The sequence below is a fragment of the Phocoena phocoena genome, chromosome 3, assembly GCF_963924675.1.
Source record: "Phocoena phocoena chromosome 3, mPhoPho1.1, whole genome shotgun sequence".
NCBI classification, from domain to species: Eukaryota; Metazoa; Chordata; class Mammalia; order Artiodactyla; family Phocoenidae; genus Phocoena; species Phocoena phocoena.
Genome location: NC_089221.1, coordinates 150,686,509 through 150,758,414, shown reverse-complemented (window position 1 = coordinate 150,758,414; position 71,906 = coordinate 150,686,509). Strand labels below are relative to the sequence as shown.

General features: G+C 46.7%; 1 protein-coding gene across 1 annotated transcript; it reads right to left on the bottom strand.

The window, feature by feature from the left end:
• Nucleotides 1–37,885: 37,885 nt before the first annotated feature.
• On the bottom strand, nt 37,886–42,873 carry MSX2 (msh homeobox 2). The gene is made up of 2 exons (XM_065874359.1): nt 42,492–42,873; nt 37,886–38,602 (listed from the first exon to the last, which is right to left on the bottom strand). The coding sequence occupies exons 1-2, from the start codon at nt 42,868–42,870 to the stop codon at nt 38,178–38,180; spliced, it is 804 nt and encodes a 267-aa protein (XP_065730431.1). The 5' UTR covers nt 42,871–42,873; the 3' UTR covers nt 37,886–38,177.
• Between the last annotated feature and the right edge of the window lie 29,033 nt (nt 42,874–71,906).

Genomic DNA, 71,906 nt, shown 5'->3' with positions numbered 1-71,906 from the left:
AACAAATTATCACTATGTCATTAAAAGCTGTTGGTGATCCTGGTCAAGACACTTCACCTCTGCAAAATAAAGATAAATAGAGCTAAATAAATGTATTGAGCTCCTACCATTTGCCAGACACCCTCTTAAGTGCCACAGACCCAGGAGTGAACCAAACCAACTTTTTATCCCCATGAGGCTGATAGCCCAGTACAGAAAGACAGACAATAAGAAAGCTAACAGATGGACAAATACCATATGATATCACTTATATGTGAAATCTAAAATACGACACAAATGAACTTATCTATGAAACAGAAACAGACACACAGATAGAACAGACTTGTGGTTACCAAGGGGAAAGGGAGTTGGGGAGGGATTTATTGGGAGTTTGGGATTAGCAGGTGCAAACCATTATGTATATAATGAATCAACAACAAGGTCCTACTGTATAACACAGGGAACTATATTCAATACCCTGTAATAAACCATAATGGAAAAGAATATGGAAAGAATATATATATATATATATATATATATATATATATATATGTATGTATAACTGAATCATCTTGCTGTAGAGCAGAAATTAACACAACATTGTAAATCAACTGTACTTCAATAAAATAAAATTTTAAAAAGAAAGCTAACAAATGAATAAACAAAATCATTATAGATTGCAGAAGTCCATATTTATGTTTGATTCTTGTTAGGAAGCCCGAAACATTTTTTTTGAGAATGAGTCTAGAGAAAAGCTACACTCCAATGAAAATCACAAAACAGATGGCTTTCTTAAATTATGTTTTGTTATTGTTTTTATTACAAAAGGAACATAGGCTTGTTCCAATAAGTGAAGTAATTTTTTAAGTATACATAGAAAAATGAATAAATCCACCACCAGCACCTCTAGGCATCTGCTTGGTGGGAACCCTTCCACATTGTTCCAGAACTATACAAATAAAGATAGATAGATAGATAGATAGATAGATAGATATAGATAGAGTCTTGTTCTGTTCTGTTTTCAATAATGGACTCTCACTTTATATGTGAAATCTAAAACACCACACAACCAGTGCTGTAACTTGGTTTTTGCACCTAATGATGTATCATGAGCATTCTACCTTATATTGTCTTACCAATAGTTACATGATGGTCCAAAGGTAATGGCTGACCCTCCAGGTTTAACCAGTCTCTACTGATGCTCACTGGGGGATGTTACAGAGGATTAATGCCCCAGGTCAAAAAAAATGTCTGACTCAGTCAACCATTTTGCCTGCTTTGAGACAGAGCGAGACAAACATTGCTTCTCAGGTGATCACACTCAAATAGCTGGTGTTAGCAACCAGTTCTCTGACATGAAAAATAAGTCCAGAGGCTAACATTGGATCAGAATCTTTTATTATTTAAATTCAATTTTCTTTTGACTCGGATTTTAGCTTTAAGAAAGAAAATAATGTAGTACAAGCATGAGATGATTCCTTATTGACATTAATAGTTATGATATGTGTCTGACACTTCCCTTGGAAATCTTGGTGTTTAAAATATTTTTAAAAGATATTTGCCTTGGGGCTTCCCTGGTGGCGCAGTGATTGAGAGTCCTCCTGCCGATGCAGGGGACGCGGGTTCGTGCCCCGGTCCGGGAGGATCCCACGTGCCATGGAGCAGCTGGGCCCGTGAGCCATGGCCGCTGGGCCTGCGCGTCCGGAGCCTGTGCTCTGCCGCGGGAGAGGCCACAGCAGTGAGAGGCCCGCGTACCCAACAACAACAACAAAAAAAAGATATTTGCCTTGGAATTGAATGGTGAATCATGGCAATATTCACCAATGGATGTAAATAAAGGGGATTTTTGATTTTTGTTCTGGGCTTTGAAATTTAGATGGTCATATGGACTAAGCATTGAAAAGGGATTTTCATTTGTTCTTTTTAAGAAAATTCTGACAGTGTTCTCCTTTCTCAATAATTTGTAATATTCATTTATTTGGCCAGACCCTCTTCTGAATCCTTTCAGGGGACTCTTCTGGTCCCAGTGTGAGAGCTTTTTAAAAGATTACTTGACTCCTTTGTGTTTCCAGGTACTCTTGGGCTCCAGGAGTGCCAGGGTGAGGCAGTACTAACATCTTTTCAAATTCCTGGTTGATGCCCGTTAGTGGCAAACAATACAGTGTAAGGGTGAAATACCGCCGTTCTGGGCACTGAGTCCAGGCTCACCTCCTGACCCCGCCTCCTTTTAACCGAAACCTTGGATAAGTCACTTAGCAATTCTGAACCTCAGTTTCCCCACCAGTAGGAAGGAGGGAACGAGGAAGCCATGGTAAAAGGGACACAGCCAGTGTCAGGGGCTTACAAGGAGAGAATGCTATCTAGAGTCCCCCACCTCACCCATAGTTTGTACTGTCCTGATCATGAATGAAACACAGTCTCTTATCTCCACAGCTTACACTCTCTAGGGGAGAGAGATGTGTAAACAATGAATACCGTAGATGGAGGAGAGCAAAACCACAGAAGGAACCCACGGAAACTCAGCAGAGGTGCATGGAGGGAGGGTATTTCAGCTATGTTGGGAGGTGTAGGTAAGAACTCCCAGGATGGAGAAGGTGGAAGGGGTTGGGAGTGTAGTATCCTCCAGTGGGAACAGATTGATTATAAGAAAACATGGAGGTGTCAACAAATAGGTCAGATAGGGAAGGGCAACACTGAGATGAAGGTCATAGAGGAAGGTGGTAAAAGGCAAGAAGATTCTGTTCCAGGGGAAGACTTGGGTTGGAACTCTGCTATCGCATTAGGGCAGAGCTGTCCAATCTCCCAGCCATGTAGACTGCCATGGCTGCTGCGTGGTCTTGGATCCCCAGGAAAGGCCTTAAGGCAACTGTGAGGTCCAGTCCAAGCTTTTAAGCCCCTCCCTGAGAGAGAGGGTGCTGGGCCTGCCTTGCCTCTCAAATGTTTGCCACCATTCCTAAAACACTTCTGACACTGAAGAGAAGCTGTTTCCACTTACAAATCTTAAGAAGGAATCAAGCCTTCCTGCGCTGAGGCCCAGGGTGGGACATAACCGTGATTTACACACCATAAACTTTTGTGAGTTTTATTCACCTCAGTGGTCTGATATTAAACAGGCTCACAGGGGAGCCACAGGGACTGACTCTTCTGGGCAGTCCAGCACTGGGCTACAAGAAAGAGAGAGAGGGGCTTCCCTGGTGGCGCAGTGGTTGAGAGTCTGCCTGCCAATGCAGGGGACATGGGTTCGAGCCCTGGTCTGGGAAGATCCCACATGCCGCGGAGCAGCCTACCCCGTGAGCCACAATTACTGAGCCTGCGTGTCTGGAGCCTGTGCTCCGCAACAAGAGAGGCCGCGATAGTGAGAGGCCCGCGCACCGCGATGAAGAGTGGCCCCCGCTCGCCGCAGCTAGAGAGAGCCCTCGCACAGAAAGGAAGAGCCAACACAGCCATAAATAAATAAATAAAAATTAAAAAAAAAAAAAAGAAAGAAAGAAAGAGAGAGAAAGGAGGCAGAAGTATAGCATACTCTGGTCTTCAGACTCCTAGCTAACCCTCTTATATCAGAAGCCCCAAATTGCTGATGGAAAGGAACAAGTCCAGCTTGCCTACGGTTCTGTATAAACCTGCACCTTCTTGAAAGAAAACATTGTTACATGCAATGTGGAAGAACAAAGTGGGTCTGAAAGATGGGGATATACGCCCAACTCAGATGTCCCTGGGCGGGAGGCTCCGTAAAAAGAAGGATTTGACACCCTGGTTGCTGTCATCACACCAGTTCCTGACACAGAGCAGGCTCGGAGCTCTGCCCTCCGCTCCTCAGAGACCTAGCGTACCAGCCTTCACCACCTCTCCCTTAGCTCCACGACCTATGAAAGTCCAAATTCCTCCCCCAGTTTCCAGCTCTTCTCTGCTTCCAGCTCCAGGATCTTCATTGCTGCAGTTGACCAACCATCCATCACCCCCGAAAGGGTGGCTTCTCTGGGCCCCATGAACACTCTACTGAACAGAAGCCCTACTAAGTTAGGCAACCTCCCCAAATAGCTGAAAGGAACCAGACTTTCTCCAGCTCCCTGCACTATCCTTCTTTCTCTCCCATTCACCCTTGTTCCTCTCCCTTCCTCCTTAGTCCCAAAGGAAGTTCCGAGTATTCTTCCTCTGATGCATAGATCACCTGGCCCCAAATTCATGTACCAAACCCAAATAGGTGTCCCATTCTTACCATCAGGTCTGACATTTAAGGGGATGGCCGAGCTTCAACGGTGGTTGGGATTATAAATAGTAAGAAATGTTTTCTTTTTAAGGGATCCACACTCAGTTCAAAGAGAAGGATCCAATCCCACTCAAAAGAAGCAAAACAGCCAAACACTGTTTTCCTGAGATTCATCTAGAACTAAGTATTAGTTTTATGTTGCCTAGCAAATCACTCCAGCACTTAGTGACTTAATAATAACCATTTATTATCTCATAATTTCTGTAGGTCAGACATCTGTGAGCAGCTCAGCTGGGCAGCTGCGGCTTGGGGGTGTCTCATGAGGTTGCAGTCAGAGGTCAGCTAGAGCTACTGTCATCTGAAGGCCTGACCTGGGCTGGAGGATCCATTTCTAATGAATAGTCATTCATTCAGCATTGGTAGAAGGCCTCAGTTTCTCTCCACGCAGGCCTCTTCACAGAGCTGCTTGAGTGAACCCACAGCATCGTGACTGGCGTTCTCTAGAGCAAGGGATCCAAGGGGCCAAGACGGAACCTACAAGGTTTTTTATGATGTAGCCTCACAACACACACACTATCACTTCCACCACGTACTATTAGTTACACAGACAGCTCTGATTTAAGGTCAGGAGATTACAGAGGCGTGTGAGTGGCAGAGGGCAAGGATCACTGTGGGATGGGTGTCATCTTGGAAGCTGGTTACCCCAACCAGCTTATAATCTATCCACATTCTTTACCTGCCTTTTATTCCCTGTTGACCCCTGGCTTCTCCTCCATCCCGTCCGGTTTTGTAGATTCGTCCATTAGTTCCTACAGCTCCTGAAAATTCCTGCTCTTTCACTGCCCTGATCTAAGGTTCGTCTCCTTCCTCTGACAGCTAAAAATAAATTATACACTTGGTAATAATAAAATGGGGATTTCACACCCACCTCCTTAAAACTGTTGTGTAACAAATGTACGTAAAATGCCCAGTGCAGCCCTTGGCTCGTATTAGGTATGTAATAAATGCTAATGGCTCTTTTTATAATTGTCATTCTTGTTATTTCTATTACCAGTATTAACTCCATCATTATCAATATAATTATGCCATTATGAGCTGCCTTGTGGGAAGTCTAGCCCAGAACCTCACTCCTGTAATAGGTACGGAGAAAGTCGTTTCAATGAAAATCTGCCTTTCCTTTTTCCCCATCTTAGTGCCTTTCAACACCCAGTGTTGCAGTCAAAAGAAACCGTTATCAGACCCCAAAAGCCTTGAAAAATAACCTCCATTTTTACTGAAGTCTTTTGAACAGCAAGCAAGGAAGGATGGAATTACATGTCAGAGCCCAAACCACATCTTCTAAAAACTCTCTGCAGACACCCCTCCTCCCCAAGCCTCAGCGTCCCAGCACAGGCTTCTCTGAGCCTTTGTTTGCTGCTGTCCTCCAAAACTCTCCTGTCTTTCCTCCTCCAAAACTCTCGCCTGTCTTCATACCTTCTCCTACCTAAGCCTCCAACTTACCTGATCTCCTCTTTTCTGCTCAAAGAAGATTTCAAAGGAGAAACTGAGAGGCATGTTTAAAACATTTCTAGCAATTTAACATGGCTGTGACATCCAAACACTTCCCGGAAATCACTTTACAATCGTCTTCCTACAAATACATTTTTTATTGTATTTTACAGAAGCACTGGCCCACAATAGATTAGAAACGAAAAACCAAAAACAGAACAACTGATCCTTTGCTGAAAATAATTTAAGATGCTCTGGAGTTCCTAAGGAATATTTGAGCTTTATGTCAAAACCCCATTTGTCTGCTGCCTCTAGCATCTGACCACAGCTATTCCCTAGTGCACCCTGCATAGAGGCAGGCAGCCCATGAACATGGGTTTGAATCCCAGTCCAAAGCTGCTTTTTTTTGAGTCTCACTTTCCTTATTAATAAACCAGGGGTCATAACTCCTCCCTCCCTGTTATCTGAAGATGCATAAGACAGTGGTCTTCAAGCACAAACACAGTGCCTGATGCTGAGAACATGCTCAATAAAAGTAGCTCTTACCATCCCTGGAAATGTTTTTCATGAGCTAGCAGAGGAAAATTACCTCATTAAGTGGCTTCTGTTCCTGAGGCATGTCCAGTGCAGCTATCTCTTTTACAAATAGGGATCAGAATTTGGCTGAAGAGAAATATATACATTCATAGAGGAAAAGAAGATGGGGTGCTTGGGTTATTTGGGGAGATAGATGGGTTAATTTCAAGTCTGATGTCACCACTTGGGCAGTCACTTCAATTTTCAACCTTTCAATTAGTCTGTAAGAAGGTTATAATAATACCATCTATTTCACAGAGAGGTGGTGGAGAACTCACTTAGCAAATAGATGTAAGGTCCTTGACAAGTAATGGAGTATAAGTTTATTCTTTATGCCTGTATGATCAGACAGTCATTTTAAGGAACAAATACAAAGACAGGTGCTCTTTCTCCAAACCCCCACAGCACCCTATTGCCATGAGGGGACTTCCTCGTATCTAAGTTTATTATCAGACACCCTCTGGTATGACCTTGTGGAAGGAAGTGTAGGTCATTGGAACATGGAAACCTTCACTCAAGAACCCGCCAGTTAAAAATCTGAGTCTCACTCAGACGTGGCTTACCATGTAACACAAGCTCCCTGGGTGCCCAGGGGGTCATCTCTGCTGCCTGTCCTGTGTTGTCACCCAGAGATACAATGCAGAAAAGACACAGGGCTGCAGGAAGTCAAAGAGAGTGACATTGGCAACAGCTCCAACCACTCAGCAAGGCTTTGACAAATGGGGATGTGGTGGTGTTGGAACAACTTACACTGAATGAAAAGATCTTTCTAAATATAATGCTTCCAAAGGGAATAAATGTGAATAGCAGCAGATGAAAAGTGATGCTTAGGGGGACTTCCCTGGTGGCGCAGTGCTTAAGAATCTGCCTGCCAGTGCAGGGGACACGGGTTCGAGCCCTGGTCCGGGAAGATCCCACATGCCGCAGAGCAACTAAGCCCGTGCACCACAACTACTGAGCCTGCGCTCTAGAGCCCGCTTGCCGCAACTACTGAGCCAACGTGCTGCAACTACTGAAGCCCGTGCACCTGGAGCCCGTGCTCCACAACAAGAGAAGCCACCGCAATGAGAAGTCTGCACACCGCAACGAAGAATGTGTGTGCGCACACACACAGCCTTTACTCACACATCTATTCCTCTCTACCCCTTTACCTTGCTTTATTTTTTCTTCATTACATTTACCCCCTCCTGACATGTTAAATACATTTTTTTCCAATTATTTGTCTATTATTTGCCACAAAATCAGGGACTTGATTTTGTTCACTATTTTGTCTCCCGTAGTGGGCAGGAAGGAGGCTCTCAATATTCGTGGGATGGATGGATGGATGGATGGATCAATGGATGGGTGGATGCCTGGATCCCAGCACTCAGGGCATTTTGTTGAAATATGTTATTTAATCCCTTATCTTCCCCCTGGACTGATGATGCCCTGAGGGCAGGGTCTAGGCTTCTTTGTCCTTTTTAACCAGTTTTAGGTTTTCCACAAACACCTGCTGGGCTGCATTAAAGTCCCAGCAGAGTCGTCCACGTTCTGACTTCTGAGTGTCTTCAAAGCCCGGTCCCAACCCCTGACATCAGCAGAGGTGCAGCCCCAGGCCCTGGGCTTTTCCCAGAAGCATCTCTTTGTTGGAAAAGCAAAACAAAAGAACACACAACACTGTGGAAACTCCAAAATAAACGCTCTGCCCTGGGGGCTGGAGGGTGTGCGCAGGAGTGAAGACGCAGAAGCTGCAGGAGGGGCCGGAGGTGATGTCGGTAGCCGGCCGCCTGGAGCACAACGTTTGCAATGTTGGAGCTCCGCTCCAGATTTATTAAAAATGCCAATCTAACGAGGCTGCGTGGCCAGCCCATGGAAAGTGGTGTGCTGTGTGTGACCTGAGCGGCTTCTGCGGCTCTGAATTGGTTCAAGATGTGCGGGCGGGCGGCGAGAGGCAGTCAGCTCCGCGCATGCCCCACCATTACTCTTCTGGGGCGATGCTTATCAACAGGACTGTGGGAAGCACGGGCAGGCTGGCTAGTAACCTGTTCGCCTACTTCACGTGCAAGTACCAGGTTTTGTGGTCCCATCATCCCCATGTGGGCCACGAAGGGCCTGGGGAAGCCAGGCCTGGCCCACCCTCTGAACACGACCCCTTACTCAGCTCACACGAGCGCCTACAGAGATCCTAACCCACGGTAAGTGTCTTCCCCAGGTGTCCTTCGGGATTCCTGCAGCAAGCCTGTGGGTAATCGGCTCACCAGACCTGTTTCACAGCAGAGGAAACCGAGCTCAAAAAGCTAAAGTGTATCACCAAGGACCGTGCATCAGACAGGGATGATGCCAAGATGCGAACCCAGGTTTGCAGGGATCTCCTTTAAAGCTAAAGTGGAGGTGGAAAGGGGTCATGTGTTTTTTTAAGACTAGCCGGGGGAAAGAAACTCACCCTCCTTCTGTGTCGAGATAGTATGAAGAAGTGGTGACATCAGGGGCTCTGGAGTCTGTGCCCGTCGTGCCCGTTCCCATGCTAGCCGGGGTCTTAACCTCTCTGCTGCTCCCGTTTCCTCATCTGTACCCCAAGGGTAACAGAGGACCCACCTCGCTTGTGCTTATGAAGATCCACTCAGTGCCTGGCACAGAAGAAGTTCTCAAATAAATATTGTGATTATTATTACAAATAAATGTTAGTTATTCTATCCTCTGAGAGTTCAGGAGAGATACAGGGAAAGATAACTGGGTATAAAGGGTGTGAAATGTGAAATGTCAGACAGCCTAGCATCGTGTGCAAGTCACCTCCTCTGCCTGTCTCTCGGCTTCTGAACCGTACAATGTGTTACTGTCCTAACTGGTCACTTCCGCCTCGGTGTCCTTGCAGCCCTTGGCATAGAAGTCTATGAGGACACTTAGTGTTCCTTCAATTTACCAGCCCCGGAGTCCAGCAAACTGTGCCTTCACACACACAGTGAGCAGACAGTCATCACTGGCTCTGCCTCCCTGCCAGGGTCTGTATCAAGCCCCTTTTCTGTTTTTGTTTTTGTTTTTTGCGGTACGCGGGCCTCTCACTGCTGCGGCCTCTCCCGTTGCGGAGCACAGACTCGGGACGCACAGGCTCAGCGGCCATGGCTCACGGGCCCAGCCGCTCCGCAGCATGTGGGATCTTCCCGGACCGGGGCACGAACCCGCGTCCCCTGCATCGGCAGGTGGACTCTCAACCACTGCGCCACCAGGAGAGCCCCAAGCCCCTTTTCTGAACCATCCCATATAAGCATCGCAGCTACCCTGTGAGCAAGTGTTTTATCAGCCCATTTTAGAGGAGGGATCTACGATCCCAGAGACGCTAAGTGACTTGCTCAAGAACGAACAGCCCGTAGGAGGCACAGCTGGGATTAGAACCTAAATCAAGATATCCACCACTACATGAGTCGGTGCTTAATGAGTCTGTGGAAAAACGGAAGAAGAGAGAGGAAGACTTTGAGAAAGGAAGGTGGATTTGGACAGGAGTACCACTCACTTTGGACAAGATAATACCAGAACAAGACTAGAAATGGAGACTCACATTTTACTCAGAAAAAGGCATTTTAAATGTGTGTATGTGTGTGTGTGTGTGTACAGCTTTTACTTTCTTGAGTCATATTTAGCCAGTTCACCCTCTACCCTTAATTATTTCAGAGAAGCCTCTGGAAGGTGTAAATATAAATATGAGAGAAGGCTGTCACGCACTCTGCCTGATTGTCTCCTGGGTTCCCCGTCTTCCATCTTTATAGGCTATGAGCTCCTCAGCACTATTTTTCAATTAAACAACTGAGGAACTACAGCTATGTCCCAGGAACCTGATTTCCCCCTTAGAAATATGGGGCTTTGGGCGCATAAATACATATATATTCATACATATGCACTTAGCTTTTTAAAAAGCTTCCATTTAGGCATTCCATTCCATTAGGCATCAGTGTTCTTGCAAGTAATGAAGGCACAAGAATCTAAAATTTCCATCCCTACAACTCTCCATATTGTTGAGTACTTGTGGCCGGGGTCACACTGGAGGGCGTGAGGACAGCTGGATACCCTGTTAGCCTCTCCCACATTCTCCCACCTCCCTCAATGAGGGAACCATGACCTTAGTAAATATGGGTCTTTCCCCTCCTTCTGAAGACAGGAATAAAAATCATCACTAACTTTGGGATAGAACCTTACAGTTTACAGAGGACTTTCCAATTCCTTGCCTGAGCCAATCCCTGGCCAGCCTGGGTGGTAAGCGTCACATGCCCACTTCTCAGATGGGGAATCCAAGGCTCTGAGACAGAATGTGTGGCCAGGACTGCACCTGGAGGAGCCTGAGCTGGACCCTGTGCCTGTCTGACGGGCAAGCCGCCCCTCCCTAGGGATGGCACCAAAGGGCCTCCAAGGACAGCGCTTTGGTCCAGCCGCAGGCTTGAGGCACCAGGAAAACCTGTGTCACTAAAACCCTTACATCCGAGGCACTCGGTTCCTTCTCCTACAGCCATATTCAACAACTTCCTGGCAACTGGAAATTCGCAGCCAGGCTGTGGTGAGTCAGTCAGCTGGAGACAACTTCCAGCACTGCCCTGTGAGGGGCTCACCAGCCCTGCCCCCGCCTGGGGCTAATGCCCACCCCCTTGCCCCCCTCAAGAGAAACAATTGGGGTGAATCCACTCTGCCCAGCCCCTAGCTCCTTCCTTACCCCTCTTCTGGGGTGCTATGGACCCAGAGCATAAACCTATGTTTTTAAATGCATAAAATAAAATACATCAAATTACAAAGAAAACCAATTAAAATACAGTTGTAAACATTTTTAAATTTGCAATAAATTAATATATATGCTTTCTTTATTTTTATCTTCTTATTAAATAACCTAATGTACAACATAATTTAAAGTAGTGATGAACATAAATGATATTTTAAAATATTTGCAAATGTAACATGTTAGGAAAATATCTGTGATTCTACGGGTATCAGCGTTATCGAAGCTTATTGGTTTGTGGCTTACGTTCATCATAGAAGGAAATGGTTAGTGAAAATAAAGATTTTACTTTTTCCCCATCCGAGGTCACGAACCCCTGGGTCAGGAGGGGTGTGGGGTCTGTAGATCCCAGGTTAAAAAGCCCTGCACACCAATTGTATACTTGTACAGCCCTCTAATCCCCTGCTGACAAGCAGGATAGAGTAGTGGCTAGAAGCTCTAACCCTACAGGTAGGCAACGTGAATCTAAATCCCTGCTCTGTCTCCTTAGTAGCTGTGTGATGCAGGTAAGTTACTTAACCTCTCTGTACCTCAATGCCTCATCCATACAATGGGTGGTAATAATTATTTCTACCTAATGACACTATTGCTTTGCCCAGCGCCTGGCAAACAACAGTGCTCTACGTAATATTTTTCATTTTTATTAATTTTTTTGTTTGACCTTTCAGAAAGCCCTACAGGGCAATTATTATCTCCATTTTTCCATCTGAAGAAAATGAGACTCAGAAAGGGGAAGTTCTGTGCCCAGTATAACATAGGTTTTTCTAATCATGATACAGCCAGAGGAAAATTCCAGAAAGGTAGTCTGAAAGAAACATAAGTCTGCACAGTGAGGAGATACTAAGGAGAAAGACAAAACTATCCAACCATTTGCCAATTAGGTGATTTGGTGTCCAAATTAAAAAACACCTATTTTTCTCCTCAGGAGCTAAAACTGTGCTATTGCTGAATATATATCTATATGACTCACTATGAGCAAAGATGGCTTTCTGTATTCTCCACGGTAGATGTCAGCAAACTAGAGTGGGCATATGCTGCCACTTCAACATCCCTTCCCCTTTGGGAAACCACCCTTCTCTCTCAGTCCATGAGGTACTGGTGTGGCAGCCCTCCCATTCCCACCTCCCACTCCCACCATGATCCAGATGAGCCACAGTTCAAGGATCAGCACAAGACCCACACCAGAAGAACCAGGGTCAAACTTGTGAGTTTAGTTGGAACAGGAGGAAAAGGGCCTTTTCTTTCCCTGAGGGTTTCTGAGATAGTAGCACGGAAGCCTAGAACCACTGTTAGCCATATTTATTAACATATGGGAAGAGCCTGCTTGACAAAAAGGACAAAACAAAGGGAATCAGAGCTGAGAATTGAAGAAGTATCATCCTGGATCAAGCCATGCCTGAAGGCCATGCAAATGTTTCATTTCTCTTTTTTTTTTTCATTTCTCTTTAATACCTTTTCTTTTCTGTTTAATACGAGTTGGGTTTCTGCCACTTGCAAAGAAAGTAATCTTAACTTAATCCCTTCCTTGTTTTCTTGTCTCTGGCCTTCCTAGCTCAGCTCAGCAGGTTCCACTACACTCCCCAACTCTTATAGGCCTAACCCTATTGCAGTTTCTTAGCCCATCATTCTGATGGAGAGAGAATGTCTCAAACTTCTCATCACTCACCCTATACCAACACTACCCACTGGAGCCATTTGCAGACTCAGGGGCCCAGAGAAGCCCCTGAGGCTGTGTTATTGTCCTGGAGCCCAGTTCTGGCTCTCTGCCTTGGCAGCAGCATGTCATGTCTGGAGCTCAGTTCTATATCAAGTTTGCAGGCCCTGATTTGGGGCCTTCCATTCCATTAGTCCAGTGTCTGAGCACATCATACTGGCTGCCCACCGAGCCAATTGCTTTTCTCCCAGCTACTCCAAGGCCGATCATCAACATACCAGCATCTTTCAGCTTAGTCATAGCCTGACTCATATCAAATTTTTGACACCATTTCTATATCTGGCAAAGAAATGGCTTGGAAAGTCAGACTTGGGGTAGACTACTAAACTGAAAATAAATTCCTTATGGAGATCATTTAAACTGAAGCCATTACAAATCCAAGCTGTAAGAAGAAGGAAGGCTAAGACTTTCTAATGACCTGACAGTTAAAATAGTCATTAAAATCCAGCCTGATTCTCTAAGCCATGATTTTAAAGTCCTATTGGGAAAACTCACGAGGACAGAGTGGGTTTATGCAGTGGTGGGACAATTATGGGAGTGTTGAGAGGAAAGAGAGTGAACTTTCTCCTCCTCCCAGCTTCAGGGAGGCCCAGCTGTGCAGCCCGAAGGGTCCCAATGCCTGTACTGGAGAACTGACTGGCTGTCCCTGAATGCTTCCTTCAAGACCAATTCCCAGGTGCAACCACACTTGGCTCAGACTAGCTCAAGGAAGAAGACCAGCTCCCCTTCCTGTGAACAGAGAAAGAGACAGAGCTCAGAGGCCAGGGGCCCCAGGTCAGTGACAAGTCCTTTGCACTGCCTTGGATGAGACCCATCTGACAAGGAAAGCCTCCTGGTAGAAATCCACTGATTAGAAATTACGATGGGCAAAAATGACAACAGCCATCATCTGCCAAACGCTTACTCCATGCCAGGCACCGTTCTAAGGCATTAGGTGCACTATCTCAGCTAAACCTCACAATAACCCCATGAAGTCAAGATAATATTAGCCCCATTTTATACAGGAGGAAGCTGAGGCTTAAAAAGGTCAAATTCCCGTGCAAGTTGTTTATCACTGTGTTAAAATTTACTCCAAAACTATTCCCTGGTGGCCTAGTGGTTAGGATTCTGGGCTTTCACTGTCATGGCTCAGGTTCAATCCCTGGTCAGGGAACTGAGATCCTGCAAGCCACTCGTGGAGTGGCCAAGTAAAAAAAAAAAGTTACTGCAAAACTTAGTGGCTTAAACCAATTTTATACGATCTCAGAATCTCTGTGGCTCAGGAATTTGGAAATATCTTAGGTAGGTGGTTCTGGCTTGTAGGGGAGGTACGGGTAGGGGGTGTCTCTCAAGAGGTTGTTGTCAAGATGTTGGCCAGGGCTGAAGTTAGCTAAAAGCTGGGGGATCCACTCCCAAGATGGCTCACTCACGTGGCTGTTGGCAGGAGGCCTCAGTTCCTCATCAGGAACTCAGCCTCTCCACAGGGCTGCTTGAGTGTCCTCACAACATGGCAGCCACTGTCCTCAGAGTGAGTGAACCAAGAGAGAGACCAAGGAGCAAGTCACGGTGCCTTTTACATCCTCACCTCAAATGTCACGCAATGACACTTCCACCACATTCTATTCATTAGCAGGAAGTCACTTAGCACAGCTCACACTGACGAGTAGAGGAATCAGCTATACCTTTCAAAGTATGGAAGAGTTTGTGAACATATTTGAAAACTCCCAGAGCACCTTATATAAGATCGCAGTGTGGCTGAGCCAGAGGATAAGCCCCTGCTCTCAAACACAATACCGTCTTGCCTCACAGGGAACAACGAAAGGAAAACTTTTCTCCTATGTGTCCGGGAACGTAAACTCCAAGTACATCCTTTGAACAGATAATTATACAAAAAGGGTGTATATTGTAAAGGAAGTCTTGCATGAATCCTTCCAGAGATGGCCTGAGCCAGTGGTTTTCAGTGCGATCCCAATCAGCGGCAACAGCCTCACTTGGGAACTTGCTAGAAATGTAAATTCTTGGGCCCCACCCCAGACCTAGTGAGTCAGGAACTCTGGGCACGGGACCCAGCTATCTGGGTTATAATAAACCCTCATGGTGAGTTTGATGAACACCGGTGTTTAAGAACCACTGGTCTATGTATTTACAAGCAAAGCATCAAGCAACTTTCAGCTCCTTATGTGCTCCCGCCATCTAGAGTGTATTATGAATAAACTTTTGTACATCTTGAAATTACCTTGTAAGCATCACAATGATGGTGCATTGCATTATGCCTGAGTGAAAACCATGATGCCATGATATCTGTTGCCTGGCTTTGGTAATTTTTTTTTTTTTAATGTCATGGGAACTCTTCCCAAATGGAAGTATCCCACAGGTGCCTTGATCTCTTGGAGGTCCTGCAACTTGCCTACAGAGAAGTCATTCAAGATGGTTCGATCACAAGTCCTCTCATATGGCAGGGCCCACAGTATTTTCTTTTCAAGTTTAAGATCGTTCACCCCCGGGCTTCCCTGGTGGCGCAGTGGTTGAGAGTCCGCCTGCCGATGCAGGGGACACGGGTTCGTGCCCCGGTCCGGGAAGATCCCACATGCCGCGGAGCGGCTGGGCCCGTGAGCCATGGCCGCTGAGCCTGCGCGTCCGGAGCCTGTGCTCCGCAACGGGAGAGGCCACAACAGTGAGAGGCCCACGTACAGGAAAAAAAAAAAAAAAAAAAGATTGTTCACCTGTCGATACCCTGCAGTTTTTCCCCTTTCATGCAAAGGATGTGTGATCTCAGGATGTCATGGAAAGATCCTATGCCTGTTTGACTATTATTGGAACTTCTCATTTATGGAAATCTGATTGTGGTGTGTGAATTTTATTTGTTGAAATTATACTAATGATAATGACAATAGGAATACAGCAGTTGTACCCTATCTAAAGAAAACAGAATATGCTAAATTCTAATCCTGACAATTTAGGAAATGACTCTTTATTTTACCGAATTTATTCCAGGTAAAAAAGAGCTCCCTAGAGGCTTCCTTTAGCTGCAAGTCTCATGACCTTTAAGTATGATTCAATTTACAAAAAGCCATTATTCACTCATGCAGGGTTCTGGGAATGCATCCACATAATAAAGTGACGTTTGCTGGACAACAAAGGCATGATGGCAGTGCTGATGTCCTCAAGTTGTGTTAACACAAGCAACACATCTTACCTTTTTATATATCACACATATTAGAAAAGTAGTAACAAAGGTAAAACGTCCGACCTCATTCTTTTCTAGGCATTAGATCAACAAGAAAGAATCTGGGACTTCTGGGTATGTGTCAAAATATAGACACTGTGTGTGTGTATACATGTGTTTCTAGGGTACATTTCTATACCTGTAGCAAGTCTGTTCATGTGTGTTGTATTAGTCATCTATCGTTGTGTAACAAATCACCCCCAAATTTCGCAGCCTGAACAACAAACATTAACTCATACAGTTTCTGAGAGTCAAGAATCTGCAGTGACTTGGTTTTCTCTTCTAAAAAAGGTAAACATAAAACTACCATATGACCCAGCAACTCCACTCCTAGGTATATATCCAAGAGAATTAAAATCAGTTGTTCAAACAAAACTTTATACAAGAATGTTCATAGCAGCACTATTCACAATAGACAACAGGTGGAAACAACCCAAATGTCCATCCGCTGATGAATAGATCATCAAAAAGCGGTATACAATGGAATCTTATTGTCAGAAAAATATATGAAAATCTGACACATGCTACATTACAGATGAACCTTGAAAATATGATGCTAAGTAAAAGAAGCCAGACACAAAAGATTACATAATTCCATTTATATGAAATACGCAGAATAGGTACATTCATAGAGACAGGAAGCAGAGTAGGGTCATGGGGAGTGGAGGGAGACCACATCATGTGTACAGGGTTCCCACTTTCGGGTGATGGAAATGTTTTGGAACTAGATAGAGGTGATGGTTGCACAATATTTTGAATATAATAAATGCCACTGAATTGTACATTTTAAAATGGAAACTGTATCATTGTATCTTTTGTGAATTTTGTCTCACTTTGACACGGAAAAGGAAAGGAAAGAGAAAAGAACTTTCCCAAGGTCACACAGCTAATATATTGCAGGATTTGGACCTGGATGGTCTGGGCTCCAGAGCTGACACCTTCCTCAGATTGCGAGGAAACATATCAGACAATTAACAGAAGTTTCCTGGATGATGGGACTCAAGACATTCATATGTTCTTTTTAAAAATGCTCTGAAATTCCCAATTTTTCCTACTAATGATAATAAATAGTTGCAATGTAATGATGGGGATCTGTGGCTGTTGCACGTGCCAGCATATGACCAAAGGCTAGCCTTACTTACCTGATGTCATTAAGCAGGGTAATCAACACCTGGGACCCTCAATTTCTTTATCTATTAAAGATTTTGTGGGGCTCAGGTGACAGAAAGTGTGTGATAGGTCCAGCCCGGCTAATAGGGGATAAAGAGGAGGTCATGGGCATGATCAGAAAGAACTTGGGAATCGTTCCCATTGAGGTTCAAAACCACTCTCATTTATTGACTGTGATTTTGAGTAAGACCCTGCACATCTTTCGGGCTCAATAGGACCTACCCCCTGGGTTTTTTTTTTTTTTTTTTTTTTTTAGAATCAAGGGACAGCCCCTGCTAAGTGCCAAGCGCAGTGCCTAGTGCATAGCAGGTACTCAACAAAAAATAGCAAGTGTCACTGATAAATGTTTACTCCCTTCTTGCAAGGAGAGGGATGGGTGGTGTGTGGGAGACACTGAGGGGGGGGATGCACCTCTGCCCCTAACTTTCTGATACCAAGCTGTAAACGGTGTGTCCCATTCTCCCTAGGTATAAAGGAAACAGTCACACCCCAAGGTGGCTCCAGGGTCATTCTGTTCTGTGCCCTGCTTTGCCAACTGAAAGGGACACAAGGAGAGAATGGGGGAAATTGCAGCGCTAGGTGGGCAACCAGGCACCTGCTAAGTCTGCCAGGCTTTACAATGCTGGAATTTAAGAGTTGGGGCAGTTGTGGAGAACGACCAGGGTGCTTGAACTGGGGGCTGTGGAGGAGGGACTCAGAGACGTTTGTCCCAAGATCCACTTTACTCCTAAGATATTCGCCCCGAATGAGGTTACACAATCAATTGCAAAGATATAAAGGATGCGGTTCATCACGCAACATCAAACCTGGGTCAAACCTGGGTCCTATTTGCAAATTAATATACGTATTTTTCTAAATGTTGTCATCCGGTGGTTCATATGGACCGTGCTTGTATTTTTAAAAAGCACAAACTATTTTAAAATCAAGATCAAACTTACGACGCCAGTATTTTAAATATAGTTGAATATATTTTACTTGGTTCTAGCATTTCTTCTACTCTTCTTGTTTCTATTATTGCGGGAGCCTAGCAAACTGGGTGTGGCCAGGCCACTCGAGATGCCCGGGGCCGGAACAGCTCCACCCACGGCCTGGCGTCTTGGGAACGGACGAAGATCCGAGCCCGCCGGTGGAACGGATCTCAGGGCAAGCAGAGGGGATCTCAGGGGCCTCCGCACCTGACAGGCTCCCTACACCCTGGCCAGAGCCAGCGCAACAAAAGGCCCCGTGAAATGCAGCGGGAGAAAGGGCTGCAGCCCCCGTGGGATGGGAAACGCTGCTGCCAACCAGCCCCCGGGCCGTGCCGCCCTTGTCCCCGGAATGAACTCTCCCTCTCTGCGCCCAGCTAATGGCGGGGCGCGCGGCCGCGGCCCCTCTTCTCCCTCCCTTTAAAGAGAAGGGCGCGATTGTGTGGATTTCACAGTCTGAGCACAGCTGAAAGGGATAGAATTAAGTCTCCCTCACGGCTCTTTTCAAGGAGGCCGAGTCTGCGATTCGCCTTCATTCAGAATATATGAAGCTTTTGTGCGTCGGGGCCCCGGCAGCCGCGGCGGCCCCGCTCCCCGGCTGACTCTCTTTACAGTGGAAACGTACAGTAATTAACACGGGTTCCGCTCCCGCCCGCGCCCGAGTTAAAGGGGGCCGCCGCCTCCGAGCGCCTGGGAACCCGGGCCCGCAGCAAAGGCCCGCATTTGTCCACCTGAAAACGCCGCGGCGCATTTGTAACCGTGGCTTTGCGGCCTGAGAGCCATCCATTCTGCCTCCAAGCTGCCGGGCCGTCCGGGTGCGCGGTGGCCCCCGCATGTGTTGCTAATAAAAGCCAAGCGCGCCTCTTTACCAGGCGAGCCCGCGGCAGGGGGCATTGCCCGGGCTGGGGGAGGAAGCCCAGGGGCCGGCCCAGGTGACCCTTGGGGGCTTCCCCATCTCTGATTGTGAGGAGTCGTGATTCCGATGGGGCAGGACGGGTGTAGACAAAATACTTTAACCTTCCTCTATGGGAATTGTCACCATGAGATTAAAATTTAATTTAATTTAATTTATTATTATTATATATATATATTTTTTTGTCTAAAGGAGATGAAATCTGGCCCGAGTGGCTGAGGCCTGCCAATATTTTGGCTGTGCTTAGTTTTCAAGCTTCTGTTTTTGTCACTCTACTCGGATGATTCATGCTGGAAAGCATGTTGTATCATTTATCCAGTAATGCAGCCTAATAACCGCCCCCCCCCCTTCAAATACGTTCCTTAAAGAGCCAGAAGAATTCGTTCCTGTAGACTCAAGCCTATGTTCTTAATAAAGGCTGATTGAAGAAATGGAGCTCAGGGAGGAAAAAAAACGGTGGTAGAGAAGGGGGCTAAGTTTGCTGATGAAACTCCAACACTACCTGGTTGTCCCCTTCCTTCCCTCTCCATCCTGGTGGGATTAAAATATGTGGTTTAACACAAAGTTTGAATGCAAAGTTAATTTTTAAAAGCCATCCTTCTCCCAGTGTCAGCACTAGTGGGACGACGATGCTCAGTGTTGAGCTCTGTTAGGAGAAAAGCGGTGTATTAGACCAGTGATCACTGAAGTAGCTCAGTGCCTGCCCGTGTTTGAGGGTCACGGTGAGCAAGGCCTCCAGAACAGCGTTCAGTAGGCTCCTTGGGAGGTGGGTCACCTGCTTTGATGTAGAAGGGGCCTCTTAGAGCAGTCACCTCCATCTCTGGGAAAAATCTCCCCTTCATTTCAGCAAGGTTGGGGAAAGTAACTAGGCCCCCAGGCTAAAATGACAGCCCCCTCCCTGCCGGACAAGACTCATGATGAAGGCAGCAGGGCCTAGTGCTAAATTAAGCCCAAGGGCTCTGCCTGGGTTCAGCTGCTGGTGCCACTTACTCTGTGTGGCCTTAGACATGGGAAGTCCCCTTACTGTGCCTCAATGCCCTCCCCTGTAAAATGGGGATGACCTACCTACCTTTGTAGGTGTAGTGGCCATCAAATGATATAACACATGTTAGCTATTGGTTCATTTTTAATACTAACTTCCATGGGTTGAGCACCCACTCTGTGTTACATTTATCGCATCATTCCATCATCAATGGAGATTATTATCCCCATTTCACAGATAAGCAAACAGGTACAGAAAAAGAGAGGTGAAGGAATTGGCAACATGTCACACAGTGGTTCTAAGGGCCATGGTGCAATTTCGAGTCATCCTGGGAGCAGGGAACAAGGGAGAAATCTGGCCAACAGTGAGACAGGGTACGGTCTTCAAGGCTCTCTGTTGGTTGAGAAATGATTGTTAACCCTTTGAAAAGGGGCCTTAAAACCTATATGCGACTACAGTTTGGGTGGCAGAGCACAGCAGAGTGGCTAAGAGGCTTAGTTCTGGCATCAGAAAATCCTGGGTTCAACTCCCATTTCCACTAATTCCTAACTGGGTCACCTTTAGCAAAGTCCTTAATCTCAATCAACCTCAGACTCTTCATTTCTTTTTTCTTTTTTTTAAATAAATTTATTTATTTATTTATTTATTTATTTATTTTGGGCTGCCTTGGGTCTTCGTTGCTGTGCGCAGGCTTTCTGTAGTTGCAGCGAGGGGGGCTACTCTTCATTGCGGTGTGTGGGCTTCTCGTTGCAGTGGCTTCTCTTGTTGTGGAGCACAGGCTCTAGCTACATGGGCTTCAGTAGTTGCAGTGCGCAGGCTCATTAGTTGTGGCACACGGGCTTAGTTGCTCCGTGGCATGTGGGATCTTCCCAGGCCAGGGCTCAAACCCGTGTCCCCTGCATTGGCCGGCGGCTTCTTAACCACTGAGCCACCAGGGAAGCCCTAGTCATCTCTTAAGAGGGCATCACAGCAGTCCTTGCCTCAAGGGGTTCTTCCGTAGATTAAATCAGACAATGCACATCTGATTAGCTATTGCTCTTAGGCAACACTCATCCTACCTTCATTTGAACGGTGCTGATACTTGGTCCACCTGTAACAAACCTTTCTCACAGGCTGGGTGTTCTGAATTGTACAGCTAGAGGTTTATTTCTTAGCATGTTACATTTTACGTGTCAGTTTCACGTGCTTACTCATTTAATCCTCCCTCTGAAGCTGGACATCTAGTTACAGGCTGAGCAGGAAGTATTTCTCCTCTAGTCCCAATCCTTCCCCGCCTTCTTTCTGCAGAAGTTTCTGCTGAGCCCTCATCCCGGACTCGGTCCTGCCATAACCCTGACGTGACACCCTGACCTTGCCCTTCCTAACACTTAACACGCGCTCCACTCTAGTCTTCCAAGTCTGATTAGGGAGTTATGAAGACAGGCATCACACCAATCTCGTTCATGTCTCTATACGTGCCCAGACGGTGGCCTTGAATTTTATTCCCCACTAAAAGGGGCCAGTACTCCTTTGGAGAAATGGCTGATTCCATGTCTGAGGCAGGAAATGTACAAGGTGAGGCTGGATCATCCTTTACCAGAAAGCAAGGAGGCTTTCGTAGGTGATTGAAGTTATATTAAAAAGGCAGGAGCCAACTTAAAAAAAGCTCAAGTTGGTCAAAGAGGAATCACTTATGCATCCAGAAAATAACTGGAATAGATTGAAATACATATAATATGTTTAAAAAAACATGAGCCCACTGACCTTTGGAGAAGGCTATATGACCAACTCATTTTTCTGAAAAATGGCAACTAAAGAGAAAGGACGGAACATTCCTCCTGCCTTTACATACTACCTGTAAAGGGCATCCAAATAGTTGATGGAGAGGAAATTCTCTTTATGGAAGTATTATGGCTAATAAATGAATAGGGAATGATAGAATTAGGATGTCAATATTTCACAATCCCTAGTAAAGAAATGAATCCAGGAATTGATCATTAATAGCTTTAAATATCACCAAAAGCGAGACAATCAGCTGATAAGTGCCCTGTGATAGAAGAATATAACACCATCTAGAAAATAGTCTTTCCAGAAGTAGAGCTTTAATCTGATCAAGGCTGTAGACCTAACTGACCATTTGTAAGAATTACAGGGGACAGAGGAACCTGTTAAAGGATGCCATGGTCGTGCAGGAAGAAATCTGTGCGTGTCTGTGGGAAAACGTACAGACAAAAAGCCTGGTTTTCTCCATTGGAAGAAAAAAAAGGAGAGAGGGAGAGGGAAATCTCTAAGTTAAAAAAAAAAGACTTTCAGAGACATATCAACAGATTGCAATATATGCACCTTATTTCCATATCAGTTGCAGTATATTGTAATTTTTTTTTTAATTATGGGACAAAGAGATTTAAACACTGCCTGGATGTTTAATGATAGTAAGGAATAATTGTTAATTTTTAGTTGAGACAATGTCATTGTGCTTACATTTTTTTAATAATTTTGTTTTAATCTTTTAGAGATACACGTTTAAATATTTATGGGTTAAATAATATAATGCCTGAGATTTGTTTCAAAATAGTCCTGAAAAAGAGGAGAAATGGGTGGAAATGTTAATGTGTAACAAGATTGAGCATGAGTTGATGATTGGTAAAGTGGGTGACAGTAAGTGGAGTTCTTTATCCTATTCTCTCTCTTTTGTATGTGTTTGAAAATGTCCAGAATAAAAGGGGAAAAAGAAAAAAAAAAAAAAGTTGCAGGTATCAGCTTATGTCAGTTGAAAGAGATTTTGGGGAGTCAGGGAACTCTTAGGAAAAGGGAGGCCCATACTCTCCATGTAACTTTAGGTGGATTTCACATAATGAAAGAATGTGTTCATTCATCTGTTTGTGTTTATTTATTGTCTGTTTTCTCCGCTAGAATGAGTCCCACAAGGGCAGGCTCTTTGTTTTGTTCACTGGTTGTCCCAAGCACTGCCATTGTGCCTGGCACTGAGGGAGCGATCTGTAAAGGTGAATGTCCCTCACCTGGGAGGCTGGCATGTGTATTTCCATTTCACAGATGAAAACACTGAGGCATTCGGAGCTGATGTTCTTGCCCAGGATCACATAGCTGGTTAGTGGTGGGGCTGGGACACACACTCCAGTGTCTGTGAGGCTCCCCATCGAGTACCTTGTGGACAGGGCATCCCAGCCTGGTGCAGGAAGCTGAAAAGGAATCTAAAGGTTCTGGCATTTGTAAGTACATAGTGGTTATCCTTCCTCAGCCATTCTCCACGAAAAAGATGGAGAGTGGGAGAGGTGGGGATAAGAGTAGCTCACGTTCCTTAGGGCTGGACACCACTGTGAGCACTTGACCACAATGAACTCATTTAATACTTACAACTGGGGAGTTGAGTTCTACTATTATCCCCAGGAGACCAAGGTCCAGGAGCACATGCATTCTGAACCAGAGCCCAAAACCTTCATCCCGACATCAGACCCTTAACTCCTTCATTAAAGACCATTGAGAATTGGGCTTCCCTGGTGGCGCAGTGGTTGAGAGTCCGCCTGCCGATGCAGGGGACACGGGTTCGTGCCCCGGTCCGGGAAGATCCCACATGCCGCGGAGCAGCTGGGCCCGTGAGCCGTGGCCGCTGAGCCTGCGCGTCGGAGCCTGCGCTCCACAACGGGAGAGGCCACAACAGTGAGAGGCCCGCATACCGCAAAAAAAAATAAAAAATAAAAAAAGACCATTGAGAAATAAAACTGTATTGTCGAGTTGGATCAGGGGCTGTTGCTTCTGCTGGAGGCAGCACACATGTAGGCCTGAAGGTTGGACTCTCGGGACAGGCAGATGGAATGCTTATCTGACAGTAGCCACTGAACAGTAGGGGGACAGGTTACCGTCGGATAACTGTAGGACCACAGGGCTCTTGACTGTCTAGTCCTCTTCAGGGTCAGAAATCCCACAGTAAGTCCCTACTCAGGCAGGTCCCTTTCCCTCTCTGGGCCTCAGTTTCTCCATATTTCAAACCGAGGGAGTTGGACTCGACAGATGGTCCCAAAAGACACTGCACGCTCTGACAGCCTTTCATCAACCCTGCGATTCTATGATCCCACCACGGGAGCCGCGGCATGTCTGGGACGTCTCCACATCAAGCAGTTGGAGTCTCATTTTTAACCCCTCATAGATGTCTCTTACAAATTATCCAGGGTCATGGATTAGTTTAAATACAAAAGCTTCATTTCCTCTGCTTGGCTACTGTTATAAGGAATGATCAAAAGGAGTCAAGGAACAAACACAGTTGGCTGGAGAGAGAATGGCCGGGATGAACTGAGGGACGTTCTCTCCCTGGACCCCTCCGGGTTTGGAAATCTCTGGGGCCTGTAATTCACTGCTGCATTAGGCAGTGCTGAGATGAATCATAACATTTTGAGCCCTCAAAGAAAGGGAGAAGAAAGGACACAGAGGCCAGGGAGAGGGAAGTCTCAGTGTTTTCTCAGTTAAATACATGTTTTCATTGCAGCGTGATGGGTTGAGAGGAATGAATGGCCATGATTTAGTTATCTTTTGGATGGATGATTTTAAATGCATGTTGGAAACGCTTTCATGAGAGTGACTTTTAAAGCTGAGGCAGAGTGGAAGTCTTTGGTGGAGGAGCTGCTGCTTGTTTTGCAGAGGATGTAAAAGCCCAGGACCTTGAGATTCCTGATGCAGGCATTTTGTTTCTATGTTTTCCACTGGCACTCATTCACTTTCACCCCAGAATCCTTTAGATTGTCATCAGACACCTTGTCAAAAGAGCAGGGAAAACAGGGAGGCGGATTTTGCAAGGGGAGGGAGAGAGGATAGGAGGGGGAAAGGTGTGACTGTAGGATTCTTCAAGTCCATGCAGTGTTTATTTGGGGCTTTGAAGTGCCCATTACTATGGTGCCCATTACTATGCCCATTACTAGGGTGGAGGAGGGACGCTGAAGGATAGATAACCAGAGCTAGATAAATTATTAATTTTTTTTTTTCGAAAACTTAATGACAATCTTTACTGAGACTTTTGCAACCAAAGTTAGTCACTCGAAGGGCAAAATCACTTTGAGCGTGAAAAGTCTGCCTGTCCACATGCCAGGGATATCGACGAGAGCTAGATAAATTATTAAAACTTCTACTCTGGCTGACTGTTCACTGGCAAAATGGGTCACCTTTGGAAGTCTCGCTCAGTCACACCCACCTCCCTCAACGCTGAGAGGTTTAGGGTTATCACCCATATTATTCAAAACGGCACGAGGGAAAAAAGCTCGGTTAGTCCTTCGTTTGCACCCCACCCCTCCTGCACCGACACCCCAGCAGGTCCTGTCACTACCTGCTTAAAAACCTTGAGTGGCTACTCGATGCCCAAGATAAGGACCAGAATCTTCATCAAGAGGTACTAGGTTTGCCGCCACCCGCAAAGGGCTTTCTCCAGGTCAGGCATCAAGAGTAGCATTTTATATACGTTACCTCATTTTATCCTCACAGCATCATCCGAGATAAGTGCTACTGTCATCCACAGGTGGCACGTGAAGAAATCAAGTTCCAGAGAGGTTAAGTGCCTGGCCCAAGACTGGTGGAGCGAAGACTTGAACCCAGGAGCACTGACCTAGAGTCCAGACCCTTCCAGACCCCTCGTAAGCCCATTGGCTCCTTCTGGGCATCCAATCACCTGAACAAACCTGTGTCACCGTTTTCCATCTGTCTCAGTGCTCTCCCTTCCTAACTCCCTCTACCTGGAAAGGGAGACTAACGGTAAATAGTATTCTTTCCTCTCCTGTTCTCCTCGATATGAATATAGTGGAACCAAAAAGAAACCAAAACAGAGCAACCGGTAGCCCCTGGGTGTGGTGGAGTTTATTCCTGCTTTATCCCACCTGCTAGCTTTGCCTGGGGAGTTTACGGATCAGTTGGACATCTGTGAAGCCGATCCTCACGGAAGAGCTAAAATTGTAGTAAGCAAGCACCCAGCCACCACCATCACCACCACCGCGCACCTGCCAGGATCCACCTCTAGAGGCTGGGCAGATGGTACCACGTTATCCTACCCCCGACCCCAATCTCCCAGCTATAGTGACTGACTTAGCCCCTAACTCCTTTGAAAAATAAATCGTGTGTACTTTAGCTTGAATTTTCTGTCTGCAGTGGAAGTCTCAACTCTTTTGAGAGACTTGGGACCCTCCCCCGACTATAAGCCTCTCCTTCGTGCTCCACCTGCCTTGAAGAAAGAAAGTAGGTGACAGAACTTTGTAGAGTGGTGCATTATTGCCACTCCTGACTCACTGGTTGTGAAATGGGCTCCAGGCAAGCTTTACAGTAACAATACCCCGTGTCTGCCATGCAGCCTCCCATCCATGTAGAGTAGCTGGGGTTACCTGGCTTCTTGAAATCCCCTAAAAACCCAAATAAATGAACCAACACAATCAACCCGGAGCCCTCGCCATCACAAAGTGCTCTTTGTTCATTTATTTTACGTGAGTCATTTAGTTTTCATTTATGATCATATTTCATAATCTACCAGCAAACGGCCTGCAGTTCGTGAGAAGTGATGAAGGGCCGGTCACGTGAGACCTCATTCTGGCCCAGAGTTTAGAAATCTGGGCTCTGATAAGTGCAGGGCAACTGTCAGACTTTGGGGGAGATTTTTACACTCTATGAATTAGTAACGTGTGAAACGGTCAGGTTTGTTTACAACAACCTCAAAAATCAAGGTACCTTTCACAAAGGCTTATTGCAGCCCCAGATCTGGGCCCTGTGACCTGTGTTATTATGTCCTCCAGAAAATCACAGCCCTCCCTCAACCTCTAAAGAGACTTTGAGTTGAGCGCAGTTCAGGGTAGTAAGGGTGACACTTTTTACTCTGAAATGAATAGTTTTTAATTTCCCACTTGATTCCTAGAAGTGTTATTTTACTTTAAAACCCTATCACTTGTCTCAAGGGAGCTGGAGAATATTAATTATGCCTTAACTATGCCTCTGAGAAGTACATCTCAGGGCTGCAGAAGCAGGGACCATAGGTCCCATATTAAGAAAGAGAAAACAGAGGCTCTGAAGACAATAAAAGAGAGACTGTCATACTGAGTGAAACAGGTCAGACAGAGAAAGACAAGTATCATATGATGTCACTTATATTGGTAAAAAAGAATGGTACAAACGAAATTATTTACAAAACAGAGATAGAATCACAGATGTAGAAAACAAACTTATGGTTACCACGGGGGAAAGGGGGCGGGGGGATAAATTGGGAGATTGGGGCTGACATATACACACCACTGTATATAAAATAGATAACTAATAAAGACCTACTGTATAGCACAGGAAACTCTTCTCAATACTCTGTAATGACCTATATGGGAAAAGAATCTTAAAAAGAGTGGATATGTGTATATGTATAACTGATTTACTTTGCTGTACACCTGAAACTAACACATTGTAAATCAACTATACTCCAATCAATTTTTTAAAAATTTCTTCTGGAGATTCTCCTCTCCTTCCAAAGTAGCTGGCAGATCAGAGCCAGAACCTGCCCCTAGAACTCCTGTGAGTGAATGCGTTAATTAACCTCTGGACCGCCCTGTAAAACAAACTCTAAAGAAGTGTCCTACATCCGCTTAGACCATTTCATAACTCAGGAGAGTTTCATTTAATGCAATGCTTTAAACATTTTTTGCCCATGAAATATAAGGACAAGCAGAACTGATTCTACAGAGTCTGGCTAACATACCAGTCAGGGTCGTGAAAGTTTCTTTAATATTCATCTGTGACCAGTCATCGCAGACTTGAACCAAATCAAGAATTTTTTATAACTGCCTTGATAGCACTACCTGGCCCATCTTGCCAAATGCAAATCATTTTTATTGTCTTGGTGAACTGAAGCAATTTTTTAAAAGCTTGAACTCATGGTAAACCTACATATTTCCTAAAATTTCAAAAATCAGCAAAACCCAGAGCTTCCAAGCGTTCCCAGAACTCTTCTGTCGTTTGGTAAAACATTCACTTTCATTCATTCAATAAACCCTGTGCTTACTGAGCACCTTCTAGGGCCAATGCACTGTTGAAAGCACTAAAGATACAGTTCAGAACCAGACAGAACAAAACTTTGCCCTCTGGGCTTCCTATCTCTTATCCCACTGCTAATCCCTGCCTTGGTTTACATGTAAAGTGAGACTCAGGGAGCCATCAGTGGCTGGTTTGGACTTGAACTCAGTAACTCAGGCATCTCATTTGATGGTCTTTGGTGGAAGCCCCAAAATATCAATAAAAAGAGGGGCAGAGCCAGAGCAATCTTTCTGTAGGAGAGTATGATGGGGTTGGAGACGTTGCCTAGCAGGCATGCTATTTTTACCAAGATGGCATGTTACAAGATGAATAAAAATAGCAAAGTTTTCTGGAAAAAAGAAGTGCTTTTGCTCACACTTTCTCTGAGCTTGGGAAAATATTATTTGTTCAGATCAAATAATAGACACATATGTTTTTAATTTGGAGTGGCTGCAGGACATGGATGGATATTACTGGGGACCAAAATCCATGTGCCCATTCTGGTGCTCTTGATCAGGCTGCCTCTTTCATTGAGCTAATAGCGTTTAAAGTATAGGAGACCTAGATTTCAGGTCGCTCAGAAATCAACTTTCCGAGGTCTGCTTGAGCTCAGATCAGCTGAACTGAACTGGAAATGTAACTATACCCCACCCCCGCTTTTTTCCCCCATATTGTTCTTCCACACAGCTCCTATGTAACTTTGAGCAAGCTGCCTCCACTCTGAAACCCTTGTACAATATGATCACAAAATTCCCTTCTACCCTAGCATTTAATGGTGTAGTTCTTCAATGTAATTCTACTCCTCGTTCAAGATATTAGCCTGCAAGGTCATTTTGCTTCAGATGACAACTTCTTATTTTAAATCAATTCAGAAACCCAAGGACCATCTCTTTCATCCTGGTTTCTGTTCCCGTAAGTCACAAACCCCAAATTCTTGATAAAACAGGGAATGCTCTACAATAACAGTTTTGAGACCATGATCCTTGGATTCCAACCGTTCAAATCCCAGCTCTGCCATCCACCAGCTGTGAGACCACTGGCAAATTACATGAGCTCTCAGGGTCTCAGTTTCCTTATCTATAAAATGGGGTGACATATATTTGTGCTGCTATTCGCATTAAAATGAAATTAGGGATCTACATCCTAGCACATAGGAAGTGCTCATTTAATTCAGTTATTCTCCAAGGAGATGAACAACATCATCTTTTTCTTCTTAGTTGTAGTATATTTGAATAATTCTGTTTGGAGAATTTCAGGAAGATCCTGGGCCATGTAGGGATCGATGTTCGGGATCACAAGGTATGTGCTGAGACTCAGCGAAAAAAAGATCTTAACTTGCTACTGATTTAAGGAGAAGGGGGGCTTAGTTTTCATGCCGTCGATTTTGAACTCCAAAGAGACATCACACGATTTTTTACTTATCTTGTTTTAAAGAGCACATGATTTCCCTTTTCTAGACCCTGACTTAGCCAGGGATGTCATGTAGAGGAAAAGTTGGACACTATTGCCCCTGAAAGAGACATTTGAATCCGGCTCAGTTTTCATCACAGTTGGGAAATCTGCCTTCCTTCCCCTAATTGCTTCCTTCCCTCTAAGACCTAATTTCCTTGGCACTCTCCTGCTACTTGCAAGGGAAAAATCAGTTTTACTTTCTCATCAAAGTGGGCTGTGTCTTAGTGCTACCTACACGGGGCAGAGAAGTCCCTAACCCTAGGAATAATAGATCTGCAAGTCCAGCCGCAAAAGCAAAGCCACCTCACACTGCCCTCTTCCCGCACCCCCTGGAAGGCACTGACACGGCAGACACGTTGCCCCACCCTCATCTCACCCCACAGTGGGATGACTTCACTGCCCAGTTGCTTTCCTGGAACTCTCAAGTCCGAGATCATATTCCCCACACCCACCCCTGGGATTTTTTACATTGTCTTTTTGGTTCCTCTCTGTTCCCATTGCTAAACAAAGAGAAATCCAACCGGAAAGACTAGAAGGGGTAAGTGGCTGATGTGGTGGGAAGGAGGGGGAGAGGGACACTTTGCAGCCCTCTGACTTTCCCTAAATTGGCCAATTTCACATCAGTAAGTGCCTCATCCATCACCACCACCTTTCAGGTGATTTTCTGTGATGGAATTTCGGGAGGGGAGGCACTTAGCGTCTTACACACAATTCCTTTACAAAGTCAGTTTTTCCATCATCAAGCATTCTCAGCGTTCAAATAAAAATAGGCAGAGCTTTGCTACTAAAATAGCTCTTTTTATATCAGGCCCTGCAACCCAGAAACCCTTTTCAGGGACCTGTATACTTTCTCGAGTCAAAAAAAACCCAAAAAAAACAAAAAAACGGCAAGCTAGACAGACTTCTAGTCCAGTGAGGACTTAACCTCCGCCCCCCACCCACACCCCACCCCGTGCACAAGGAAGCTACACAATTATCTGTCAACCTGGCTCTGCTTCCTCGCTGCTTGACCTTAGGGAAGTGGCCTCGCCTCTCTGAACACCCTTATTTTCTATGACATGTGGATAATAATAATACCCCATCTATTGCTCTGAGGGCCAAACGAGGATGAGGGTATTTTGGACACCGTCATGTATTTTATAACAAAATCTAAGGGATTAAGAAAGGGTATGGCATACATAAAGTCAATGGCTGACTTTAGATGACTCTTGCCCCTTTCATCTTTTTTTTTAATTAAAGTATCGTTGACTTACAATTTTATATTAGTTTCAGGGACACATCGTATCTTTTTTTTAATTTAGAAGAGCTCTTAATAAGAACTAATACTAATAAGTATAAAATTCTAGGTAATGAATCTTAGGTAATTAAACTTACATCATAACGGGCAATTTTTTCTTTTACAGTGGAATATAAAATGCATATTCTAGTTTATGGCATCTTTGTTTAGTTGAAATACATTATATATCCTTAACACACCTGATTCTCTCACACGCTCTCGCTCTCTCTCTATTTAGATGCTATATCCTGCTCTTTTCACTTAACATTTTATGTCAATATCATTGCAAACTGACCTAAGCCAGTCTGGCCATTTGGCCTCACACAATAAGTCGGTGTCACCTGCTTCATCCTTGTTTAGATGTATAACTGTTATCTCTCCGTGAATGGGAAACTACGTAAAACATAGACGTAATGCGCTCTTTTTAAAGCTAAGGCTCTTGATAGGAGAGTTTAGTGTGATGGAAATAGCTGGAACCGACGTGACTTTCTGGGCTCTGAGCTCATCAGCTGTGTGATTCAGCCTTGCAGTGCCCCCTCTCTGGGAACTTCGCTGTCTGAGGTTTGTTTTTCTGCTCTGCGACAATGAGAGAAGCCACAGTTCCCGAATTGCAGGGTAGCGCCGGAGGTAAAGAGTGTAACAGGGAGTCAAGGATGGCATTCAGGCAGGAGACATGTCAGAACCTCAGTTTGAGGGTGCCCTCCCCACAGCTCACACCGGAGCTCAGGCCCCAGTGTCCTCATCTGGAAAACGGCATACTTCCCAGAGTTGGTGAAAGGAATAAATAAGCTCCCATAAGAAGTACCTGGCTTCAGGTGTTGGTCCGCACACCTTAGTGCCAGGGCTCCAGGTGAATCTTTCTCCTCTGGGAGGCACTATCGCCTCGTGCTTTTACCCATAGCCCGTGGAATTGCCGGGTCACAAGTTCCCGTCCCAGAAGGGCCAAGGCCTACCTTTGCCACCTGGGGAACGTTGAAGAATAAACCTAAGAAAGTTCCCTTAATTCAAATGGAGATGCTAACACCTCCCAGACAGAGAAGGTGGTGAGACTCCAAGGAGGTGTAAATCGCTGAGCACCAGTGTCTGGCACTTGGGATGCGCTCAATAAAAGGGGACTGTTATTATCTGCTTGGCTTGCTCCTCTGGGCGTCGAGGTGTAAGTTTAATGATGGGAAGGGGGTTGGGAGTGGGATGCGGGGCGCCTGGTCGGCTGAGATCTCCTGGGCCAACGGGCCAGGCCGGTGTCAGCGCGCATTTATTGATGGCAGGTATTTGGGGAGTAATTGAGCGCGGCGGCCGGCCCGGGGCGAGAGTGGGCCTCCACGAGCAATTAAATGTGATTAGGCCGAGACCTTCAGGATCCAGCTGGGTGATTGATAACCCGGCCGCATTCCTGCAGGGCCTGCGACATCAAACGGGCGGCCGGCAGCGGGCGGGGCAGAGGGGCCGCGCGCGGGGACCTGGCCCTTCTCCGTCAGGCGGCTGACCTTCTCGTCCGCGACGCCCAAGGTCCCAGGGAGAAACCCAACGACGGGCCGTCCTCCCGCTCAGGGGTCTCTCTCTTACTGGCTTGCCAGGTGCAGCAGGGGCGGGAAGGGCACAGAAGGGATGAGGTGACCAGGAGCCCCCTGCGCTAGAGCGTAGCGCCCGGAGGAGCAAAGGCGGCTCGCGCTAGCTGGGCTCCCGCAATCCGGTACGGAATCTCCGGAATTGGGGAAGAAAGAATAAAGACAGAGAACGAGAAGGGGGAAATTGGTGGAATAAGAATAAATAGAAAACGGAAAAGTATTGAGAGGTACAGTGGAGTAGCAAAATGACAGGAAAAGAAGACAAGAAAAGAGGAGAAAAAGAGAAAGTTAAAAATGAGAGCCTGAAAAGGAATTATATAGACCGCTGATAAAAATTAAAAAGATAGAGAGTGGGACAGACATGAAAAAGAATGGAAGGAGGAAAGCAGTAAATAAAAGCGCAAAAAAAAAAAAAAAAAAAGATAAAGTGAGGGGTGGGCTAAAGATGAAAGACAAAAGAATGGGGAAAACAGGGGAGGTAAAGGAAAAAGCCAAAAGGAGGCAGCGCTGGTGAAGGAGGTTGTCCCTTCCTCGCTTCACCTCCACCCTCACCCCAGTCCCTGCCTCAATCTCAGTCAATTCTTTGCCCAGAGCTAAATGCTGCCTGGTGCCTGGGAGACCTGGCATGTGCCCCCAGCAGCTTGACTCTGGCCCAACCCAAGCCCCAGGCCAGCTCCTTCCCCCCTCCAGGCTGGATGAGGGGCAGCTCTCCCCACCCCAAGCCCAGAGTGAGCAGTGGGCTCCCTGCACCCCAATTCTGGCCCCACAAGCCATAAATCACAAGTGGAGGTGCGGGGGGGTTCCCGGGGCCATTGCCATCGGAGTCTCTGGAGCCAGAGAACAATTTCTGTCTGTGCTGACTCCACAGACAGGATCAAAACAGCATGAAAGAAATCAGAGCGAGAACGTCGTCAGCAGGAGCTGGACTTCTAAAACCCCCTTCCGCCCCCATAGGCTTCAATATTAAAAAACCCCCTAGGAGCCTCAGACACTGTATTAATTAGTGCAACCACCCATGAAAAGTTGGGTTTGGAGCGGCATTCTTTGCCCTGTGTGAAAAACCAAGTCTAATAAACAATTGTTAAGTTGGCCTGTTGCCGCTGGTAAATTACATAGCATTAAAAAAATAATGCTTTTCATATTAGGCACTAATTAAAGGTTGGGACAGCTTTAAAACAAGAGAGGGAGGGGGGAAATCAAAGAAAATATAAAAATGTTCTTTCAAGAGTTATGGGAGGTTAATAAAGTAGGTCTGTTAGAGTGAGCCTACTTTGCCCCTAGCTACAGCCAAACTGGAGCCACCACAATTGGGTCTCAATAAGATAATGATATTCTTTTCTCTACTATTAAAAGCCTCCCAGTGCAAACTTAAAATGATTTATTTAATTTAGGAAATTATGAGGTGTAACTTCAAAGCCCGAGCCGTTAGTAATGGAAAATACCAGGTTGTTTAAAATTATAATAATAATTGTTTGGAGGACTCAGGACATCAAAGTGTTTTCATCAACAAATGCAGAGTGGTCCGGAGGAGGTTGGAAAGAGTCAGAGGAGGTGGATGGAGTTTAGATTTGATTATTATGAACCTTATCAGGGCAGGATTCAGGATTCCCGCAGCCTGGTACTCTGTTCTGCTTTGAAGCAGGCTATTTTGGAAAGTAATTTTACTGCTTTTTATTTAGTTCCTAGCAGGGAGGAGGTGAGACGGGTTGCTGGGCGTGGGAGAGGGGTGGAGGGGTCCCGGAGGTGACATCAGACTTTCCTCATTGCCCTCTGACCGATTTCATTAAAAAGACCTACAGCATCACCAATCTGGAAATTTTTTTTTCTTAAGTTACATTGAAGGGGAAAACAGGCACAATCAACTTCACCAACTGAGGCCTGTGATTTCAGGGAGGGGTGTGTGTGTGTGTGTGTGTGTGTGTGTGTGTGTGTGTGACGTGGGTTCTTTTATAAATGAGGTTTATGTTTATTCCAAACCCAGCAGTGGAGAGGGAGTGGGGGTGGGGAAGTGGCCTCTCCAACCCGTGGCAAATGAGCTGCTTTTATGGCAAAGAATGGCCGTGGGAGTTTTCATTCGGTCAGACAAGGTTCTGCTCAAAGGCAGGGATCCTCTTTTCAGTCGGGTCAGGCAGACGTTTTACCAGCGCCTGCTCTCATCCAGCCAGGCCTTCGCTGCCTACCTCCTGTCGGCCTTGCCCCAGCATCACCTCCCTGGGGCTGCAGGGGGGAGGGTGGTCAGGCTGAGCCCCAGGCCCCCTGTGATTGAGAAGCTGGGCCCCTGTGTGGGGAGCCCCTTACAGCAATGAGGGGTGGGGAAGGGGATGCAGAGAGGGGCTCCAGAGCTGGGCTGCGCTAGGATCTGGGCTGGGGCATCTGGAGAGCTCCCTAGGGCCCAGCACCCCGCAGCTCCTCTGAGACAGCTCCTTCAGGGACCCCCTTTGCCAGACTTTATGCCCACCACCAGGCTCACACTTAGGTCTGAATTCTGCTGCTGCCCCTTGCCGACTCTGGGACCTTAGTGAGCCACCTCTCTGAGCCTCAGTTTCCTCAGCTATAAAATGGCATCAATAATACCTCCCCAAGGGTGTGCAGCGACTAGATGAGATGAGCCAGAAGATGCCTAGTTCTGTACCTAGCAAGAGCTCAATAAATGGGATCTCCTCTCCTTCTGTCCCCTCTTTCCTGAAAGCAGGGCCGTCTTTCTGGGAAGTTTTAGATAAAAGCATTGAGAAGTACGGGAGGACTGGGGGGGGGGGGGGGGGAGTTGTGTGCCAGGCTCCCGGCAGTGCAGGAGACGATGGCCAAAGCCGGCACAGTGGCATCTTCGGTTTTCATTTCCAAGGCGCGGCTGCGGGGTCCTTGGTGAGACAGGGTCCTTCTGTCGCCCCAGGTGGTTAGCCTGGTCCCTGAAACTCCTGGTATGCCAAGCCCGACCTAAGCGGAGACCGTGGCGACCGCCAAACCTAATGCTGGGCAGGCGGTTCGGAGGGAGCCCCAGAACAAGGCGCACCCGGCGGGCCCGCGGACCTCTGGCCGTTGTCTGGGCCCCGGCAACCCGGCCGCGTCCTCAACGAGGTAATCCCATCCGCCCAGGAGCGCAGGGGTGCGTGTATCGGCGCCTGAGCGACTCTTTTTCCCTGTCCCGGCCTCAGTTTTTCTTTGGGATTTAGGGTGATTGGGGTAATGCGCAGGCGCTTAGATGGTTTCCAAATCCACCCGGCTGACCACACAGGACGCAGCCCGGTTCTCCGAAAAACACTCTAGCCTGTGACCCCCTCCTCCCGGGGGCAAGCTGAGTCTTAACCCAGAGTCGGCGTCTCCGGATCCCCCACCCCGGGCTGAGATTGCCCGAGGCTGCGGGGTCCGAGAGGCTCCGGGAAGGAAGCTCGCGGTGGACGGGCTAATTAGGGCCCCAATTTGGCGGCTGATGACGAAACCGGGAACGGCTTTGGCCTTTGGAAAACGTATCCCACAAATGAGGATGGCTGGGGTGGCCCAGCGGGATGGCCAGGGCACACTCAGGGAGGTTTGGGACGTTCCTGCTGTTCACTCCAGCTCGGGGGCCGAGCTGGAAGAAATCGGTCGGACCCCAGCTTCGGAGCAGATCCCTGGGTTTGGATCACACTCCGTAGGAGAAACTCACCGACCGACCTTGGGAGCCTCTAACCCACCGGAAAAATGGAGTTTCCGGCGCCCACCTCTAAACTGGGAGTCGGCACAAAGGAAACTGGGACTAAAGCGCTAGTCCTAGTAGGTGCCAGGTGCCAATCTCCCCACCGCTCAGGCTCCGCAACAGGAAGTTCTCGACTCCCTTCCAACTTGTTCCCAGGACACTCGAGCTTCTCATCCGAAAACAGCCCTCGGAAAGTTATCATCAACGGCCACTTGGTTTCTTTGTGCGACAGAAAGTGGAGTTTAAGATTCTTCCCCGCCTCCCCCACCCATTACCAATTTATTTTCATGGTGATGCCTCAAAACCCAAGCCTGACCCCCGTTCTGTAACCAGTGGAAAGGCAGGCTGCAAAGCAAAGGGAACTTGAATGAACTACCTTCCCCGCTACAAACCGAAAAAGAGCATTTGTTCAAGGCCGATCTCCTTGGAAGGAGCTAGGAATGGTAAACGGAATGTGATTTGACACAGTCCTGAAAAGGGCAGCAGGCATCCACCTACCCCCCTCTCCCCCTCAGTGAACGCATCTAGTTACCATCTACATTTGCAAAGAACTATATAGGTCCCTTCCCTCAGCTCGAAGCTTGCTGTTGTGGTAGCTGAGAGATTTCAAGTTCAAGATTCCCGCCCCCCCACCCCCGCAATCATCCACAAACCCCTCAGATTCTGGCCGATCCCTGGGCCCTGCCACTTCTAAGCTCATCTTTCACTGGAATTTGAAAAACTCCTAATAGCAATTTTCCATGAGTAACACAAGCTGCCAGAGGAAGCATTTCAAAGTCTTTTGCTATTTGCTGTAGACTTCCCTACCCCGGGCTGAATCTGGCCACCGCTCTTGATTGATTCACATTAAAATCATCATAAAAATCACCAGCCCCCCTCCCCCATCTGGGTGGCGTTTCTGGGCTAAGACCAGCTAAAGAACAGAGAGCACCTCTTAAAAATAATTGTGACTTTGGACAGACTTTACTGCAATAAAACGTTTAATTTAATTCAGAATAAGAGATAAGAAATAACTCTTCAATAAAATATATAAAATTATACAAGGCACCCTTTCAAAGGGATAAAAGTATACTTGGATGGGGGAGGGGGAGCTGGATAGAAAAATGAAATACCAAGGAGCTATATGGGCTGTCTGACAACACCATTTTTTATCAAGTCAAAACATGGCTTTACCCTCTGCCCCCAACATGTTAAAACGTATATAAATTTTTCTAATAAGTTTAGCACATACAACAGGTACACACACAGAGAAAGCATGATTTTTTTTCTTTTTAGATCTATTCATTGTTCAGGAATATTTAGTATAGATAATGGTTACAAGATATTCATATTTTTTAAGCAGAGAATTAACTACACACACACACACACACACAAATCACCTTTTCAATGTGTGAGGACTGATGTACCTAGTGGTTCAAGGAAACCATCAATTCCTCCCGACATGCTTTAACTTTTCACTCTCCAATTATCTGAAATGCAGTTAAGCAACAGCCTTGAGAGGAATTAGGAAGGACTTCCATTTTCCACCTTACCCCGAGGCACTCTCAGGATTCTTCTCATCCCCCTTTTATTGATCTTACAAAAACTTTGAACAATGTGTAACAAACAAGGTGGAGAAGGGGGAAAAAAATAGGGCCAAATATGGTCATATCTGGTGAGTTTTTAAATGCACGTAAAAAATGCAAAAACATGCTGTGTCCCCTTCTCTGGGAGGAATCTTTCCATATCTACAGCCTATGCACATAGTGTCTAATTCTAATGTTTGCAAGTCAGTGATCCAAATCATCAGATTTCAGCAATTTTAGCAAATAATTTGTCTCCCCCATAAGAAAAAGACAACAGGTAGACTTAATTAAGCAGTCTCTTTTAGGAAGGTGATATATAGAGAAAAAAGACATATATATATATATATATATATATGTATGTATATAAATTTTACCTTTCAAAATAATTTGATTTTTATGTCTGCTGTATAAAAATGTATTATATTTTATTATATATACATTTATATATAAAAACCATCAGAGCCAATCTTGTGAAAGGAGAAGGGGGGTTGGCATCTGGAAGATTACACCAAGAAAACGGGGTTTGGGTGTCTCCAGTCAAAAGAACCAATTTCAGCTATGTCTGTGGCCCTGTCGATCTAGCAGCTGAGGGTGGTGCATGCAAGGTTTGCAGAGCGGGACTGTCTTCTTGGAGAGGGAGGGGGAAGGCTTTTAAACAAACATCCATCCCGGAGTCTATTGAGCTGGTCTTCCTTAGGACAGGTGGTACATGCCATATCCCACTGGAGTCGCATAGAGTCCGACGGGCGGGATGGGGAGCACAGGTCTATGGAAAGGGTAGGACGCGCCGTATAGGGAGGCTGCTTGCAGGGGCGAGTTGATGGGGAAAGGGAGGCTGAAGCCAGAGGGCAGCATAGGTTTTGCAGCCATTTTCAGCTTTTCCAGTTCGGCCTCTTGCAGTCTTTTCGCCTTGGCTCTTCGGTTCTGGAACCAGATTTTGACCTGTGTCTCTGTGAGGTTCAGAGAGCTGGAGAACTCTGCCCGCTCTGCGATGGAGAGGTACTGTTTCTGGCGGAACTTGCGCTCCAGAGCGAGGAGCTGGGAGGTGGTGAAGGGTGTGCGTGGCTTCCGATTGGTCTTGTGTTTCCTCAGGGTGCAGGTGGTGGGGCTCATGTGTCCTAGGGAACAGAGAATGGGGAGTGAGTTAGCAAAAGAAAGTGGCTTTCTCGCCAGGTGTGTCCATGGGGGGGGGGGCGGTCTTCCCTCTTCATCTTTAAAAAAGGTACCTTGGTCAAAACCATGTGCAGTTGGATTTTTTTGGGGGGGAGGGGGGTAGGGATAGAGAAGGACCATACTTAAATGGATAAATTGTTTTGTTTTTAAAAAATTGAATCTTTTTCCAAAAGTTTGGGAGTTTTATGGTGTAACAGAACTTTCTATATGGAAAACAAACAGCATTAGAGATAATGAAATGTGAACAGACCCCTCATAAGTCGAGAGAGCTGAGGGTTCTCTGAGAAAGAAAACCCCATCTCTTCTTGATATTGCTTATCTTAAAAATGGGGGGCTGGGTCCATGATAATCCTCACATCCCTAGGACACTGAGATAATCACATATGAGAAGGAAAATGAAAAGGGTCTTATGAACTGGGTCCATCCCCTCTCTGCACCAGGAGAAGTTGGATTGCATCAACATATTCATGAAGGATAATCGTGCCGATAAGGTCTGCAGTAAATTAATAGCATCTATGGATTGGTGAGCAGCCTCATGCAATAAACAACCACACAGATGTCATTCCCTCCAGTCTACAGATTATAAAACCTGAACATCATTTTACAGATCTGGATGTGGGATAACTTTCTTGGCTGGGTGCTTCTGTAATATAAACTTTACTAAGAAGGAGGGAAAAATTAGCTCGCCCATAAATGTAAATGTCAGGGGAAATCATGCTGCCTCCTGAATGGAGAGCATGTGATGACATTTTAGCCATCTCTCCTACCCATTCTATGGTTTGGAGGCAATGTGTAAATGATTAGCTTGTTGCTGGAATTTAGAAAGAAGGAATAACAAGCAAAATAAAGGTATGCCTACAGCATCCAGACTCCATATTTAAAATGGGTTCAATTATAGGAAATCATAGGACAGGGCATCCTTGTGATTCCATAGCATCAACTAACTTCGGGTTTTTTCCTTAAAGGAAGTTGGGGTGGAGCTGAGGGACAGATGCTAAACAATTCATTTTCTGCATTTGGCTTTTATGAGCTAGGCTGATTTTCCAAATGTAGCCACCGTAGTAACTCCAAAGCACTCCAAAGGGAGAATGTAGCATTTCTTGTTTAGTTACTTTGGTGGCCCAAGAAAGAGTTTACACTTCATACTTGAGGGTGACACAGCACAAGTCCCAACCCAGCCTCCATTTCCAACAAGAAATGGATTTGCCCTAATGTGACATTATTAACCATCACTTTTAAGTGGCTAAAAACGAAAGAGGTAGTGGGTTCTGCCATCAATCAAAAAACAGAAATCTGGGAGAGAGATGGGTAAGAAACTACCACAGGAGTGTAGACATTTGCATATGCTAACCCCTAAGTAAGCCAGAGAGCTGGGGGTGCCTACTTCTTAATTTACAAATAAAATAACAACAATCAGAGACTCAGGGACCTGTGAAATTCTCACCCTTCACAAAGGTGACCTGGCTAGCTGGGAGGATCCAGTGGCCACAGCTCAGATACCAAGCTCCTAGAATCTACACTTGTCTCTGCTCTACGTTTGGAAGTGATTCTGTGCCTGGGCACGGTCATTCCGGCTGCTCCTAGGGGCTGCATTTGAATTATGAAATCCAGGTGACGGGATCTCATGTGTGTATCAAAGCTTCCCTCCCAGCGCACCTCTCTCCACCCTCCCACTCTCCTCCCCATTTTAAACCAGCCTGAGGAAGGGTGCGATTATACAAAGCAAAACAGCATTTATCCTACTGCCTCCTGAGAATAACAAAACCCGGGCCTGGGCAGGTGGCTTCCTCCTGCCCCAGGCTCTGTCGCTAGGCTCCCCCGGACCCACTGCTCCTACCACAGGGCTCCTGAGGCCATCTCCAGGCCCAAAGCACCAATGACCCACTTTTTAAAAAAAAATTAAATCCTTTCTCAGAATCTCCTACTTTTCTCATGGAAGGGTCACATCCAGGGCCCACGGCTGCCTTACCTTGGGCCCTGGCAGGCATGCTTACAGAACCCCAGGAACCTAAGAAAGTGGAAATGTCTGACCTCTGGACACCACTCCCTGTAAAGCCTGAATCCTTGATGCGCAGCTGGGAATTGACCCAGGCCTAGGCATATACAGGCACTCAATATCTGTCAAACAAATTAAGTCCCTTCAAGTTTCTAAGCCTCTATTTCACCATCAATAAAATGGGTAACTAATACTGATCCTGCAGTGTGGTTCAGAGTACCAAATTTTAGAATGCCCAGAGTCTTGTCTGCCATCAGATAGGTGATCATTAAATGTCCCCAAGTCTTTCTTGTCAAGCCCAAACTCGATGTGTGCAGATTCCTCTGAACTCTGTTGAAATGTCCTCATCTGTTACCGAGAGGCCAGCTTCAGCCACACGGAGATCAGATAAGATAATACGGTGAAAAGTGCTATAAAGTACTGTGCAAACTTGAGTTTAAATTCTTTGAGTCCTTAATCTCCACGCCCTTTGAATCTTTGGGAGTTTCTAACAGGGTGGAGAGAGAAGCCAGAGGGGACAGCCACTGATGCCTGGTTGGTTATATGGCCTTGTTTTGTTCACAAAATACTTTGCATCTCGAGTTTTCAGGGCTGATGGGAATGGGGTAAAATGTGATGCTCCCAGCTTTCGAAAAAGTCCCTATGCAGGCATCCTCTCTCTCACCTTTCCTAGAGGTAGAGTGCAGATAGAGAAATCTTAAAGGCTGGGAGACAGAAGTAAAAGGAGCTACAGGGAATGGCTTCTCCATATCGCAAAAGGACCCAGGGCCCCAAACTGGACATAAACGCTGGAAGAGAAATCAGCTCTCCTGCGACTCTCAGTTCTCCTTCCTCATTGGCAGGAAGCGGGGTGCAGGTGTTCGGCCCTCTGCTTGGTCTGTCTGGGGAGAGGGATCAAGGTGGCCAGGGTTGGGGCTCGGACACCGGGGCCCCTTGCCCAATTCAGCCATTGTTGGTGACCTGGCTCAAGCAAGTTCAGTCCTCAAAGTATGCATGTCTGAAAACTGGGATAACCACAGGTCCCGGGCTTCTGCCCACACTTCGGGGTTCCAGCGATGATCGGGATCTGGTGAACTAATAAGCATCACTTTGTAAACTGAAGCGCTGCTGGAATGCTGTTAATTATTACTCTGAGCCAAGCGGAGCCCCACGCTGCTGACCCCAGCCCGCTCCCAGCGAAGCGACGGGGCTGGCCGCCGGGACGACCGGGAGACATTTCCTCGCCGCGTAAGTCTCTGCCGCCATCCCTCCGTGTTACCGTGCTTCGATACCCGCGGGACCAATGGAAGATGATCATTTCTACCCAAAATCGGGTTAGATTTTAATTAGCTCATCTTTATAGTGAGGGCACACCTCGCAGGGTTGTGAACTTTGAAAGGCAGTTAGACACTCTGCCTCTGCCTGGCATACATTCCGGTGCTCTTTAAACGTGGATCCTTCTTCATTCCCCAGACTGAGACCCCGAGGGACAGTGAAAAAAAAGCAAAGTGGCCTGAGGGCAGGGCTGAGGGCTAGAGAAACGGATACCCAAGCGACCCCGCAAACCCAGCTGGGTTCTCCCTTCAACGATCAGGGCGTTGGCAATTGTGTCGAATATTCTGTACAGCTAGGGGATCCCAAACACGCGCTGCGCGGATATTACCCAGAAGGTATCTTGGATGCCGTGGGCGCGCTGAACTCTGGGGATATTAAGGGGCCAAGGACTTGTAATGCTTGCTTTTCAGGGCGCATAGTACAGAGGGGTCTCCGTACCCCTAGCTTGGAATACTGACCCCCAGTTCCCTCCTGTACCCCGCGCACCCTCCTACCCCTGGGTCCCGGCCTCTGCAGGCACTCACTTGGCGGCGGGGAATATCTGCCCGGTTCCTGCATCCACGCCGCTCCGTCTTCTGAATTTTCCGACTTGACCGAGGCTGTCTCGAAGGGCTTGACCAACGGCCCGGGGCTGTGCGCCTCCCGGACGCTGTGTCCCGGCAGCAGAAGTGGCCGCAGGGTGGCCCCGGCTGAGGCGCTTTCGGCTGGCAGTGGGGAAGTCTCCTTGGGCGGCTTCTTGTCCGACATGAGCGCCTCCACGCTGAAGGGCAGGCTGGAGACCTTGACGCGGCGCTCCTCCGCGGCCCCGTCGGCACCCCCAGGCCCCGGGCCCGGCTCGGCCACCATCGCCGGGCCCTCCTCATCAGACGAAAACAGGTCATTGCCTTTGGACGGAGAAGCCATGACTTCTCTGCCCTACGTAGCTCCCGGCGCGCGACTCCGCTGGCAACCAGGCAGCTGCGACTCAAACTTTTTTGGGGGGAGACGGGAGGGGCGCGCCGGCAGCCGTGCCTTTCCTCCAAGGGGAAGTGAGAGACTCGGCTCAGCCAATCCGAGCCGGCCCTGGAGCTGACGCCACGGACGCTCGCCTCCGATTGGCTCTTCCGGAAGAGGCTGGGGCCTTTTTTTTTTTTTTTTTTTTTTTTTTTTTTTTTCTGTTTGAAATAAATTAGGAGTTAATTACAGGAGCAGTCAGCAGAGTTGTTATCAGGCGATCCCTCAAGGGTTATAGTCACGCCAAAACTGAAAAGTCTAAGGCGTAATTAAGGCCGAGTATTTAAAGAGGAAGTTCGCGGAGTCCCATTTCTTCTCTCTGTTGACCCCTTTTTAAAAGGTACTCCGCGCCAGAACATGTTTAAAATCTGCAAGTGACATTGCAAAAACATTTATTAAGCTCCTACTATGGGTCGAAACTGGGCGAACGTAACAGTTTTAGGGGCCAGCACTGAAAGCAAGGGCCAGCATCCCTGCTAAAAGAAATACTACATGCATGGCGCTTAGAAAAGCAGGTATTTCGCTATCAGCAAGTGCCCAACGGCGTCCGCTATTACTATAACTCCCTTAGGAGAGGGGCCGGAGCGAGCCAGAGAGGTAGGTGGTTACGGCTACCCTCTCCCAAGTAGTTCCAACTGGAAGATTTAAATCAGAGCTTTCCATCTCTTCCACTCGAAAACAAAACCAGCGCACTCTTAGAAACTTGGAATCCTCGAGTTTTCTTTTCCCTGAATCTCCTCTCTGGACCTCCGGATCCGACCTTTTTCTCAAGACTGCGTGCATTGTGTGTTCATAAGTTTGTCTGAGCCGGTGTTTGTCGTGTGTTTGGGTGCCAGTATTTGCCTTCAAGGCGGAGGAGGAGTGAGGAAAAGGCATAGATAATATCTAGTGCTTCCCACCACCACCCCCCACACATACACAGCCTTGCAAGTGTCAGAACTGGGTGCCAAGTTTGCCCACCCCGGACCTGTGTATCTTTTGGGGAAGGACATTTTTATTCATTGCACCTGGTTAAAAAAAAAAAAGTATAGATATCCCCACCCCACTTCAAATTATACCCTGGGTAATTACATCTCAAAGCCTTAGTGATGACTGTCTCAGTATGGGAAAGGGGAGAGCGCGCGAACTTCCAATGTGCAGAGGCCTCCAATCTCTCTGCAGGCCGCTGGGCCAACACCTATTTCTTCAAATGACTCTTTCCAGGCTGCGGCTGCCTTTTCCTATATCTGAGCGATTATCCCGCAAGTGATGAGGTGAATAGAAGTGACCCGGCTCAGGGACTTGCACACAGCAGATGCTTGCTAAACAGTTCCCAAAGCCTTGGAAGGAAGGGACACTGTTTTTAATTACTGAGATGCCCAGAGCTTGGAGCTACTTCCCCATTCAAGACTTTTAGAGACTTGACCCCCAGATCCACTTCCCAGAGCACCTCCCTTCACCCCAAACCTCTGCCTGGAGTGAAACTGTGCTGGCCTAGGATAACCAGAATAGGTGTTATCTGAATCCTAGAGGATAAAAACAATCTGCATTGGCCACTTAATTCAATTTGATTAGAAATGGTCCTGAATAAAAGTTTAAAAGTAAAGAAGTTCTAACCACAGCCTTCTAAACCCCCCTTCTCCCACCACTATCAACAAACTGGAAGTTCAGAGAAAGTTATTTTTAAAAAAAAACCTAGGAAAGTTATCTGGAGATATATGCCTTATGCATTTTCCCCTTGAGTCATACCTGACGATAGTTGGCTCGATATGCATCTCAAATACAGTACAGGTAAACCCAGATTAAGTTCTCTGCCTCCTAGAGGAAACTAGCAAGGTGCAGGCTACATATTTTGGAAGCAAACCTGAAATTCGTTTAGCCCTCTGCTGCCAAAACGTACCCAGCCACTGTTTGATAATTGTTCTTGAAGACTCCTTTTTAATATTTGTCAATTAGGGGGCATGCAAGCTCATTCCTGGGTTTTTTTTGTTTGTTTGTTTTAATTAGTACTAGTAGAGAGAGCTCTTTTATTCTGATGAACTTTTCTGGGAGAGGATAAGGTAGGTTCCCCTCCCTACTCTCCGGTCCTGATGTCCAGGCAAAGGACAAAAATTGTAAAGCCAGAAATGAGAAAATAGTAGAGATTAAACAAACAACTGGTGTTCCAAGGGAGGTTGCCAAGCTCTGGCCATGAACAGAAGAGATGTCCAGGGAGCAACCAGCCTGCCCATCTTGTTTTCTGCCCGCTGAGGTTGGGACAATTCAGGAAAGGGTGTCTCTTCCGCTGTGAAAAGAGTGGAACCTCAACACAGTTCTAGCCCTTTGTGGAAAACCCCGTCTGTGCATCTGGTGCTGCGTTAGCTGCGTTTTCAGAATGTTGTATACACCTCTTCCTGGCCGCGTGACCTTGGTGGCGTTCCTTCCCCTCCCTTAGCCTAATATTTTTTTTCGCTCTAAAATGAGAGAGAACCTCTAATCAGGATGGCTCTTGCCACAATTCAGTTCAAGGGGCTACATAAGATAACTAGCAGGTGTAGGCGATCCAAAAAAGCTCCGCCATATTATTGTATATCAAAAGCAGCAACAATGTATCGAATGCTTTCTCTTTGCCAGATATCCAAAATGAGGCACTTTGCCCCCTTTCACGTAGTTCACGGTGGGCTCTTTGTAAAATCTCTGGGACTGAGAATTCGGCTCGCCCTGAAAAGTTTATAGTCCCTTAGCGGAGGTTTGTCTTTGGCACTTAGGGAGCATTCAGTAAAGGTTAGTTCCCGGTGACATATACGCAGGCAGAAACGTGAGGTTCCAATCAAAACTCAGTCACCACTAAGCGTCACCTCTGCTTTAGTACCTGGACCTGTCCTCCATGATTTCATTCGTTTCTTCCAACACATCGCTCCGGGCAGAAATTATTTTCCCCATTTTACAGATGAAAAGCCTAAAGCCAGGAAACGCTAATTCTGCGGCCGGGTCACGCAGGTAGGAAGTGGTGGACCCGGGCATTTCCCCTCATGGCACCGGCGGGTGCGCGCAGACCCGCCGCACTCCACCTTAGCGCGCGCCCCGGGCATTTCGCACGCGCCCTGGGCCTGCGTGGAACAGCCGCGCACGCGCACCGCAAGTCCCAAGGCGAAAACCGTGAAGGACAGCGCGCGGACCGCGGCGTCTGCAGCCTCAGGACCGATCGCTGGATCCCGGCGGCCCGGAGGAGGCGGGGGAGGAGCGGAGGAGGGGGCTGTAGACGGGCCAGGGGTGCGGGCAGGCGCCAGGCGCGGGGAGATGAAAGGCGGGCTCCGGGGGAAGGGGCTGCGCCGGGTGACCGGCTCCAGCCGCGCCGGGCGCCCCGCCCCCGCCCCGCCCCGCCCCCGCTGCCCGGGGCAGAGGCGGCTGCCCGCGCCGGAGCCGCGTTAATTGCTCTCGGCCCCGGCACTCAGCCTGCGCGGAGCCGGGACAACCTCGCTCCAGGAGGAATGACAATTCGCCCTAATGGGACAACCTCGCTCCCAGAGGAGTGACAATTCCTCCTAATGGGCCGCTCGTTAGCAGCCTATTCTCCCGAACCCGGGTATCAGAAGCGGGCAGACAAGCGGGCGCCTACGTCCGCCTGGAATTCCACAACACCGCTCCCCCACCATCCCCCACCCTGCCCCAGTCCTTCGCTGTGTGACCTCGGGCAAAAGGCTGCTCTTCTCTGGGCTCATTTTTCTTACCTGTGCAGTGCGGAGTAGGAATGGGTAAGATCAGACCTCACTAGGGCGGGCATATTTCCAGGCATTTGAGAGATCACTTTTCGAGTTACAGAGCAGTAAGGCGAGTAGACGGGCATTCGGGGTCGCTGCTTGAGGTTATTGGGGGGTGAGGGGGTGCAGATCCGTTGCTTGTGAAGTTCTGGACGCTCCAGTTTGCTATGGCCCCCGCCCACTGAGTTCAGGACCCAGTCTGAAGAGAAGGGACCTTTGCCAAAGCGCTACACAGATTACGTAAAGCTACCTGAAGCCTGAGCTTTCATGGCTCCCCATTTTACAGATGAAGTCGAGGCGCAGACAAGAGAGAGGTTGGGCTGAAATTTGCTGTGGGCGGAGTCTGATTCGACGAGGTCCCCCTGGAAGTAGTCCACAACGGAGACATCCTCGGAGGAGAGGGGAAGAAATGGAGGCAGATGTTGTGCCTCTCTGCAGGTCCCACAGCCTCTCCCACAGGAGAGGAGTGGGCCAGTTCATGGAGAAGTAGCCACAGCAGGTGTGAGGGTTGCGAAAGGGAAAGAGTCGTGAGTTCCGCGCTCCATCAGTAGTTCCGTATTCAAATCCAGGCCCTACTTTTTACCATTTGCCACCATCACTGCGCTGGGGGCCTTAGTAACCTCTTTTTAGAAAAGATGCCCAGTATATAGGGTGGCTGGTGAGGACTAAGTGAGAAGCCTTATAAAAAGCAGGTAAGAGGGCTTCCCTGGTGGCACAGTGGTTGAGAGTCTGCCTGCCGATGCAGGGGATACGGGTTCGTGCCCCGGGTCCGGGAAGACCCCACATGCCGCGGAGCGGCTGGGCCCGTGAGCCATGGCCACTGAGCCTGCGCGTCCGGAGCCTGTGCTCTGCAGCAGGAGAGGCCGCAACAGTGAGAGGCCCGCGTACCGCTAAAAAAAAAAAAAAAAAAAAAAAGCAGGTAACACAAGAGTGTGGCTGCCTCAGGCACCCCACCCAGGAGTGACTGTAAGGGTTCTGCTTCCAGTCTCCTGGAGGGTTTAAACAGGGCTGAGCTACGTATTTCCTGTGGGACTCTGGATAAATCACTCCACCTCTCGGCACCACCATTTCCTCAGTATGGGAGTGTCTAGCGTTCAGTAAATGTTGGCTGTTATTATTGTTTCTTAAATCCTTGTTGATAGTATTTTTTACCACCCTTTTCAATAGATCTGCCTGACATCACACACATCTGGGATCCACTGATACAAAGTTGGATAATTTGAGGCATGAGGAGATAACTTTTCTGAGCCTTTTTTTGCCCTCTCTGCAAAATGGGTATAACTACCCACCTCTTCAGAAGGAAGCAGATTGACAACTCTGTCAAGTGAAGGATGGGGATCAAGGGAAGAAGAAACGTCTAGACAAACAGCAAGGAGTATCTCCCGTTTCCCAGACCTTGGGTACAGCTTGCTGGCACCTTCCCAATCCCAGCCTGTAGTGGCAAGAGGTTCCCACGAGCAGGGCCCAAGCCCTGATGTGTCTGCACAGAAAGACCCGAAAGGCTCCCTGGAAGAGGTGGCTCCAGGAAGCTGGGTGGCTGCAGTTCTGTGGGGTCAATCCAGACATCCAGGACAGCACCAAGGGCATCTTGCCCGGCCATTCACATGTCTCTGCCCGCCCCCACCCCACCCCTTCTCAGTTTGCCCATCTGTAAAACCAGGAAAACTACCCATACTGAACTGGGCTAAGATGAGCTTTAAACTACCGTTCAGCTCCCTCCTATACCTTAAGCAATCCTGTGGTGGAAAGGCCTTCATTCCTCCTTAAGGAGGAGAAAATTGAAGCTTAAGACTTGATAAGAGTTTCTCACAACTAGTAAATACCTGGCAGAGATTCACATCAGGGTTTGGCTGACTCTAAAAATGTCTGTATTTTGCCTGGGGCAGAAGTTGCTGTAAAGGTGGGAGGAAAGGCATCTGCAGTTGTTCACAGCAATGAAGTATCTACTATTTCCATTTTCTTCCAATTAGACAGATGGAACTGTTGAGTCTGAGATGGGCTTAATTAGCAGCTAGGGCACACAGAGGAAGCGTGTGCTGCCTTATGGATTCCCAAATAGTTCGGCAGGAATCTGAAATCTCTCTTATTTAGTGGCCTCCAAATTGGGTTAGATTCAAAATGCAGTTGACTGGGCATGGGCGAGGAGGGGAAAAGGAAATTTGGGGAGTTACTTAACAGACATAATTATATTTTTTAATTAAGGAATATAGAATCTCTTCCAACTGCCCCACCCCCAGTTGCCTGGTGGGGAATAAGCAAGGTTTGTTTTACCGTAAGGATGAAGACAGTTAGAAGCAATTATTCAGAATTCTGTTAATCATTTCCAGGGGAGGGGTTGGGGCATTGGAGCTGAACCCAGAGCTTGTGCCAGCCTTGGGAGGGGGTTGCAGGCTACCACCGGCAGGAAGACCCCTCCCCGCGGTGATGCAAAAACAGTACACCTTGAGCTGTAGGCTTCGCAAAGTGCTTTCACATCCAGGACTTCACTTGTTCCTCAGGATCGCCCTTGGGTGCGAGATACCCTGCTCTTTCCTATACCCCACAGGCCTCAGCTCCTTCTACTCCAACACCTTATTTCACCAAAGAGGTACCTGCAGCTCAGAGAGGCGTGGCCACCTTCCTGAGGTCACAAAAGGAGTCTGGTGGGAGACCACATCAGTTCCATCCTGGAGCCGCCCTGCGCCTTCCAGGGACCCTCTGAAGCACAGACCCAGCCTCTCCAGGTCTGGATCCAGAAAGGTCTGATTTCAGAATCCCTGGGATTTGTCATGCCCCCACGGATCTGTGTCAGGTGCCCTAAAGATCCCCTGACACAGTGAGGGACACAATAAATATTGGGTGAGTTAGTGAATAAGTTCGGGAATGGAAGCAGTGGCAGAGACCGTAGGTACCTCTCAGCCGGCTCAGAAGGTCGCCTCTCCCAGTGACTAGGAATGAACCTTGAATTGTGAGGGGTAGACTCATGTGTCTTAACAATTGGAACCTACACTGGATTCTTGCGGGGAGGGGTCGGATTTTTAAATTGTCCCCAAAGAAACACTGAAAGCTCATTTTGCCCCAAACCCTTAACTTGCTAGGCTTTCAATTAATCTCTACCTCCCCCCACCCTCCCTCGCGTCCCTTCACAGATGGAGAAAGAGTTGGGGAGATTGTTGCCTGCCCAAGGTCATGCAGCAACTAAGTGACCCAGTCAGCATTTGACCCCTGGTGCCTCTGACTCCAAACCCCAAACTGGTTCCTGTTTATCATCCTCCAGATCACACTTCTCCTGCCCCTGACGTGATGCAGCCAGAGAAACTCAGCATCCTGCTGTTATCTTCTCGGCTCACTTTAGCAATATCTTGACTTTGTGGCATTTCCCAGATTTCCTAAAACAAGAGCGTGTTTATACGATAGGAAAAAAAAAAAAAAAAAAGACCTAAATGTATTCAGAAAAATATAAACTCATAGTTTCTCCTCCTCCTAATAATAGCAGGCGATGCTTACTGAGTGCTTAGTACACACCAGACCCTGTCCTAAGCACTGACGTGTACTCACTCATTCAATCCTCACAACCCTATTTAGTAGATGCTATTTTATCTTCATTTTACTGAAGGGCAATCTGATTCTCAGACATGGAAAATCTAGGTAAATATAATTTCTCTTTAGAACTGTGCCTGTGCAAAGTGCATTTTCTCCCCATCCTCTACCTACCTTCCAACCCTAGAAAATAAAAGCCACCATCATTTAAATAGAAAAGTGAATTTTATTAGACCCACAAACTTTAAATATAGTTAGGCCTTCCTCATAATGCTATTTCTGTTCATAACTTAAATGCTTGTGTGTATGGTAGGTTGATAAAATGGGCACGTTTTCTCTTTTCCATCTCTTTGCAGCTCAGGACTTTTTGCAAATGGATTTAGTCTTTGTGGGGAGGGTGGGAGAGTGAAGAGAAAGGACCTGGGGCCTTGGCCAAGAACAAGGGTCCTGAGCCCCACATGTCACTCACTTGCTGGGTGACTTTAAGCAGATACTCCCCCTCTAGGGTCCCCTATTCACCTCCCTGGCAAACGAGGGGAGTGTAGTTGCCTTTCCTGTCTCTTCTGGTTTTGTAGTTCTCTGACAAAGGAGTGTGTGTTCCTTGTTCTGTCTCCCGCCAGGCTGCCTGAAGGGTCCAGGAAGGTGGCGGCAGCGGGTGGAAAATACCCCAGGCAGTAGGGGACGCTAGTGGGGACCCCCATTTTATCCTGGGCCAGCTGTGTATCCTGGGGCAAGTTCTCCCCACTTCTCTGAGCTGAGCCTCACTCTCCCCATCAGACAACTGGGGCTAAACATCCTTATTTCAGGGTGGTGGGAAGATAAATGGGCCCGTGGATATAAAACTCTGGGAGAGGTTAGTCCCCTCCTGTTCCCTGGTGCTGGTCTCCTGTGTGAGAATAGAAGAAAGTCTCTGACTCAGCAGATGAGAAGCCTGGGAGGAAACCTTGTGGGTAATTGTTAATGATACAATTAGAGCTGACACCGTTGGTGTGGACAATTGCAAAGAGGCTTAGGAAAATGATGCTTGCTAAGAATCCTTGGGGCCTTTGGGCAGCCCGAGGAAGCTTTGCCCCGTGGTGGCACAGCCCTTCCCAGAAAAAGAATCTTAGAGAGTCCCTTGGACAGGCCATGAAGTAACATCTAGGCACGTGACAAGAAAGTCATTCCCTTTTCAGTGACCTGATAATCAAGCCATACTCAGGAGACTGTCTCGGCACAACTTTAATACCTCGGCAATGATTGCTAACCTCCTGTGGACCAAGCACCAGGCTTCAGTCTTCAGGAGGCAACAGCACCTAGTGAGATAAGGACAGTCTTGCTTCCATTCTACTTATCTTCAGAGTGAACCCATCTACGGCTGGTAACTAACACTGTGACATTAATTTCCCTTTACAAATCATTTTTTTTCTTGTTGTTTCAAAACGAGAGTTTAGTTAAACGTTAATTAAATAATACTACTGTTGGTATTGGGATAAGGCCAACAATCATAATGATTGTTCTTTGACAAGGGAACAATCGTGTAGGCGGATGCTTGAAATTCAGGTTAGCACTGATTTACAGGAGAGAACGCTGCATTTCCAACGGCACCAAATCTAGTTGGAATCCTGCTTCACCTCCTCCTAGCTGGGTGGCCGTGGGCCAGTTACTTCCCCTCTCTGGACCTTGGTTTCCTTATCTGTAAAGCTAGGGGAATGGTGATCATTCTGATCTAGGTTTGCAGGAAGAATCTACTCCAGAGATAATAGATAGATGACCATCCCATGTTGGAGATATGGGGTTGTTTGTATTATTAGTAAACAATGAATGGGAGAATTTGGCCAAGACACTGGCTTATTTACCCTGGACCTCATTATCTGCTAGCTTAGTAGGAATTGTAAAAGAGGGGAAGAATTCTTTGAAAGCTGAAGGTTCTATTTAAAAATCACTTACCCTTGTTTAATAGATCCACCTTCAGTGTCTGGATACTTGGACCATCTAACAAATACTTCCACAATATTCAGAGAACTTCATTGTACTCTGTAGGCAAAATTCAGCTCCTCTAAATTGCAAATAAGGCAGAAAATGTTTTTCCCTTTGTCATTTTTTTTTTTAAATGTTGAGCCTTCTTTTAATGTATTTATTTTTGGCTGTGTTGGGTCTTCGTTTCTGTGCGAGGGTTTTCTCTGGTTGTGGCAAGCGGGGGCCACTCTTCATCGCCGTGCGCGGGCCTCTCACTGTCATGGCCTCTCTTGTTGCGGAGCGCAGGCTCCGGACGCGCAGGCTCAGTAGTTGTGGCTCACGGACCTAGTTGCTCCGCGGCATGTGGCATCTTCCCAGACCAGGGCTCGAACCCGTGTCCCCTGCATTGGCAGGCAGATTCTCAACTGCTGCGCCACCAGGGAAGCCCTCCTTTGTCATTTTTATAAATGATGAAATGCATTGCCTGATCTGTCGTTTTTTTCATTTCTTTCAGCCTTCCTCCTTATTTCCCTCCCTTCCTCCCTCCTTTCCTCAGGCAGCTGTGTGCTGAATTAGTGCCACGCCTGGAAGACAGACATTACCCAGCCAAGTTTCTGCCCTCAAGAGTCTCCCACTCTAGTGGCAAGACAGCCTCATCAGGTACTCCATACAAATGTCAAAAGGACTGACCCGAAGCCAGATTCATCTTGCAGAATTCTTTCACTCTCCCAGTGTTGTCCCGAAGACAGTTTAATAAAACATCTGAATACATTGCCAACACTTAAAAATCAGGGGACTTTCCCTAGAAATCTGGCATTCTGGCTTCTCCGTATCAATGTGCAGGTGAGTGGCCCCAGGTGTGTTCTCAAAGCACTGATTCTTTCTGAGATGAGACATGCCTTCCCTATGCCTCACCAGCCAGAGTGTAAACCCTACTCTGGGATATGATGGGATGCGGTTCTGGAAAGTACAGGGGAGCTTGTGGGATGGTGGGATGCCCAGAGGTGGGACTGACCCACTCAACCTTGGGTGTTAGGGTTAGGCTGCTGGAGGAAGTGGCATTTGGACTGAGCCACCGAGGGTGTTGCCAGGTGGAGAAGGGGAGAGAGTTGCTGGCAGAGTAGATAGTATGTGAAGAGGGACAAGAATTGAAATGACCTGTGACCTGTGTGTTTGAGTTTCAAGAGGCTCAGGAAGAAGCGGGGGTGGGGGCGGTTGCGGTGCTGGGGGTGCAAACAGGCTAGGTAGAAGGGTGTTGGAGGGAAGAGCCGCAGTCGGGGAGCTGCAGCTCAGCGGTGAGGGGTCTTTCTTCTTTTTCTTTCCTTCCTTTTCTTTCTGTCGTCTTTTTACTAAATTCTTCGTTTAGAATTTCAAAAGCAATAGATATTCATGATAACCAGTGAAACAAATCAAAGATAAGTTAGCAATGAATAATCGCTCTCATTTTTTTTTTGCCATCAACATAAGTAGGATGAACAATCGTGTATCTTTAGACACTCCTAATTATATACAAACGCAAAATAGCATACAGAAAAGTGGAAATTGATGGTGTTTTGTGTGTCCCTGTGTATGTGTGTGTGTGTGTATGTGACTCTCTCCATGTAACTATCTGTGAGACTTGCCTTCTTGTCTAATTCATATCACAGACATCTCACCATCCGTTCTTTTTATGTTTCATAGTAGGGCTATATTAGAATGCATTTCACCATTTCCTTCTTGATGGACCTTTTTTCCCCCAATTTTTCCTACTGCCGAAAATTCTTGAAAAAATAATCCTTGCAAACCTTCATACTCACACTTTTATTTTTAAAGGTTTAATTTCTAAAAACTGAGATTGCCAAAGCCAAGCGTGTGTATTTTTCATCTGAACAGATATTGCCAAATTATTTTCAAAAAACCCTTTTCCGGTGCACACTTCCACTAGCAGCATTCGTTTCTCCCCCAGCTCTGCCAAAACTGGATAGCATGGCTCTGGTTTAATTTCTGCCACAGAGTGTTTTTTGAGCAAGAGAGTAATAGAGCTCCATATCCCTTTGAGAAACTCCCTGGGGAGCATTATGGAAAATGGGAGGGCGTGTGGGGGAGATGCTGGAAGTAATAGGACCAATGACGAAGGCTGTTGCAGGCTTCTGGGAAGAGGGGAGCAGCCCTGAGGATGGGAAGATGAGGAGGGAATGGAGAGGTAAGTCATGGAGAAGTAGAGATGCTGGTTAGAGCATCCCAGGGCTAGAGGGTGCCCTGCCGGCTTTCAGGTCTGACTGCATGGTAAGGATGGGAGTATACCCTCCTGCTGTTTCTCATGTGCCTGGGGAGCAGCCACCCCAATCATCCTGTCCTCCAAGTTCAATTTCAATAACCTCACATGTCTGGAGCCCTGGGTCAAGGCAGCAGGCCACTCAGAACAGAAATGCTCTCTCACTGTATCCGCTCAGGGCCTGGGCGGGTGGGCAGGGCGGGGCAGGGCGGGCAGACAGACGTGCTTCCATGCAGGGCGAGCCTTGGAGCCAGCCTTGCCAATGAAATCACTGGTGAGGTCACAATGTAGCTTGATAATTAGCAGCGTTATTTCACCTAATCCTCACTGATTTGCTTTTTAACCTACGCAGCACCTAGCGACAGGTGTGTAAGCAACAACAACATTCAAAGGCTTGGATTCCTAGAAATGGGCTAGACAGGTCCAGGCTGCTGAGGGAGGGGTGGGATTCCTGCTAATGTTCCTGGGGCGCCCCTGAGAGTTTTCCTCCAGCCCCCATGCCCCCTTCTCTCTTTTGCTCTGTTGCTCTCTCTCTGTTGCTTGGGCTCTTTCTCCCCTACCCTGGCACTGAAGAGCAGACTTACTTTCTCACAGGCCCCTGTAGTGCCTGTAAGGCCCTGGGAAGCTCTGGAGCCCAGGGATGGGGCCATCTTCTTCTAAAGGGTTTCCCCAACCCTATGGGAAGCTGGAGCAGTGATTCAGGGCCCCGGGAGAACCAGAGATTGTCATCAGTACAGGACGGCCTGTGCAGTGTGTTTGCTCAGCCCTTAAAAGGTCCAAGAGAGTGTGGTAAATTTTCCTTGACCATGGGTCCATCTGACCTCGTAATTAGCCCCATTCTCTATGGAGCACAATGTGAGGCGCTCGGATCTAATCACTGAGGTTTCTACTCTTGGCATGACCTCATAACTGATCCTTGAACAGTCACATGGACCTCCAAGCTCATGGGCATCAAATGGAGGTATTTAGCAGTCCTGGACATGGATTAAAATGTGAGGGATGGAATGGAAACGATCCATCCGGCCTTGACAGTGGGTCCTCAAACCAACACCCAGGTCCCCTCTTGGAAGAAGCAGATCTCATCTTCTCGTTCATCACCTCTGACCTGACTGCGTAGCACCAGAGGAAGAGTATACACCTCAGGGTCACTCAGACCAAAATGTGGGGCTGTGTGACCTCCGGCAAGTCACTTACCCTCTCTGAACGTCAGTTCCTCGTCTGTAGAATAAGGTGGTAAGAGTACTGACCGCCAAGAGCTCTTGGGAATATTAGTGGTGAAGGAGAGCAGGTACCTGCCACAGTAGGCACTTAACTCGTAGTGACAATTTTTGAAAACCATTGGCTAAAATGACAGAGACCAATTGACTCTTTAAGGAGGAGGAGGAAAGGTGATGGGAACTGTTCCTTTGCAGCTACCTCATTCCATTTCTGAGGCTGGCTCTTGGTCACCTAGGCAATGCCAGGTCATGGAAGCCAAGCTCCCCCTAGAATGTGCGCCCCTGTGGAGGCTCCAGGTGGGGTGCCCTGCCCCCACCCGCTATGAGATTTGGGTTGCTCAAGTGTGTCCCTTGAGTCCAGGGGAGAAACTGAGGCTGAGCCATTAGCTGACACTGCAGTGTCAGCCCTTGCTATTGGCAGAGATTGTTGGGACATGGGGCTTAACTCTCACGGTGAAAGGGAGCTCCAAACCAGTTGATGTCACATTAAAACAAAAAAGAAAGAAATCATTTTTAAATTAAAAATTAAGTTAAAAAAAACACAGCAGAACTCCAAAATCAGTTGGTGTCAAGGGGAAGGGAGGTCCTCAGGTTTGTTTATAAACAGAGTTAAATAACTAAATAAAGGGGGGAAGAAGAGGGGAAGCAGCAGAGTGTTTGGGGGGCTGACCTCTGTTTTTCATGGAGTATGTTTCCCATTATGAGGGGGAAAGGCAGGCCACACATGGGCAGAACGAAAATATGCAGACGGGAGAATAATTGGGGATGTCGGGGTCGTGGGATAATCTGTGAGTTTGTTTTCAAAATCTTCTTGAATGTTTCGTTACTTTTATAATTAAAAAAAAAGTTTAAAAAATCAACTCGAAGTTGAATTTGGCCGGAACGAACTCACTCTGTTGGTGTGATTTCCCATGTGATGTGTCCTTCCTTTTACTCCAGGAAAGGACTGTGGTGGTTTTTATTTGTATTTCTTTGCTTCTCTAAAATCCACTTCATATCTCTCCTGCCTGATCAAGTTTGGTTAGAATCCGGGTACCCATCTCAGAAGGGGTTCCCTTGCTGACCGGGTACAGCATGTGTAGTGGTAAGGCCTGGAGGCCGTGTGCCACCATTCATAACCTTGTCTTTATCATCCCTATTTACAGGTGGGGGACCCTGAGGCTAGGAGGGAGCAAGCCATCTGTCCAAGCTTCATCAGCTGTTATCAGGATATAGTAGGTTTCAAACTTCTGAGTTTATAAGTTCTCTTATAGCCCCAAATATTTCCCTTTCTTGGAAGGCGTCTCCTTCTAGAGTCTCCCAGGAAATATGGGAATCAAGATAGTGTTATTTACCCCCCTCTCTCTAACATGAATCTATGGGACCCTCTAAGAGCTTGCAAAGGGGGCAAACGTATAAAAATCTCTCTGAGCAGAAACAGAGACACACAGGTAGAGAACAAATGTATGGATACCAAGGGGGAAGTGGAGGGGGGGTGGGATGAACTGGGAGATTGGGATTGACACATATCCACTATTGGTACTATGTATAAAACAGACAACTAATGAGAACCTACTGTATAGCACAGGGAACTCTACTCAGTGCTCTGTGGTGACTTAAATGGGAAGGAAATCCAAAAAAGAGGGGATATACGTGTACGTATAGCTGATTCATTTTGCTGTCCAATAGAAACTAACACATTATAAAGCAACTATACTCCAATAAAAATTAACTTAAAAAATAAAATAAAACATATATTAATGAAAAAAAAATCTCTCAACCTCTCTCACGCTTGCAGTCAACCACGCATTTTCATTGTTGAGAAAACCCAAGTGTCATAAAAGCAATTTGGATAGAAAACAAATAAAACCCTGGTTTGGGAAGGAAAGCCAAAATTCCTCATTATCAACGACGCTGCCTCTGGATAAACATTTACCTAATCCAATTCTTCTTCCTTTCTCCCCTCTTCCTTTGACTTTCTCGGGAGCCGCACTGGCCCTGTTAGAACAGACGATGTTCAACGTTTCCATCACAAGGCATGTTTTTCTGGGGTTTATTACTCAGCTGTAGAAATGTGCTCTAGGCAAAAAGTTGGCATTAAGTCTCATCTCTGAGGTAATTGGTGGGGATTTTTTAAAACACCTTTTTTCTTTTTACAGACAATCTTGGAAAGGGTAACCAAAAACAAATCAAGAATTTACTGTTGGCAACTATGGGGTTTCACCCCCATGGGTTCTCCTCTTTAGTTTGGTTTGTTCTGTATTAATTTTGTTCTCCTCTGACCAGTTATTTGGAGGCAAAGTTATAGACGTTATATCCCCAGACGTTCATCATTCATCCATTCATTCATTCTTCCTTTTGCAAATCTTTACCGAGTGCCTACTACACGCCAGACACTGTTCTAGACTCTGAAGACACAAACATCCACGCGGTCTAAGCTCTTATGGGGCTGGCGTGCACACACACTCACGCACAAACCTCGCGTGTTTCTGGCCCCCAAAGAAATTCAATTTGCAGTAAGTGGTTGGCGTGGAGGGAGAACAGGAAAGGAGGTGCAGGCATGGGGGCTCTCACTTGAGAGAGGCTGGCCTGGGAAGGCCCTCCAAGGAGCTGACATTTCCTCTATAATAGTGGACACCTGTGTGGGCCGGGAGGCATGGGCAGATCAGGCAGAGGGATTTCAGCTTTTATCCAAGTGCAAGGGGAAGCCGTGGAAAGATGCTCAGTAGAGCATGAAATGGTTGAATTCTATTTCTGGAAGGTCTTCCTGGCCTCTGTGCAGGAGGCTGCTGCAGCTGCCGGGTTGTGGGCTGGTCCTAGAAAGCAGCGGGGGAGGGGAGAGTGTGGGACGGAGGGTGGTTGAAGGGAGACCTGGACACGCCCTGCTGGTGGCAAGGGGGAAGAGGGCTCGGGGATGACCCAAGGTGGTGGCGTCCAGCTGGAGCCAGGGATGAGCATGGTGCCATGACCCGAGGTAGGGTAGGAGCAGGAAAGGTGAAGGGAGGGAGAGGTGAAGAAGGACTCCCTGGCTTCTGGCGCAGCCCAGGGTCGTTCTGATATTGACGGGTCCTGAGACAGTGAGACTCATTCTGGAATCACTGCACATCACACATCCGTTTTGAGTGAGGATCCCCAAATGCCTTATAAGTAGTAATTAAAAGACATGGCATCCCAGATGGGCTGGTATAATTATTACCATTCAACTAAAGAGGAAAAGAATGTGTTGTTTGGCTTGGTAAGGAGAAGGCCTCGTCAGAGCTGTCCATGGGCCAGTGGAGAATAGTAACCCGCTCTGGGTCCAGGCTGGACAGGGGCTAAGCCTGTAAAATGCACTGTGAGGTGTGTGCAATGAACACCCGTATTTTACAGATGGCAAAAGCAAGATCCAGAGTTTCTTTCTGGGCTTTCTAGCCCAGGAGGGACTCAAACCCTCTGGGATTCCAAGCCAATAGTATTTTCACTACTCCTATATGCTGCCTCCAAATAATTGTTCGTTACATCTGCAAAGCATTTTATAGTTTACAATGCATTTAATGTTACAAAGCATTTAAACATGCATCACTGGGCTTCCCTGGTGGCGCAGTGGTTGAGAGTCCGCCTGCCGATGCAGGGGACGCGGGTTCGTGCCCCGGTCCGGGAAGATCCCACATGCCGCGGAGCGGCTGGGCCCGTGAGCCATGGCCTCTGAGCCTGCGCGTCCGGAGCCTGTTGCTCCGCAATGGGAGAGGCCGCAGCAGTGAGAGGCCCGCGTACCGCAAAAAAAAAAAAGAAAAAAAACATGCATCACTTTGTTCATTCCTTACAATAACTCAGCTAAGCAGGAGGTGCAGATGTGACTAACCCCATTTTATAGATGAGGAAATGGAGGCTGAGAAAGAAGGAAGTAATTGCCTATGTTCTTATAGCAGCAATAGTAACTCACGTCTGTATGATGATTTATAGCTTGCAGAATGCGTTCTGGTTTTGGACATCACAGTAGCTCCATGAGGTAAGTAGGCCTGGTGTTATTATTTTTACTATTATCATCCTCATTATTAATTATTAGTAGCAGTAGTAGTATTGCTAGTATTCCCCTATCACACATGAGTAAACTAAGATTCAGAGAAGGTAAGAAAGAAGATGAGAAATGAACATTTATATGTCAGACCCAGAGCTAGGTACCATGGCTATGTTATCTCACTAGTAGCCCTCAGGAAACTATTTGCAAAGGCCTTCCGTCATTCATTCACCGACTTATTCATTCACCGATCTATTCGTTCATTTGATAAATGTTTACAGAGAGCCTGCTGTGGATCAGTTACTGTTCTAGGCACAGGGAATACAGTAGTGAACAAAAGAATATCCTTGTCTTCACTGAGCACGTATTCTTTTGGGTGTGGGTGGAACAGACCATAAATAAACAGGTAACTATCTGCTATATGAGATGGCACTTCGTGGCAAAGAAGGAACATAAAGCAGGATAAAGGTAACAGAGAGGTGTGTGATGTCGGTTTGGTGAACGTGCTCAGGAACGACGGGGCGGTCTGATTTGGTGACAAGAGTAGAGATCTGAGTAAGGCCAGCAGAGAGGGCTTTCAGTGGGGTCTTGAAGGATGAGTAAGCACTGAAACGCTTTAGTGGGAAGCAGAGGAGAAACCCTAGTGTGATGGATCACGCTGGTGAGAGCAGCTTCTCTAACTCGAGGGTTTAAAATGTGCCCAGACTGTTAGTGTTGCTTCAGTCCTAACCCTTACAACAGTGGGATGTGGGTGTCGAGGGAAATGGAGGCTGAAAGGTGAACTTCACTGTCTCATAGCTAGTAAGTTGCAAATCCAAGGCTGGATCCTGCCCCTACCTGGCACCAAGCTGGCACTCCTGTCCATCCCACGTCCTCTGTGCGAAGGCCCAGGAGGAAGTGCAGGGAGTAAGGGGGAGGGTGATGGGAGTGCAGCCGTGGGGAGGACCACACCCTTTCAGGACTTGAAGGTCAGGCTAAGAATTAGGCCTCCAACCCAAAGGTGGTGGGAAACCAGGGTGGGGGGATGTTAAATAAGGGCAAGACAGAAACAGGTTTATGTTTCGTTGAGAGCACTGTTTCTGGAGAGGGAAGGGGAGCATCTAGGGGCTCCTGGGGTAGCTGGAGGGATGAGGGTGTCATTTACTGAGATGGGGAGGTGAGGGAAGGTGGGGGGGCCTCCTCTCTGCCAGTCCTCCCGTTATCATGTCTAATGCCGAAGTTCTTAAACTGGAGTCCAGGACCAGTGTGGGGGTGAGGAGAGGAGAATACCTGTACAGCTGGATGGGAAAACATTACATCTTTATTTTGGTTGCCCTCTAAAATGCATCATTTCTTTTCATTATAAATGTAGGCAACAACCCAGAGCAGCAGTAACTGTGACTTTGTCACCTGTAGTGTTTTCAGACCACATTACAGTTGTTATAGGTATATTGAAACTTTGTTTCTACTATCGCTACTTCCAGCACCAGGTGGTGTTGACTGATACATTAACAAAGAAACACCGGTCATAGCACATTGCAACCTTTTGATAACTGTATTTAAATACAATTAAGTGGCTTTGTTATTTGATTTCATTCACTTCAAAACATTACTCTGAGAAGACATCCATAGGCTTCAGCAGCTGCCAGAAAGATCCACCACACACAAAAAGGTTTAGAACTGCAGAAAGGAATCCACCAGTTTCTTGTGCATCTTCTACCTTCAATTCTCTGCATTGGTTCCCTAAGAGACAGTAGTAGTGATTCTGGCCTGGAGGCTCCCGGAGGCCGAGATCTGGTCTTGTGCAACTCCTTAGGCTTGAGGTTCATGGCTAGAGCTCAGGCAATGTTATTTTAATTTGGAATTGATGTTAGCCAAGGGTTTTCCCCCACATCTGGATTTCTGGCTTCTCTTACAGAATCAGAAGGTCTGGCAACTCTGGGCCCCTCCACCTCCCATGGCACAACGACAGGGGTTCAGAAGCAGCCAGCCCTGTGGACGGAGTGCCCCTCCCCAGTTCGCCACAGCTCCCAGGCACCCAGGGGTACACTCCCCGATAAGCCCCAAGGCCTAAGGTTTTGGTCCCCAGGTTGCGGACAGGTGTGACTTGGGGATACCTCCAAGTCACACTCCAATTCCAAGGGGACACTTAAGGGCAAGTGGCAATTCACTCAACTGCTCCCAGCTGCCCCACTTTAGGAGAGAACAGCTGAGGGTTCTCCAGGCCCAGCTGGCAGGTCAGAATGCAGGCAAATCCTGACCCCAAGTGTTGCTTCTTGCTTCACCGAGCTCGCTCCCTGAAAACCTTCCCATTGCTTCTCATCACAAGGAGAATATCGTCCAGGCTCTGGAGAAGGTCCCGAGCACCTGGGCCCTCACTCCCCTGCCAGCTCCTCCAAGCCCGCTTCCTTCTTGGCTTTCAGGACAAGTATCATCTCCTGGGAGGGAGGGGTTCCCTGACCACTCTCCAAAATTGTGCTCCTGCCTCCTCCCCCGCAACACTCAAACACTTTCTTGCCATCTCGCTTTCTGTTCCTCAAAGGTCTTATCATCATCCACAAAGGACGTTGCTAACTTATTCCTTTACTCTCAGCCTCCTACTGGCATGCAGACTTCACGGAGGCTAAGGTCGGGCACGCTGCTCCATCACGAACTTTCAGTAAATATGGATGAATAAACAGACAGCAGATGGAGGCCTTATGCCATCCTGGTCCTGCACCTCGTCTCTCTCCTCCCTCCATCCCTCACCCAGGGGTCAGTCAGGCTCAGGCACTGGGTGGAGATGACCGTTTTTTAGATTTAAAAAAGCTGACTTTTAAACCTTGGTCAAGATACTCTTGCAGTAAAATGTTGTGCGTGCCGCTGCCTTCCTGGGGGTCACTGGGAAAATCATTGAACTTTTCTGCCCCTGGTTCCTCATGCATGTCCCAGGAATAAATAACACTTTCCTCCTGGGGCCATCTGCCTGTGACCATGAAAGGCCACAGGCCCGAGGAGTTCCCACCAGCACCTGAACACATAGTAGGTGCTTGACTAAATACCTTGACCCCTTCATTCCTCATTCCATCCCCCCCCCCCCCGCCCCTTCGCCTTTTCATTTGGAGCTGGAAGAAAGCGCGTCAATCACAGGATAATTTATGCAGCATGATATGCCTTTATTATTCCACACTGAGTCGGGGCTTCTACTGTCCAATGAAGGTCAAAAGGAGGTATGGCTTTTATCTCTCCAGCAACTCTGGAAACACAGGGGGGAAGGGGCAAACTCCCAGAGGTTTCCTCTTGAAAACAAACAGATCCTCTCCCCTGCCCTGAATAGCTTTCCTCAATCAAAGCTGTAAGAGTCTGCAAGCAGCGGGACTTTGCCCTGAGCCTGGAGGGGGCTAATAAAGCATTGAATGGAGAGAGTGACCCCTAACTGGCAGAGGGGTCCCCGCTGGGCCCGGGCCCGCGCCTGCTGCCTCATGGAGAATCCAAAGGTCACGTGTCATTAGTCAGTGTCTTACAGCGACCCTTTCAAAATTATCGATAAAGGGGGAAGGCGACCCTTTCTGTTGAGAATCCCCCAAACGAGATTTTCTTCTCTCTTTTCTATCTTTTTTTTTTTTTTTCAATGTTGGAATAGCTAGGCTGCGACATCTTTTTCTTGTTTGCTTTCAGAGGCAAAGAGAACCAGTTTGAAATCAGGAGTTTCATGCTTTGGGAAACATAAAAGTCAGGACCTGGTACTTTTCTTTTTGCTGCAGTTTTTCTGTGAAGGCTTGGGTCTGAGAAGCCACTCGATTTGGGTTCCCATGAAAATTTGTCTCGTTTTGTCCTTGTCCTCAAACTCTTCTCAACAGTTCTAAAAACTCCCAAGGTGTGTCTTTCCTCCTTCCTAACCTCAGTTTGGCTCAAGGCCTGGGACCTCTGTAAAGACATGAGGGGATGCACACGGTGCTCAAACAGCTGTTAACCTCTGGCCATCTCCTTCTCTTCTGTGACTCAGTTTCCTTGTTGGTACAGCGTCCCAGGCCCAGGGACAAGTGACCTGGATGACCTCAGTAGGGTCTGAGGAGCACTTGAAAGAGGTAATCGGCCCTTCCTCCAATGGGAAGAATGACAGTGATCTTATTTCCTTTATTATTTACTTAGCCCCGGCAGGCAGTTTACACCTGAGGCCAACATGGGGCTGTGGTGGCATTAATCTTTAATCCATTACCCTCGGATTGCTTCAGTGACATTCCTAGGTAGTCGTTATATTGCTTTTTATTTGTTGTACATTTTGTGAAGTAATTAAGGGCCACATCGTACCTCCTCTGCAATGCCTGCTGCAAAGGTAAATCTTGATGCATGCATGTGGGTGTGCGTGTACATGCGTGTGTGTGGGCAATACTGGCGTGTTGTATCCTGCACTCAGTAGAGAAGGTGGGAATCGCCCGGAGTCAAAAATCCTCTGGGGAATTGCTTAAATCATTCACGAAGCACTGTCTCTGTGGTTATGTGTGTAGAACACTGTAGAGGAATAAACATGTACACAACAGAAACAGAAGCAGCAGCATTGGAACAAATTCCTTTTGCTTTGGACATCAGATGAAACGCTTGGCTGGTATTTAGAGGACAGGTTATATGAATATTTTTTAAACGCTAGAATCTTGTTCCTCAGGGCAAGATGCTCAGAGGCACCCCACCCTATTTAAATCTCTCGTGTTAAAACCGAAGTTGAGTTAAGTTGAATGCCCTTGTCATGTGACCTTCACAGTAATATTTTTTTCCACTTGCCATCTGTGGGTATTGGGTTACTTTAACTCCCAATAAATTAGTATTCCCCCGTCTCATTTGTCTCGTTGGAGGGGAACAGTTCTTGTACAGGCCAGCGCAGGCCACAGGTAAGCCATGTGGTTTTATAAAAGCGATGACATTGAACCACAGCGGTACGTGTGACTGCGGGATGAGATTCCCCGCCCACCCCCCATGCCCCTAGCTGGCAGCTGCCTGGTGGAGAGCTCAAGGCAGGAGCTCTGGGGCTGTTGCCTCTCCCTCCAGCAGAAGAATTCCTGGAGAAGGAACAGGGGCTGCATCATCGTCCCGCCCCTGGCCGTTATTGGGCCAGGATGTAGCACAGAGCAGGCATCCACGAACATTCACAGAATGAGAGCATATGAAAAAGGAGCCTGGCCAGAGGCTGGGGGAGGGTGGGGGGAAGGGTGGGCAAGTGGGGAATGAGGTAATAGAGGTATGAGAAGGGGAAATGAGCAGGAAAAAAAAAAATGGGGATGGGGCTGTGAAGGCACAGCTGTTATGCTGAAGAAACAGCTAACCAAACTGAGATCTTTTTTTTTTTTTTTTTTTTTTGTGGTGCGCGGGCCTCTCACTGTTGTGGCCTCTCCCGTTGCGGAGCACAGGCTCCGGACGCGCAGGCCCAGCGACCATGGCTCACAGGCCCAGCCGCTCCGCGGCATGTGGGATCTTCCTGGACTGGGGCACGAACCCGTGTGCCCTGCATCGGCAGGCAGACTCTCAACCACTGCGCCACCAGGGAAGCCCCACTGAGATCATTTTTAAAATGAATGATTCAAGGTCAGAACCTGTGTGCTCCCAGGGTTCCCTGACTAGGATGCTGGATTCTGCTCCCTTTCCTGACCTACTGGGATCTCTCCACTTCTCTCTACCCCCGCCACTTGCTGCTTATAGTTCCAGCCTGGTCTACTGCGGGGGGCTGCAGGCCCCTCAGGGATGAAAAGGAAGATCCATTTGCCTTCAGTTCCTCTGGGCTGGACCAAGGCTTGGCCAGAGCAGTCACTCGGTGGCTTAGTGAGTGTGGACAGCTTCTGAGTCCCACTGGACTCTCTGCTCACAAGCATTTAAGAGCCCACCAGAGGCTCTGGCTGGCTTGACATCAGGACCTCCTATGTTTTTCAGTTGTCCCCAGAGGACTTCCCAAACCAAGTGCCTAGCCAAGCTGCAGGAACTCAGCCTTGGTCCCTTCTTGAACATCTACCGGCCTGAGAAATGGGGCCCAATTGGGTTTGTCCTCCTGAGAAACAAGACCCTAGGGTTACTGGATGCCTCAGTTTCCCCACCTATAAAATGTGGCTTTGTAATATTTCCTACCTCATAGAGCCATTTTGATGGTTAAATGAACAAATGAATGAAGAGAGCCTGGCACAGAATTAGCTGCTATTATTATTGCTATTGCTGATTTTTAGTTTGTTTTTTACTTATTTTATTTTCATCTTTACTGTTTACTATTTTATTTTATTTAATGATTACTGTTTGTTATTTCACTTCTTATAATGATTTATATATTTGTGATATTGATTCTGTGTGTTCTTTTTTTTTTTGTTCTTTTTATTATTGATAATCAGTTGTTATGATGCTCAATGATTACCTTTTTTTTTTTTTTTTTTTTTTTTGCGTGACGCGGGCCTCTCTCTGTTGTGGATCACAGGCTCTGGACGCGCAGGCTCAGCGGCCACGGCTCTGGCCATGGGCCCAGCCGCTCCGCGGCATATGGGATCCTCCCGGACCAGGGCACGAACCCGTGTCCCCTGCGTCGGCAGGCGGACTCTCAACCACTGCGCCACCAGGGAAGCCCTCAATGATTACATTTTTACCAGCCAGAATTTTTTCTACTGTCAGGCAGGAGTATGACATGTTCCTGCTGTCTCTATCAATGTATGCATCAATCTCAAATGGTCATGAGATGGTCACATACGATGCTTAAATATCGTTCCCTGCTCACCTGTGGTGGAGAATTTATACATTTATTTATTCCTTTATAATATTTTTAAAAATGATTTTTTATTTTTTAAATTGAAGTATATAGTTCATATACAATGTGTTAGTTTCAAGTGTACAGCAAAGTGATGCAGTTATATATATATATATATACACACACATATGTATATACATACATACATATATATGTATATATACATACATGAGTATATCTATTCTTTTTCAGATTCTTTTCCATTATAGGTTATTACAAGATATTGAGTACGGTTCCCTGTGCTATACAGTAGGTCCTTGTTGTTTGCCTATTTTATATACAGTAGTGTGTGTGTATATGTTAATCCTAAACTCCTAATTTACCTCACCCTCCACCCCCACGTTCCCCTTTGGTAACCATAAGTGTGTTTTCTATGTCTGTGAGTCCGTTTCCATATTGTAAATAACTCCATGATTTCTTTTATGTCACACAAGAGGCATCAAAATGTGACATGACTCATTTGGCTCTGTTCAGACATTTTAAGAGGGCACAGTTACCAAGAGTAGGGGGACAGCGTCACCTGTGCGCTGCAGTTTGGCTTTTTCCCATGTGGAATGTGGACAATGACAGTATCTAATTCACGGGCCTGTTAGGAGACATAAATGGGACACTGTAAAGCTGTTAGCACAGAATGGTTCACAAACGTCAGCCATCGTGAGATAAGAGATGGTTCCTGGGACCTCAGTTTCTTCCCCTATAAGTGGATATGCTGCCTTACCGTGTCTTCATCCCCTGAGGATCTGGGCTACCCAGTAGTGGGGAAAGTGTCCAGTTTTTGGTAAGTGCTACGTCACTACCAATTCCCCCCTTCCTCTCACTTGCTCACCCTTGAATCCCCAAGAGCCCTTGTGAAAGAGAAAAGGAGAAAATACCCAGCATGGTCTTGCCCATTGCAGAGGCTCCTTCCCACAGGGAGCCCTGAAGTATTAGCCCAGCCAACAGAGCATTGAAGTGAGACAGTAAACGGTACCCATCACTTCAGGAGCGGAGGAGACAGCAGGATTTTTTTTCTTTTTTCCCTCTGGGGGATTGACACTTTATTAGCATAGAGATAAATAAGGCCAGATAAGAGTCTTCTGGTTTTACATCTGGGGCTGTAGGAACCTCGTCTGGGAGAGGAAAAAAAACATGAGGTTTCTTGCTGGGGCGAATCCCAGCTGGGAGGAGGGAGGCAGGGGCCCACCAGGATGTGCAGCCAGCAGCTTCTCAGCGCGGTGGGAAGCAAGTTTTGACAACAGCAATGCTAATTGATTAAATGTTCTCATCAGAGATTACAGTGTAGACAGTGATCATATTTTTATTTCTTTTGGGAGGGAGGGCTTTCCCTTCCTTTAATAATTCTATTTATCCCTGTATATTCCATCCCAAACTACAAGAGGCCCCGGTTAGGTTAGGTGAGTTATTCCTGGACCCTGAGGCTAAATCACTCTTCATCCTAAATAATGTTTACTACAAATGACCTTGTGCGATTGCCTTTGGTTTTCTGGGTTTGATTGGAATTTGAGCCTGTAGCTGGCTGGGACCCTGGACTTTGGGTCATAGGATGGAATCCTAGTTCTGCTTTATACTGGTGTGTGCATCAGGGAAGGGATTTGCACTCTCTGGGGGGGCTTGGCTTTTCTTATCTGTAAAATGGGGATTTAATATATTCCTTTAAAAAGTTACTGTGCAGGAGCAGGTGGGGGGCAAAAAAAGCTTTCTTTAAAAAAACAAACAAATCAAAAAAACAAATAAAAACCTGTGGTGAAAGACACCGTTAATATAAAAAGGCAGCCAGAGACTGGGACAAGACATTCACAGCACATATATTTGACATAGGATGTGTAATCAGAATATATAAAGAATGATTTCAACTCAATAATAAGACAAATTAAAAAAATGAGCAAATGACTTGGACTCTTCACCAAAGAAGTTATGCAAATAGTCAGTAAACCCATGAAAAGATACTCAGCACGATTAATCATCAGAGAATTGCAAATTAAAACCGCAGTGAAATACCACTACACACTCATTAGAATGGCTAAAGTTAGAAAGACTTACAATACTCCTGTTGGCCAGGGCATGAAGCAGCGGAAACTCACATACACTGCAACTGGAAATGTAGAATGGTAAGACCACTTAGATAAACCTTTTGGCAGTTTTTTAAAAATAAAATTAAACATATTCCTATTCCATGCCCTCACAATTCTACTCCTAAGTGTTTACCCAAGAAAAACTTGAAAACTTGTATAGCAGCTTTATTCATAATAGCCCCAAACTGGAAATAGTCCAGCTGTCCATGGGAAGGGAATGGAAAACTTGTGGTATACCATACAATGGAATAGTACTCAGCAACAAAAATGGATAAACCAGAGATACACGGAACAACATGGATGAATCTCAAAAACGTTATGCTGAGCAAAAGAAGCCACACGAAAAGGTATGTACTGCATGATTTCATTTCTATGAAGTTCTAGAACAGGCAAAATGAAGGTACAATGAAAGCAATAAGACCAGTAGTTATCACTTGGGGATGGTAGGAATAGTCTGGAAAGGAGCATAAAAGAACTCTCCGGGACAATGTTCTCTATGTCTGTTTGGGCAGTGGTCTCATGACTGTGTACAAATTAAATGAGACATCATTGAGCTGTACTCTTAAGATTTGTACACTTTATGTACATAAATTATACCTTAATACAGTCACGTTAAAAACATAATCAGACATATTATTCTCATTATTGTAAAGAGAAAAGCAGACCAGTAACAATTCAACTCAATCTGGCTGCCCGAGAAATTCTCTTTCCTAAACTGACCCATTGGCAAATTCAATTCTATTTTATTTTAAAAAATGCATATTTTCAACCAGAATGGCTACAATGAAAAAAAAAAAGATAATAACAAATATAGGTGAGAATAAGGAGCAACTGGAATTCTTCATGCATTACTAGTGGGAGTGTAAATTAGTAAAACCACTCTGGAAAATTGTTTGACAATATCTGATCAGGCTAAACATTTGTATACCTTAAGACCCAGAAATTCCATCCTGAGTATATCACCATATAACTAAGTCCACATGTCCACCAAAAGACAGAGGCAAGAGCTTCCCTGGTGGCGCAGTGGTTGAGAGTCCGCCTGCCGATGCAGGGGATGCGGGTTCGTGGCCCGGTCCGGGAAGATCCCACGTGCCATGGAGCGGCTGGGCCCATGAGCCATGGCTGCTGAGCCTGCGCGTCCGGAGCCTGTGCTCCGCAACGAGAGAGGCCACAGCAGTGAGAGGCCCGCGTACCGCAAAAAAAGAGAGACAGAGGCAAGAATATATACAGAAGCACTCTTTGTAGTGGCTCCAAACTTGAAAGTATCCAAATGGAAGTTGCAGTGGAATGCCTAAATGGATTGTGGTACAGTCATACACTGGAATACTACACAGCAAGGAGAATGAACCAAATGCAGTTACACACAACACTGTCATATGGAGCAAAAGAAGCCAGACTCAGAAGAATACACACTGCAGAATCCCACTTACATAAAGTTCAAAAACAGGCAAAACGAACCTACAGCAGAAGACATCTGAATAGTGGTTGCTCTTGGCGTGGGAGGTGGCAGGAAGTGATTGGGAAGGGGGCACACAGAACCATTGTGGGATAAGGGAAATGTTCTATATCTTGATTGTGTTGATGGGTTCCACTGGTGTATACATTTGCCAAATTCATCAAACCATGCTTTTAAAATGGTTGCATTTTATTGTATGTAATTTGTACTCTTCTAAAGCTGATTTTTAAAAGTACCCATTTCAGAGGTTGATTGGAAACTAACTAGCACATATAGCCTCTTAATAAATATTATTTCTGTCATCACTGAGAAGCACATTGAGAGCACTGAAAGGGTGTTAGTTGATGAACTGATAAATATCCCTCTCCCCCAAATTAGAGACGTAGAGATGAATTTGATCCTGGGTCTGAGAACTTGGTAAAAGGAGTCAGCCTTGGAGGGCAGGGTGGGGAGAGGTTTTAGATAGGGCCACAGGAAGGGAATCAGTCAGCCCAGCCCCCAGATCAGATTTACCTTTCCTCCTGGGGACCCACAGCACTGCATTTTGAGATTGGGGTTCAAACAACCATCATTGCTGTCAAGTCTGATTTTGCCTTCCATCCTTTTAAAAGCACACTTAGTTGTATGTTTTCGTTGGTTTGATAGTTTTTTTGTTTTTGTTTTATAAAAATGGTATATACTCTTTCACAAGCAATTGTAAAACAGAAAGAAGAAAATAACCCCAATTCCCACTCTCTAAAAATAATCACAGTTAAAGTTAGGTGGATTTATTTCTAATCTTATCTGAGTGTAGATTCTTTCTTGCTATGGTTGGGATCATACTAACATGAGCAATTTCCACACCTTCATAAACTTTCTGCCAATGCCATTTTAAGGTACAGAGCATGTCCTGTGGTCTTATTAACTAACTCCTCCTTCCTGTTGTAAATTTTTCATTATTATAGCTATTTTTTTTTTTAACATCTTTATTGGGGTATAATTGCTTTACAATGGTGTGTTAGTTTCTGCTTTATAACAAAGTGAATCAGCTATACATATACATATGCTCCCATGTGTCTTCCCTCTTGCGTCTCCCTCCCTCCCACTCTCCCCATCCCACCCCTCCAGGCTGTCCCAAAGCCCCGAGCTAAAATCCCTGTGCCTTGCGGCTGCTTCCCCCTAGCTATCTACCTTACTACGTTTATTAGTGTGTATATATCCATGACTCTCTCTCGCCCTGTCAAAACTCACCCTTCCCCCTCCCCATATCCTCAAGTCCGTTCTCCAGTAGGTCTGCGCCTCTATTCCTGTCTTATCCCTAGGTTCTTCATGACATTTTTTCCCCTTAAATTCCATATATATGTGTTAGCATACGGTATTTGTCTTTTTCTTTCTGACTTACTTCACTCTGTATGACAGACTCTAGGTCTATCCATCTCATTACAAATAACTCAATTTCATTTCTTTTTAAGGCTGAGTAATATTCCATTGTGTATATGTGCCACATCTTCTTTATCCATTCGTCCGATGATGGGCACTTAGGTTCTTTCCATCTCCGGGCTATTGTAAATAGAGCTGCAATGAACATTTTGGTACATGACTCTTTTTGAATTTTGGTTTTCTCAGGGTATATGCCCAGTAGTGGGATTGCTGGGTCATATGGTAATTCTATTTGTAGTTTTTTAAGGAACCTCCATACTGTTCTCCATAGTGGCTGAACCAATTCACATTCCCACCAGCAGTGCAAGAGTGTCCCCTTTTCTCCACACCCTCTCCAGCATTTATTGTTTCTAGATTTTTTGATGATGGCCATTCTGACTGGTGTGAGATGATATCTCATTGTAGTTTTGATTTGCATTTCTCTAATGATTAATGATGTTGAGCATTCTTTCATGTGTTTGTTGGCATTCTTTATATCTTCTTTGGAGAAATGTCTGTTTAGGTCTTCTGCCCATTTTTGGATGGGGTTGTTTGTTTTTTTGTTATTGAGCTGCATGAGCTGCTTGTAAATTTTGGAGATTAATCCTTTGTCAGTTGCTTCATTTGCAAATGTTTTCTCCCATTCTGAGGGTTGTCTTTTGGTCTT

Bases quoted from the DNA above. Each gene is read 5' to 3' on its own strand.
- MSX2 (XM_065874359.1), bottom strand. From the start codon at position 42,870: ATGGCTTCTCCGTCCAAAGGCAATGACCTGTTTTCGTCTGATGAGGAG. The intron at 38,603-42,491 runs GTGAGTGCCTGC...TCTGTTCCCTAG, and splicing joins CAGATATTCCCCGCCGCCAA to GACACATGAGCCCCACCACC.